Source organism: Telmatherina bonti (assembly GCF_933228915.1).
Source record: "Telmatherina bonti genome assembly, chromosome: 17".
Classification (NCBI taxonomy): Eukaryota; Metazoa; Chordata; class Actinopteri; order Atheriniformes; family Telmatherinidae; genus Telmatherina; species Telmatherina bonti.
Window position 1 is genome coordinate 38789647 of NC_136615.1, and position 66259 is coordinate 38855905.

Sequence of the window (66259 nt, forward strand, 5' to 3'; positions counted from 1 at the left end):
CCAGCCTCAGAACTACAAACAAGAAGGGGAGATGTTAAAACTCTAAAATGAAATAAGATCAATAACCTAAAAATTTATCACTACTAACTAAAACAAAATGGCGGCCATTGTTGTACCTAAAAAGCAGAACACATAAAACATGCTTACACAAATGTGGCAGACCCAAAATTACAATAATAAAATACAAATACCTCAGGATCTTACAGTACCCTAACAATTAAAATACTAAAATTTATAAAAACAATCAAACTCCCAAAGTCTCTTACCAGAGGTACAGAGGATCAAAAAGTCAGGAGAGAACACACAGGGTTTTTAAAGACTGGAGTCCTGCAGTCGCACCTGCTGCCAATTAGTCCTTCCTTTAATTTCTTCCCTTATTGGTCTGCAGCTTCTGCAGGATCCCAGTGGCCCACTGCTACACGTGTATAGTGAAAAAATGGGGTGAAAACTTGGTGTAAACTCCAAGATGGTGTAGGCTGGATATTTTCTCACACCCAAGAGTCATGACCTCAGGCAGAGATAGACTGCTGTATACGAGCCAAATGAGTATGTATTAAAATAAACTTGTTTTATTGGCTAGTGGTGGAAAAATGGCTAATGCTGATTTTTATAAACTGGCACAATATCGGCCAATATGATCAACCATGGTCAATCCTTACCAGAGAGCTCCCAGATTGGCTGTGTTGGACGAGCTTTTAATTATCTGAACTTCCATATTGTTAAACTTTCATGTAGCTATATTTTATACAGAAAAACAGATTATTTTAATCCTTACATGGATTTTCTTTCAGGTTCATTTGAAGAACCAACATGGCTGACAATGTGAACGCACTTCCATTCTTCTATGGCAACATCACCAGGGAGGAGGCGGAGGACTACCTGCGGCAGGCGGGAATGAACAGTGGCATGTACCTGTTACGGCAAAGCCGGAATTATCTGGGAGGCTTTGCTCTGTCCGTGTCGCACTCTGGGCGCTGTTACCACTATACCATTGAGAGACAGCCCAATGAAATGTACGCGATAGCAGGCGGGAAGAGCCACATGGCCCCCACGGATGTGATCGACTACCACTCCCAGGAAATGGATGGTCTCATCTGTTTGCTGAAGAAGCCCTGCAACAGACCCAAGAATATGCAGCCAAAAGTGGGGCCATTTGAGGACCTGAAGGAGAAACTGATCAGAGAGTACGTGAAACAGACATGGAAGCTGCAGGTGAGTCTGAAACTATGAACCTCCTAGCAGCTGCAAAGTTTTTATTTATTTCTTCTGTCTGAGGAGGCTACAGCCTCACAATTTATTTATACAGCTACCTCCTGCACACAACTTCTCCAAACTAAAAGATGCTATCTGAGCTAATGGGAGCTAATAGAGCTAGGTGGGTTAAAGCTAAAGCAAGATGTTAAACAGCTAAAAACCACTGCTGTGCTACATTCTGCCTTCTTGCAGTCGAATATCAGGTTCATGTCAATCAAATGGTGGCTCAGGCATCTGGTCAGGATACCTCCTGGAACTCCCTGGTGAGGTGTTCCAGGCACGTCCCTCTGGGAGGAGACCCCGGGGAAGACCCAGGACACGCTGGAGGGATTATATCTCCCGGCTGGCCTGGGAACGCCTCGGGATCCCCCCCCACAGAGTTGGCAAATGTGGCTGGGGAGAGGGAAGTCTGGGCTTCCCTGCTTAGGCTGCTGCCCCCACGACCCGACCCCGGAAAAGCAGCAGAAGATGGATGGATGCATGGATGATCAATTAAAAGGACACACCCGTAATTTGAATGAAATAACTTCTAATGGACCAGATATAAAACAGAAACCACTGCCCTTAAAGTTTTCATGTAGATAATACTGACTTGTTTAACCTATTTTTTTAAACCAAGCTATAAACATGTTTCTTTCTGCTGTGAAGTTGGTCTTTTTAACATGGGACTTGGGGATTGACTTCCTTTTGCAGCACCTAGTGGATGAGGGGGGGGGGGGGGGGGGGGCTGCAGTTTTTGGAAATTCCGCATCAGCTTCACTTTGTACTGTTTTGAGGTTGCTGCTTGGTACATCAAACAGTGCTTTATATTAACCTTCAACTCACTGCCGGTACACTCATGCACCCAATTTTTCAAGCGCTCAACAGCTGCCGGCGCATGAATGCAGCGAAAAACAGTAATACAATTCACGGTTCGTGAACTTGCAGGGCCACATTTAGAAGACAATGATATGCCTGAAGGTGAACTGTTTGAGCTATTCTTCAATGAAGATATCATCGCTCCGTTCGCCCGCGAGACTAATTGGTATGTGGACCAAGTAAAAGATGCAAAGGTGAACAAAGCAGGACGATTGAGTCGTGTTGCTCACTTTAAATTTCAAGGTAGAATGCATCCCTGATCTTAAAAGTTCTAAATGAAATTAAATGAAAATTAAATGAAAAATACTTCAAAAATAATTCAAAATTGTAGTAGATAATAATTAATTTGAGGAGGTCTTGTTCCGGAGGCTGATGGCTGCTGGCAGGAATGATCTTCTGTATCTTTCAGTCTTACATCGAACCTGAAGAAGCCTCTCACTGAACACACTTTGTTGTTTCATCACTGTGTTGTGGAGAGGGTGTGAAGAATCCTCCATCATCTTCATCAGCTTGTGCAGCATTCTTCTTTGGACAATCAGCTCCAGCGGCTCCAGAGTTACTCCAAGCACAAAAGCAGCTTTCTGGATCAGTTTGTTGATTCTCTTCAAGTCTCTGGTTCTGATGCTACTACCCCAGCAGATGCTGCAAAGCTGACTGCACTCTCCACAACAGACTTATAGACTCATCTCTTTCTCTGGTGGAGCAGCTGACAAACTGCTGGAATGTTGGTAGAGTTGCAGAGAGGGAGACGTTGTTGAAGTCTCCGGAGATCACCATGAATGAGTTTGGATGCTGTGTTTGTAGCCGAGCAACGACGGAGCTGATGACGTCACATGCTGTGTCTGGTGCGGTACCAGGTATTATATAAACCGCTACCAGAATAACACAGGTAAACTCTCTGGGTAAATAATATGGACGGAAGCTCACAGCTAACAGTTCCATGTCCCTTGTGCATATCTTCTCCTTGACAGTAACATGTCCAGGATGACTCCAACGCTGGTTAACCAGCACTGCAATTCCACCACCCTTTAGCTTTCCGCTGTGTTGTCTACTGCGGTCTGCACGGACCGTTTTAAAGCCCGGTACAGACACATTACAGTCAGGGATGTGTTCATGCAGCCATGTCTCGGTGAAGCACATAATACTGCACTCTCTGTATTCTTTCTGAGACCTTGTTAGCATCTCCAGCTCGTCCATTTTGTTAGCTAGCGATCTCACATTACCCATGAGGACGGTCGGGAGAAATGGTTTAAATCTCCATCACTTTTTCCACTCTCTGACTCCCGCTCTGCATCCTCTTCTCTTTCTTTTCAACTCCATCGGGATTTGATGTGTTGTTTCACTGATAATCCTGATTTGGGAGAGGTTAATCAGTTGATCCTGATTGTAAACAAGTCTTTCGTTGCCATGGAGACTCATCATAACAAGTCTTGAAAGAGTCAAAAATATGCAGAAAAATCTTCCTTGCAGCACACCCTCCGAACCGGCATGAAATCCTCAGAAAAAAAAGACTAATTTGAATAAAGAAAGGATAAACTATATAAAGATAAACTATATAATTCTTTTGATGGTGTGCGTTTTTTTTTTCAAGAAATATATGCAAAAGACAATGAAAAAGACACTAAGAACATTTTTTTATTCTTCATTACAACAATAAACAAGAAAGATATGTGCTTTTGAAACAGGTAGGCATGATTTTTTTTCTGTTTGTGAAAAAGAATGCAGTTTTATCAGGAAAAAAAACTTAATTTTGTATGCAGTGTGATGAAGGTTAAAAACAATAAGGAACCACCAAGACCCAGAGACCACAACCTCAGAAGTCACACATACATGACACATACCCACAGCACCAGGAAGGGCATCTGGCATAAAACATGTGCAAACACATAAACATGTTTTATGTCAAGGGGTGGTGGCAAGGAAGGTGAAGTTGTGGACCCAAATGCAGAGATGAGGGAACAGGGATGCAGATTTCAGTAGGTTTATTTCAACTAAGGATCTCTGGGGACTACAACAAACAACTAGCACAACAAAATGATCCAGCAACGAAGAACTAAAACTGAGGGGTATAAATACACTGGGGAACCAAACAAGAAACAGCTGTACGGAATGAACTGAAACAAGACCAGGTGAACTCAATGAACAGGAAATCAATAAAGCTAAACAACAAGGGAACCAAACAGGAAAAACTACAAAATAAAACAGGAAACCTGAAACTAAGGCAAAGCACAAACCACATCATGACATTTTATGTGTGTGCACATATGAGCATGTGTTGCAAATACACGTATCCCCTCCAGCTCCCAGAAAAACATATTAAATGTGTACATTTACTGGACTTTGAAACAGCAAATATTTTACTTACACACATGCCAAATGACTTTATTACTCTGTACATGGATTAATGTCTTCGAAACTGGCAAAACAAAGTGGGAAAGCCACAACACAGAGCGACTCAACCTCCTCTGCTGACGTTAGTACATGTTCAGATCCTCAAGCTAACAGAATGGAAACTCTAGCTAATGCGGTTAACGCTGTGCAAACATCTATCGACTCATTTTGGGAGAACCGGTTGTCCATTGCTTTTGTTCACTCAATTCTGAGTGTATACGGCCAACAAATCACCAACTTAGAGAGTGGGCCGAACAAGTTCATGACGAGACTGAACACTATGGAAGCCTCCCATTCTTCCCTGGCTAAAGCGAATGCGGCCCTGAGGGAGAAGGAAGAGTACTTGGAAAACTACACCAGGTGGCCGAATATATGTGTTGTGGGGATACCTGAAAATTCAGAGGGCCCGCGACTGACGGAATTCATTACAAAACTAGAAAAGCACTCAGAGAGTGCAAACATCCCCAAAAGCCTTTTAAAAACTCCTGGATCCGAATGGAGATCCGCATCACCACCAAAATTTAATCAGTTCTTGCTTTTCACGTTTCCAACAACTCCTGAAAATGTAATTAAAATCTGAACAGAAATTTTAGATGGATGCTGTCTGAAACAGCAAACATCTGTTTCAGACAGAAACAGATGGATGCTGGAAACTTGTATTTCCATACAAATACAAGTTTGCACTGGTCTGAAGTTCACTGAGGGTGTAGCCTCTTTAAGGCTTGTTTTAAATGTTATGTGTAGCTTCGATGCAGTATTCTTTTCATATGCAACTCGTGTGCCTATATGTTTTTCTTACTATCAAACACCAAATGGCTACAGTGATACAGGGTCATTCATATTTTGTCCAAGGTAAAGATGACATGAAAATTATTAACTGGAATGTGCTAGGTTTGAATCAGTAATCAAGAGAAAAAAAGAGTCTTCTCACATTTACAATGTCTCGGGGCCGGTATTGCTTTTCTATAGGGAACCCATCTCCAAAATCAAAACCACTCTAAAATCTGCAAAGAATGAGCGGGTCAAATGTTTCATTCACAGCTTAATTGTAAAGGCTGAGGTGTAGCTGTACTTGTCCATAGAAAAATCCCTTTTATAGTGTCAGGTACTATACTGGATCCAAATAGCAGATATGTTATGGTTGTTGAAAAGCTATTTCAACTCTGTTTACTACAGGTCAAAATTTACAGCCCAAATTTTGACTATCATTTCTTTACATCCCTGACTTGGACATCATCATTTGATTATGTCCCTGGACTACAATTTGGTAGGTGATTATGTCCAGGAATGTTCTTCTCAATCTGTCCATAGACTATCCAAATCTGTGCAAATAATTCAGTCTTTCATAGAGACAAATAAACTAATAGACCCATAGAGATTTAAATACCCCAACAAAAGAGAATGCTCCTATTACTATGAGGTACACCAGTCATTTTCCCAGACAGATTTCTTTTTGGTTGACTCTCATCCACTTAATATTATTACAGACAGTAAATATAATCTAATCTTCATCTCCGACCATGCCCCGGTAACTATCAAGGTAACTCTTCCAAAATCACAGGACAAAAAGGGCATGGCAGCTCAATATGTGTCTGCTGAGTGATTCAAAATTTGTAAAGTTTGTCAGAGAGCAAATAGATTTCTTTTTGCAGGTAAATAGGACTGAAGGCATCTTAGCCTCAACTCTCTGGATAACGCTTAAAGCATACCTCAGAGAACAGATCATGTCCTGCTCTGCTCATATTACAAATACAAAGTTTATGAAAATTGAACAGTTGACTTCAGAAATTAAGGCTCTGGATGGACTTATATCTGATTCCCCAATCCCCGCTCTGATTAGGAGGAGAGTAGGCTTGCAAACTGAATTAACTCCAAGAATTATGTGGACATTCTGACAATGGACTCTATCTCTAAAGATTGATTGGAACAAAATCTGAATTTGGCGGAAATTATTCAATAATGCCTCCTCAAAGTGGAAAATCCCCCTGGCCCAGATGGGTTCCCAACTGATTTGTATAAAAAAATTCAAAGATAAACTTACCCCTCTTTTCCTTTCAGTTTACACAGAAGCACTGGAGGAAGTACTCTTCCACCTACGATTCGTCAGGCGTTTATTACACTACCATTAAAGAAGAACAATGACCCTCAGGACTTCCCATCTTACGGACCCATCAGCCTGGCAAACTGCAATGGTAAAGTGCTCTCAAAGGCCATTGCACTTTGGTTGGAAACAGTCCTTCCTCACATCGTCTCAGAGGACCAGACTAGGTTCATTTAGGGCAGATACTCCTATTTCAACTTGAGGTGGCTGTTCAGTATAATTTACACTGAACCACACTAGGGACACGCTACTAGTCCTTTCTTTTTCCCATCATTGCAGTAGCACCATGGTCCAAATGCAGACACATCTTGACCAGTCCAAGTTGTTTTTCACAATGAAATCCTTAAGAGAGTGAAAAATAGCTTCTCCTGTGGTGTTGATCGGAAGGAAATGACAAAAGATGTACTTTTATATAATGTATATTATTATTATTATTATTATTATTATTATTATTATTATTATTATTATTATAATACATTATGTATAAGTACATGTACTTAACCTGCATGGATGTACCTCACGAAACACAGCAAATTAATTTCATTTCCCACGTCCTCCAGTTGTAATGAAAGAAAAACGGACTTTGTTGTGAATGTAACAGAGCCTTCCACACTTTCAGCCATAGATTTTTTGCATCACTTAATGGTGTCAATGGAGAGAAGAATTCTGTTCATTTTGTCACGAGCTTCATCATCAAACAATATGTTAGCCATCACCTTTGCAGCTGATTTAACTAAATTCTTACCTATTGAATGAGGTTTTCTTGCGTTGGCGATCAAGCAGGACACCTTGTAAGAAGCTTCGGTTGTAGTTTTAGGATTGTTCCCAGGTGCAAAAAATTGTGAAGCTTCCTTCATCGTGTGCCTCTTCAGGTCGTTACATTTTCTTTCAAAAAAATCCCAACAGGTTTTCCAACGTATTCCTTGTGTTTAGTTTCCAAATGTCTCTTCAACTTTGCAGGTTTCATAGCCTCATTAGTTAGTTAGTGGTTTTAGATCATTTTCATCACCTGTCCAATAGAAACCGAACTGCACATAGTCATAGTGGTATTTTCGTTTCACTTTGTTGTTGGGCAAATTGTTTTCCTCACCTGGAACCCAAACAACAATCATATCTGGATTCGGCTTCCCAGCGGCCTTGGGCCGGTGCAACCCCCCCCTGAGAACGGAAGAAGAAATGTTCATAGACGCTCTGTCCCCCTCCTTAACCACCCCCGGTCCCCTCCCACATGACTCACTGCCTCCCTGGACTTTGTGTGTCTTGTTTTAGTTTGTGCTTCAGTGTATGAGGTTTTTTACTCTGTATGACTATGTCATTCTGGCGCGGCCCGGAGTTACATGACCTTTTTTCCTCAACCCCCCCTACTGACGAGGTAGCTAACATCAAATTCTTTTTGGCAATGTTAGCTGATGTTGAATGATGCCGTTGCTCCTTTCCTATTGTATCAGATGTTTCACTTAGTTTTCTTTTAAGTGACCCTGTCCTAAGTCACTGTTCCATAGTTATTGAGATGTGATAGTTTTGGTGTCATAAACTCGCAAAAATTAGTGTGGCAATGCTTTCAAGCTGCTAATTCAAATAAATAGGTTGTTCAACTCACGGACCACCTGGGGTTTTCTCAAACAATTGTAAATATCTTTTATCATCTTTGATTAAACTGGACAAACTTCTAATTCTTGGGGGGCTACATGTTGATAATGTTTGTGTGTAGGATGTCCATAGGATGTCACTGTGTGTTTTTTTATTTTTTTATTTTAATGTTCCCCTGGAGCCCAGGCTTGCTCCTACGAGAGTAGAGAGGAGGATCATTACAGAAAGCACAGATTCTGTGCCTTGTTCGATCCCTGTGTTGCTGATGTTGAGGACTCTGTGGACTGTTTTTTTATTCTCATTGCGGTTCCATTGTAGACCAAGTAGCTCCGATAAGATCTAATAATGTCACCAGGAGACTAGTATGTCCCTGGATTGACAAAATTATTTGAAATATTAAAAAGTTATGTAAAAAAACTAAGCGTCTTTTGAAATCTACTAAGCTAGAGGTTCATAGAATACATTTTAGGGATTTGATCTCCTCATTAAATGAAACAATTAAGTCGGCGAGATCCAAATATTTATTTTAGCTTATAGCATCTAGCAAGAGAAACCCTAAACCCTAAAGAAACCCTAAAACACATGGTGGTATAACTTATACGGTCTCACTCTATGCGGACGATTTGTTACTATATGTCACCAACCCTACCACAACTACCCCCGAAATTCTTAGGGTCTTGCAGGAATTCAGGAGTATATCTGGTTACAAACTAAATTTGGTTAAAAGCAAATACTTCCCAATTAGTAGGAATGCTTATGAATATCCCAATCTGCCATTTAAAATTTCTACAGAATAGGAAAACATAAGTCACCCAATTCTGTTACAGTCTATTTAAAAGTAAATTCATCCCTCTGCTGGAAAAGTGCAAAAAGATTACCAAAAGATGTTCTACTTTACTTCGATCCCTTATAGGGATGAACATTGTACCAAAGTTTCTGTACATGTTTCAGGCATTGCCTGTCTTTATACCACAATTCTTGAAGGCATTCAACCAAACTATTTTTTCTTTTTTATGGCTTAATAAATCAGTTCATCTGAGAAAGGAATTTATGGAAAAGCCAATAGGTTTAGGTGGGCTTTCACTTCCTAACCTGCGTGTATATTTTTGGGCTGCAAATTTTGATGCTATCTCTTTGTGGCTGACAGACCATAACGATAAGACACCTGCATGGCTCCAGATCGAAAGGTTTACAAGCAGCCCACACTCTCTCCCAGCCTTACTCTGTGTATCTTTACCAGCACTACTTAATAATGGAAAACATAATTGCAAGTCAGTCACTACGCATCATAAATCAGTTCAAAAGACATCTGGGTATTCAAGGTATTTCTGTTCAATCACCCATAATGCGCAATCATCTTTTTCCACCATCCCTAATGGACAATGGTTTCCAAATTTGTTATGACAAGGGTGTTTGTAGTGTTGAAAACTTGTTTATAAATTATACTTTCACTAGTTTTCACTAGTTATCCAGAAAATTCGGTCTGACCGAATTTTTGTTGCTTAATTTGCAAATTACAGATTGTGCTTGCAAGCAGTTTAATAGCTTTGCAATACTCCCTCTTCTTTCCTGTCTGAAATCTTTATTAAGAGTTAACTTGCTGAAAAAGAGAAAGATTTCATTTGTTTATTCTCATATGATGAACAGCTGTAACCTTTCTATAGCACACATTTGTAAACAGTGGGAAAATGACTTGGGCGTCCAACTATCCGAAGACAAATGGAATACAGCTCTTACAAGAGTCCACTCTTCCTCCAAATGCTCTGGGCATGCTTTGATACAGTTCAAAATAGTACACAGGTTACATTTCTCAAAAGTCAAACTGGCAATAATATTTACAACATGAACCTAACACACAACAGTTTCTGGCTACATCCTACCACCTATTCAGGTCCTGTCCGAAAACTGATCCTTTCTGGTCTTCCTTTTTTGAAGCCATCTCTGTTGCCTATGCACATAATGTCTCACCTTCTCCCGTGGTTGCTGATTTTGGCTGTCTATGTAGTCACATGTTGTATATATTGTAAATTTCTAAATTTCCATATTCTATATTGCCAATTTTACTTTAGATAGTTTTATTTATCTTTTGTCTTTGTAAAAGTGTACATGTTCCAGATTGCTTTATGGATAGTACCTATTCTATTTTTTCATTATTATTATTTACTTTTTTTTTTCTTACCTACTATTGCTGTTCTATTTCTTCCTCTATTGCTGTTCTGAGCTACTGTGACAACAGAATTTCCCTTGTGGATGAATAAAGTCTGTCTAAGTCTAAGTCTAAGTCAAAGTTTCTGATTGTGTGGGCTCTTTTGCCTCTGCCTATCTACAGAGGGTCAATGCCTTTTCTTCCTTGTTGGCCCGGCACCTAACTTTACTACCACTACCCTCCATCACAATACCACTGGATCCAGAACGTTATGCATAATGTTAAGTTGGAGAAGAATAGCTGTACTTTTAACAGCACCAGTAATGAATTCCATAAAACTTGGGATCCTCTACTAATCTACGTGAAAAATTTGACTGGTTTGAAAATGGAACTCTTAGTGTTAGTTAGTGCCAATGGTTAGTCTTACACTGAAGGATGTTGGGTGCACTGGTTGATGCTTGTTTTGTCTCAATTAGGTTTTGTTTTTTTTTTTTTTCCCTTCTTTTTTTCTGTGCATCTACTGCATAAGATAAGTCTGTCATGTAAGGTCTGGTGTGTCTTCATTTTGTTTCTGATGGGACTGGGTTTCTTTTTATTCCTCTTCTTTAGTTGTATGCTCAGTTTAATTATATATAATGTTAGTTAAAGGTTTATATGAAAAAGGTTTATAATCCAATCCTGATTCTGAGACCAGAAGGAGACTGTAGTTCTGGTTTCCAGATGGCTTCCAGTCAGACCTGGTCCTGATTGTTTTCTCTTCCTCAGATCTTTTGACTTATGTCCTGTTATGCTTTGATCTGATGTTCGATCAGGGGCCGGCCCTGGAGCAGGCCATCATCAGTCAGAGGCCTCAACTGGAGAAACTTATCGCCACCACTGCTCATGAACGGATGCCATGGTTCCACGGATCCATATCGAGAGAAGACTCCGAGCCGAGACTTCAGAACAGTCCTCGGACAAATGGAAAATTCCTGTAAGTTTCTGACCGTTTCGTTGGTTAGACAAGATCAAAGAGAATCTGTTCAACAAGAAGGTTTTTCAGGAAACATCAAACTCCTTTACAGTTGATGTACATGTTCAGTCTTTGGTTTCATTGGTGTTTAAGAATATGAATAAATAAAACAATTCTGATTTGATTTCTGAAATCTAGGCTTCTGCTCCCTGCGACCCTTAATCGGACTAAGGGAATCGGATAAGGAAGCAATGACGATGATGAATGAAATCTGCCAGCGTGTAACCATGTTAACGAGGATCAGTTAAAGTTTGATGAGTTGTGAAACATGAAACCTGTGAATCTGTCTGGTTCCTGCAGTCAGGACCAGGTCTGGACTCTGGACCACACTGAGACCTGGTCCTCCTCCAGCCGGTCTGGTTCCTGCAGTCAGGACCAGGTCTGGACTCTGGACCACACTGAGACCTGGTCCTCCTCCAGCCGGTCTGGTTCCTGCAGTCAGGACCAGGTCTGGACTCTGGACCACACTGAGACCTGGTCCTCCTCCAGCCGGTCTGGTTCCTGCAGTCATGATGAGGTCTGGACTCTGGACCACACTGAGACCTGGTCCTCCTCCAGCCGGTCTGGTTCCTGCAGTCAGGACCAGGTCTGGACTCTGGACCACACTGAGACCTGGTCCTCCTCCAGCCGGTCTGGTTCCTGCAGTCAGGACCAGGTCTGGACTCTGGACCACACTGAGACCTGGTCCTCCTCCAGCCGGTCTGGTTCCTGCAGTCAGGACCAGGTCTGGACTCTGGACCACACTGAGACCTGGTCCTCCTCCAGCCGGTCTGGTTCCTGCAGTCAGGACCAGGTCTGGACTCTGGACCACACTGAGACCTGGTCCTCCTCCAGCCGGTCTGGTTCCTGCAGTCAGGACCAGGTCTGGACTCTGGACCACACTGAGACCTGGTCCTCCTCCAGCCGGTCTGGTTCCTGCAGTCAGGACCAGGTCTGGACTCTGGACCACACTGAGACCTGGTCCTCCTCCAGCCGGTCTGGTTCCTGCAGTCAGGACCAGGTCTGGACTCTGGACCACACTGAGACCTGGTCCTCCTCCAGCCGGTCTGGTTCCTGCAGTCAGGACCAGGTCTGGACTCTGGACCACACTGAGACCTGGTCCTCCTCCAGCCGGTCTGGTTCCTGCAGTCAGGACCAGGTCTGGACTCTGGACCACACTGAGACCTGGTCCTCCTCCAGCCGGTCTGGTTCCTGCAGTCAGGACCAGGTCTGGACTCTGGACCACACTGAGACCTGGTCCTCCTCCAGCCGGTCTGGTTCCTGCAGTCAGGACCAGGTCTGGACTCTGGACCACACTGAGACCTGGTCCTCCTCCAGCCGGTCTGGTTCCTGCAGTCAGGACCAGGTCTGGACTCTGGACCACACTGAGACCTGGTCCTCCTCCAGCCGGTCTGGTTCCTGCAGTCAGGATGAGAACTGGACTCTGGACCACACGAATGGTGGAAAGTCTAAGATGTAGATCTGGAGGTTTTTCCCTAACCCACTTCCCTGTTTGTACTGTTTTACATCACAAAGACTGATTCGTCCATAGTCCAGCGGAACCGGACCGGGTCCTCATGTCACGGTGTTATTAAACAGGGTCCAGAGTCCAGCGGAACCAGACCGGGTCCTCATGTCACGGTGTTATTAAACAGGGTCCAGAGTCCAGCGGAACCGGACTGGGTCCTCATGTCATGGTGTTATTAAACAGGGTCCAGAGTCCAGCGGAACCGGACTGGGTCCTCATGTCATGGTGTTATTAAACAGGGTCCAGAGTCCAGCGGAACCAGACCGGGTCCTCATGTCACGGTGTTATTAAACAGGGTCCAGAGTCCAGCGGAACCAGACCGGGTCCTCATGTCACGGTGTTATTAAACAGGGTCCAGAGTCCAGCGGAACCAGACCGGGTCCTCATGTCACGGTGTTATTAAACAGGGTCCAGAGTCCAGCGGAACCGGACTGGGTCCTCATGTCATGGTGTTATTAAACAGGGTCCAGAGTCCAGCAGAACCGGACTGGGTCCTCATGTCATGGTGTTATTAAACAGGGTCCAGAGTCCAGCAGAACCGGACTGGGTCCTCATGTCATGGTGTTATTAAACAGGGTCCAGAGTCCAGCAGAACCGGACTGGGTCCTCATGTCATGGTGTTATTAAACAGGGTCCAGAGTCCAGCGGAACCAGACCGGGTCCTCATGTCATGGTGTTATTAAACAGGGTCCAGAGTCCAACGGAACCGGACTGGGTCCTCATGTCACGGTGTTGCTGGACCTGCTACAGGGTATAGCTGATTCCAGCTCTGACTGGATGCAGCTATTTTCATATTCCAGGAAGTGAAACAGAAGCAGCTCAGACGTTACCCGCTTACAGGAACTAAACACATAACCAGCCAGAAATAAACTCCTGTTGTCCACTAAAATGATTCTGAAGGCAGCAAATGAGCTGACTGGGTTGTTTCAGTTGGGTTTAAGTTTAGTTTCATCAAGCTGAGTCTGAACTTGGTGAAAAAGCTGCAGAATGCTTCACATCTGAGGCCAGTTTCAGTGGAAACTAATTACATCTCACCTTGCTGTCTTTCTTCCCCTTGTTTGGCTACTTCAGGAAGTCCCTCGCAAACTGTCAGAGCGGAAACCACAATGTGTGTGTGTGTGTGTGTGTTTCTGTGTATGTGTGGCCTTGTTTCTTCAGCCCAGATCACGGCCTCTCAACTGCAGCTTTGGCTTCTAAAAATACTCTACGTGCACGCTTGTCTTGTCGAGACCACACCTCACACTTTTACACGTTTGATGTGTTGAAATGACATTTTTCAGTCCAAACATGGGAACTGACTGGAAACTGCAGCATGAGTGTGCCTGCAGCAGCAGCCACGTTTCACCGACTTTGTTCACCAACTGTGTCAGCGTCCATGCTTCAGCAGTCATTTGTAAGCAGCGAAAGAGGCAAACTGTCCTCCATAATTCATTCAGTCGGGTTCCGTATGAACCTGAACTTATTCTGTATATAAAACCTAGAAACATGAATATAAAACTTATAAACATGTATATAATCCTTGTAAACATGTATTTAAAACTTATAAACATGTATAAAAAACTTATCAACATGAATATAAAACTTATCAACATGTATATAAAACTTATAAACATGTATATAAAATGTATAACCATGCATATAAAACTTATAAACATGTATATAAAACTTATAAACATGTATATAAAATTTATAAACATGTATATAAAACTTATAAACGTGTATATGAAACTTATAAACGTGTATAAAAACGTATGAACATGTATATAAAACTTTTAAACATGTATAAAACTTACAAACCTGTTTATAAAACTTATGAACATGTATATAAAACATATAAACATGCATATAAAACTTATAAACAAGTAAATAAAACCTATAAACATGAATATAAAACATATAAACATGTATATAAAACTCATAAACATGTATATAAAACTTATCAAAATGTATATAAAACATATAAACATGCATATAAAACTTACAAACATGTAAATAAAACCTCTAAACATGAATATAAAACTTATAAACATGTATATAAAACTTTTCAACATGTATATAAAACCTTTAAAAATGTATATAAAATTTGTAAACATGTATATAAAACTTATCAACGTGTATATAAAACTTATCAACATGTATATAAAACTTCTGAACATGTATATAAAAGCTTATAAACGTGTATAAAACTTATAAACATGTATATAAAACTTACGAACATGTGTATAAAACTTATAAACATGTATATAAAATTTATTAACATGTATGTAAGACCTATAAACATGATTATAAATTTATAAACATGTATATAAAACTTATGAACGTGTGTAAAACTCATAAACAAGTATTTAAAACTTATGAACGTGTAAATAAAACTTATAAACGTGTATAAAACCTATCAACATGTATATAAAACTTACAAACTTGTATATAAAACCTATAAACATGTATGTAAAACCTATAAACGTGTATAAAACTTATAAACATGTATATAAAACATATAAACATACAAATAAAACTTATACACATGTAAATAAAACCTATAAACGTGTATAAAACTTATAAACCTGTATATAAAACTTACGAACATGTATATAAAACTTATAAACATGTATATAAAAACCTATAAACATGTATATAAACCTATATACATGCATTTAAAACTGATAAACATGTATATAAAACATATAAACATGTATTTAAAACTTATAAACATGTATATAAAACTTATAAATGTGTATGAAACTTATAAACATGTATAAAAATGTTTTAAACATGTATATAAAACATATAAACATGTATATAAAACTCATAAACATGTATATAAAACTTATCAAAATGTATATAAAACATATAAACATGCATATAAAACTTACAAACATGTAAATAAAACCTCTAAACATGTATATAAAACTTATAAACATGTATATAAAACTTTTCAACATGTATATAAAACCTTTAAAAATGTATATAAAATTTGTAAACATGTCTGTAAAACTTATCAACGTGTATATAAAACTTATCAACATGTATATAAAACTTCTGAATGTGTATATAAAAGCTTATAAACATGTATAAAACTTATAAACATGTATATAAAACTTATGAACATGTGTATAAAACTTATAAACATGTATATAAAACTTATAAACATTAATATAGAACTTATAAACATGTATATAAAACATACAAACATGTATGTAAGACCTATAAACATGATTATAATTTCATAAACATGTATATAAACCTTATAAACGTGTAAAACTTATAAACATGTATATAAAACTTATACACATGTAAATAAAACCTATAAACGTGTATAAAACTGATCAACATGTATATAAACCTATAAACATGTATATAAAATTTATAAACATGTATATAAAACTAATAAACGTATGTAAAAAGTATAAACATGCATGTAAAACCTATAAACAAGATTATAAAACCTATAAACATGTATGTAAAACCTATAAACGTGTATAAAACTTATAAACATGTATATAAACCTATAAACATGCTTTTAAAACATATAGACATGTATATAAAACTTATAAACATGTATAAAAAACTTATCAACATGAATATAAAACTTATCAACATGTATATAAAACTTATAAACATGTATATAAAATGTATAACCATGCATATAAAACCTATAAACATGTATGTAAAACCTATAAACGTGTATAAAACTTATAAACATGTATATAAAACATATAAACATACAAATAAAACTTATACACATGTAAATAAAACCTATAAACGTGTATAAAACTTATAAACCTGTATATAAAACTTACGAACATGTATATAAAACTTATAAACATGTATATAAAAACCTATAAACATGTATATAAACCTATATACATGCATTTAAAACTGATAAACATGTATATAAAACATATAAACATGTATTTAAAACTTATAAACATGTATATAAAACTTATAAATGTGTATGAAACTTATAAACATGTATAAAAATGTTTTAAACATGTATATAAAACATATAAACATGTATATAAAACTCATAAACATGTATATAAAACTTATCAAAATGTATATAAAACATATAAACATGCATATAAAACTTACAAACATGTAAATAAAACCTCTAAACATGTATATAAAACTTATAAACATGTATATAAAACTTTTCAACATGTATATAAAACCTTTAAAAATGTATATAAAATTTGTAAACATGTCTGTAAAACTTATCAACGTGTATATAAAACTTATCAACATGTATATAAAACTTCTGAATGTGTATATAAAAGCTTATAAACATGTATAAAACTTATAAACATGTATATAAAACTTATGAACATGTGTATAAAACTTATAAACATGTATATAAAACTTATAAACATTAATATAGAACTTATAAACATGTATATAAAACATACAAACATGTATGTAAGACCTATAAACATGATTATAATTTTATAAACATGTATATAAACCTTATAAACGTGTAAAACTTATAAACATGTATATAAAACTTATACACATGTAAATAAAACCTATAAACGTGTATAAAACTGATCAACATGTATATAAACCTATAAACATGTATATAAAATTTATAAACATGTATATAAAACTTATAAACGTATGTAAAAAGTATAAACATGCATGTAAAACCTATAAACAAGATTATAAAACCTATAAACATGTATGTAAAACCTATAAACGTGTATAAAACTTATAAACATGTATATAAACCTATAAACATGCTTTTAAAACATATAGACATGTATATAAAACTTATAAACATGTATAAAAAACTTATCAACATGAATATAAAACTTATCAACATGTATATAAAACTTATAAACATGTATATAAAATGTATAACCATGCATATAAAACCTATAAACATGTATGTAAAACCTATAAACGTGTATAAAACTTATAAACATGTATATAAAACATATAAACATACAAATAAAACTTATACACATGTAAATAAAACCTATAAACGTGTATAAAACTTATAAACCTGTATATAAAACTTACGAACATGTATATAAAACTTATAAACATGTATATAAAAACCTATAAACATGTATATAAACCTATATACATGCATTTAAAACTGATAAACATGTATATAAAACATATAAACATGTATTTAAAACTTATAAACATGTATATAAAACTTATAAATGTGTATGAAACTTATAAACATGTATAAAAATGTTTTAAACATGTATATAAAACATATAAACATGTATATAAAACTCATAAACATGTATATAAAACTTATCAAAATGTATATAAAACATATAAACATGCATATAAAACTTACAAACATGTAAATAAAACCTCTAAACATGTATATAAAACTTATAAACATGTATATAAAACTTTTCAACATGTATATAAAACCTTTAAAAATGTATATAAAATTTGTAAACATGTCTGTAAAACTTATCAACGTGTATATAAAACTTATCAACATGTATATAAAACTTCTGAATGTGTATATAAAAGCTTATAAACATGTATAAAACTTATAAACATGTATATAAAACTTATGAACATGTGTATAAAACTTATAAACATGTATATAAAACTTACATGTATGTAAGACCTATAAACATGATTATAATTTCATAAACATGTATATAAACCTTATAAACGTGTGTAAAACTTATAAACATGTATATAAAACTTATACACATGTAAATAAAACCTATAAACGTGTATAAAACTTATCAACATGTATATAAACCTATAAACATGTATATAAAATTTATAAACATGTATATAAAACTTATAAACGTGAATATGAAACTTATAAATGTGTATATAAAACTTGTAAACATGTAAATAAAACGTATAAACATGTATATAAAACATATAAACATGTATATAAAACTTATAAACGTGAATATGAAACTTATAAATGTGTATATAAAACTTGTAAACATGTAAATAAAACGTGTAAACATGTATATAAAAGCTTAGAAACGTGTATAAAATTTATAAACCTGTATTTAAAACTTATGAAAATGTGTATAAAACTTATAAACATGTATATAAAACTTATAAACATGTATATAAAACTTATAAACATGTATATAAAACTTGAGTCACTTTTTCTTACTTTTTCCAGCTCTATGAAGCTGAAACTTAAGTCTAAGATGAAAATGCAAAAATGGCCCCTTGTTTGGGGCTTCTACCAGGACTTGGACATGGACCTGGTGTTGAATCTGGTCATGGACCTGGACCTGGACTTGGACTTTAACCAGGACCTGGGGCTGAAACTGGACCTGGAACTGGTCCTGGACTTGGACTTGGACCTTGACCTAAACCAGGAGCTGGACCTTGACCTGGATTTGGACTTATATTTGGACTTGGAATTAGACCAGGATCAGGACCAGGACCAGGACCAGGATCAGGACCAGGACCTGGTTCAGCACTGTGAAACCGAAGCTTAAGTTTAGATGAAAATGCAAAAAGTGCCCTAGTATGGACCTTGGACCAGGACTTGGACTGGACCTGGACCTGGACCTGGACCTGGACCTGGACCTGGACCAGGACCAGGACCAGGTCTGTGAAGCTTCTGGACCTGCAGCAGATGTTTTACCAGACTTGGTTCTGCTGCTGAGGTGGATTTTTAAACGTAATCCTGTGATTTTCACGTCTTCGGTTCAACATCTGGAGAAACTTCTGCGGACTTACAATGTAGGAAAGACGGGCTTAAACACCACAGAAGAAGAGGCTGAAACTTCAGCGTGATCTTGCTTTTTTTCAGGATTCGACAGAGAGACCAGAACGGATCATACGCTCTGTGTCTGCTACATGAAGGACAAGTCATGCATTATCGCATCGACCGGGACCGGACGGGGAAATTGTCCATCCCAGATGGCAAGAAGTTTGACACTCTGTGGCAGGTTAATGTTCATTTTCACATATTATCATTCATTATCAGTCATTATCAGAAATTATCAGTCATTATCAGTCATTGTCAGTCATTATCAGTCATTATCAGCCATTGTCAGTCATTATCAGTCATTATCAGCCATTGTCGGTCATTATCAGCCATTATCAGCCATTGTCAGTCATTATCAGCCATTATCAGCCATTATCAGCCATTATCAGTCATTATCAGTCATTATCAGCCATTGTCAGTCATTATCAGTCATTATCAGTCATTATCAGCCATTGTCAGTCATTATCAGTCATTATCAGTCATTATCAGCCATTGTCAGTCATTATCAGTCATTATCAGTCATTATCAGTCATTATCAGCCATTGTCAGTCATTATCAGTCATTATCAGTCATTACCAGTCATTATCAGTCATTATCAGTCATACCAGTCATTACCAGTCATTATCAGTCATTATCAGTCATTAGCAGTCATTATCAGTCATTGTCAGTCATTATCAGTCATTATCAGTCATTATCAGTCATTATCAGCCATTATCAGCCATTGTCAGTCATTATCAGTCATTATCAGCCATTGTCAGTCATTATCAGTCATTATCAGTCATTATCAGTCATTATCAGCCATTATCAGCCATTATCAGTCATTATCAGCCATTGTCAGTCATTATCAGTCATTATCAGTCATTATCAGCCATTGTCAGTCATTATCAGTCATTATCAGCCATTGTCAGTCATTATCAGTCATTATCAGTCATTATCAGCCATTGTCAGTCATTATCAGTCATTATCAGTCATTACCAGTCATTATCAGTCATTATCAGTCATACCAGTCATTACCAGTCATTATCAGTCATTATCAGTCATTACCAGTCATTATCAGTCATTACCAGTCATTAGCAGTCATTAGCAGTCATTATCAGTCATTACCAGTCATTAGCAGTCATTACCAGTCATTACCAGTCATTGGCAGTCATTACCAGTCATTACCAGTCATTAGCAGTCATTACCAGTCATTATCAGTCATTAGCAGTCATTACCAGTCATTACCAATTTTTACCAGTCATTATTAGTCATTATCAGTCATTACCAGTCATTACCAGTCATTATCAGTCATTATCAGTCATTACCAGTCATTATCAGTCATTAGCAGTCATTACCAGTCATTAGCAGTCATTAGCAGTCATTATCAGTCATTATCAGTCATTACCAGTCATTAGCAGTCATTACCAGTCATTACCAGTCATTGGCAGTCATTACCAGTCATTACCAGTCATTAGCAGTCATTACCAGTCATTATCAGTCATTAGCAGTCATTACCAGTCATTACCAATTTTTACCAGTCATTATTAGTCATTATCAGTCATTACCAGTCATTACCAGTCATTACCAGTCAATAGCAGTCATTAGCAGTCATTACCAGTCATTAGCAGTCATTAGCAGTCATTATCAGTCATTATCAGTCATTACCAGTCATTACCAGTCATTACCAGTCATTAGCAGTCATTACCAGTCATTATCAGTCATTATCAGTCATTACCAGTCATTATCAGTCATTATCAGTCATTATCAGTCATTACCAGTCATTGTCAGTCATTATCAGTCATTACCAGTCATTATCAGTCATTACCAGTCATTATCAGTCATTATCAGTCATTATCAGTCATTACCAGTCATTACCAGTCATTAGCAGTCATTACCAGTCATTATCAGTCATTACCAGTCATTATCAGTCATTATCAGTCATTACCAGTCATTACCAGTCATTAGCAGTCATTAGCAGTCATTATCAGTCATTACCAGTCATTACCAGTCATTGTCAGTCATTATCAGTCATTATCAGTCATTACCAGTCATTACCAGTCATTATCAGTCATTACCAGTCATTATCAGTCATTATCAGTCATTATCAGTCATTATCAGTCATTATCAGTCATTACCAGTCATTACCAGTCATTATCAGTCATTACCAGTCATTATCAGTCATTATCAGTCATTATCAGTCATTACCAGTCATTACCAGTCATTAGCAGTCATTACCAGTCATTATCAGTCATTACCAGTCATTATCAGTCATTACCAGTCATTACCAGTCATTAGCAGTCATTACCAGTCATTATCAGTCATTACCAGTCATTACCAGTCATTACCAGTCATTATCAGTCATTAGCAGTCATTAGCAGTCATTAGCAGTCATTATCAGTCATTAGCAGTCATTAGCAGTCATTAGCAGTCATTATCAGTCATTACCAGTCATTATCAGTCATTATCAGTCATTATCAGTCATTACCAGTCATTATTAGTCATTACCAGTCATTATCAGTCATTATCAGTCATTACCAGTCATTATCAGTCATTACCAGTCATTAGCAGTCATTAGCAGTCATTACCAGTCATTATCAGTCATTATCAGTCATTATCAGTCATTACCAGTCATTATTAGTCATTACCAGTCATTATCAGTCATTACCAGTCATTATCAGTCATTATCAGTCATTATTAGTCATTACCAGTCATTACCAGTCATTATCAGTCATTATCAGTCATTATCAGTCATTACCAGTCATTATCAGTCATTATCAGTCATTATCAGTCATTACCAGTCATTATCAGTCATTATCAGTCATTATCAGTCATTAGCAGTCATTAGCAGTCATTATCAGTCATTACCAGTCATTATCAATCATTACCAGTCATTATCAGTCATTATCAGTCATTACCAGTCATTATCAGTCATTACCAGTCATTATCAGTCATTACCAGTCATTACCAGTCATTATCAGTCATGATCAGTCATTATCAGTCATTACCAGTCATTATCAGTCATTATCAGTCATTACCAGTCATTATCAGTCATTATCAGTCATTACCAGTCATTATCAGTCATCACCAGTCATTACCAGTCATTGTCAGTCATTATCAGTCATTATCAGTCATTATCAGTCATTATCAGTCATTACCAGTCATTATCAGTCATTACCAGTCATTATCAGTCATACCAGTCATTACCAGTCATTATCAGTCATTATCAGTCATTACCAGTCATTACCAGTCATTATCAGTCATTACCAGTCATTATCAGTCATTATCAGTCATTACCAGTCAATATCAGTCATTATCAGTCATTACCAGTCATTATCAGTCATTACCAGTCATTACCAGTCATTATCAGTCATTATCAGTCATTATCAGTCATTACCAGTCATTATCAGTCATCATCAGTCATTACCAGTCATTACCAGTCATTATCAGTCATTACCAGTCATTATCAGTCATTACCAGTCATTACCAGTCAATATCAGTCATTATCAGTCATTGCCAGTCATTATCAGTCATACCAGTCATTACCAGTCATTATCAGTCATTATCAGTCATTACCAGTCATTACCAGTCATTATCAGTCATTACCAGTCATTATCAGTCATTATCAGTCATTACCAGTCAATATCAGTCATTATCAGTCATTACCAGTCATTATCAGTCATTACCAGTCATTACCAGTCATTATCAGTCATTACCAGTCATTATCAGTCATTACCAGTCATTATCAGTCATTATCAGTCATTACCAGTCAATATCAGTCATTATCAGTCATTATCAGTCATTACCAGTCATTGTCAGTCATTATCAGTCATTACCAGTCATTACCAGTCATTATCAGTCATTATCAGTCATTACCAGTCATTATCAGTCATTATCAGTCATTATCAGTCATTACCAGTCATTACCAGTCATTACCAGTCATTACCAGTCATTACCAGTCATTACCAGTCATTATCAGTCATTATCAGTCATTACCAGTCATTATCAGTCATTATCAGTCATTATCAGTCATTATCAGTCATTACCAGTCATTGTCAGTCATTATCAGTACCGAGGAGCAGAGCTGGATGTTGTTGTTTAATGAAAGGTCTGATTATTTCTCCCTGTGTTCTCCTCCCACGTCTCCCACATCTCCCATCTCAGCTGGTTGAACATTACTCATACAAGCCCGACGGTTTGCTTCGAGTCCTCACCGAGCCATGTCCAAGACCTGACGGAGAACGTGAGAAGACACACACACACACACACGCGCGCGCACACACACACGCACACACACAAACACACAAAAGTAAACTTATGTACATTAATAAAATAGCAAAATTCTCTAAATGTGTACCTGATGCAAAATCTAGTTGAAACTTTATGTACTTTTCTCCATAAAGTTCAGGTTTTCGTGTCTAGAACAGATCATTAAACATCTTGATAACTTCCACTAGTTCTAAAACATTATTTATAGGTTATTATTTCTTTGAGCCGCTGGAGACCAGAATGTTTTGAATTTGGAACTGTGGCTGAATCTTAAATTTGCACCCCCAGTTAAAGTGGGTACCTCCCTGACAATGTGTTTTATGAGGGAGTAAGATGTTTAAAAAGGCTTGAGAAGCACTAGTTTAACCAGTCTGATGTGTCTTCTTCTTCTTCTTCACAGAGTACGTGGGACGACCACTGCCTCCACTGGACCAAGCTGGACTGGTTTCTGTCATTGTAAGCTCTGAGTGTGTGAAGCTGGGCCTCATGAACTCCTTCACATTTAATCAGTTCAGCTTTATTTATTTACCACAACAATTCCAAACTAAATCATCTCAAGGAACTTCTACAGACACATTAAAAAGTCCTTTACATGGTCCATATTATTCCACTTTCAGGTAATATTATTAGACAGCATGGTGTGCAAATAGTACACGCAGATAATATAATCTACACAGATAAACCTCAGATATCCTTCTCTATGAGGCCCGATAAAACCAGCTAGTTTATCCGACAAAAGGCCTTTACACACTTGCTCTGAATGTCATCCAAATTATTTGCACAGAAATATTCTTTTTATAGGATCAGCGTCAAGTCAATAGGAAGGTTGACGTCAGTGACAAAATTCTGTCCAGCGATTTTAAGATTTATTTTGTTTAAATTGAGGTAATTTTACCTTAATATTTGCATCTGACAGATACACAATTGACCAATCAGAGAAGGCGTATTGCATTCCCAGAGCTGGTCGTTTAAACATGGCATCACCGTGACCAAGGCCGTGTCCCAATGTCCGCCCGCCTCCCTGCACAGTGTCCTGTATGGTGCTCACGCCATTTTATAGGGTTGTCCGAATGTCTGGAGAGATAAAAGTAGTGCACTCAAAATGACCCACAATGCATCTTGAAAAGCAGTGAGCATCGATGGTCACTAGACTGGTCAATACAGACCACGATGCACTGCAGCAGGAGCTCACAATGCGCATAAGTGTGACGAATGAAAAAACTATGGATCATAACCTCCACCACGGAGGTCACGTTTTACCCGCCGTTTGTCTGTTTGTGTTCCAGATAACTCAGAGTTACGGGTGGATTTTTATAAAATTTTTAGGAGTTGTTGGAAATGTGAAAAGGAAGAACTGATTTAATTTTGGTGGTGATCCGGATCACTGTTTGGATCCAGAAGTTTTTTAAAGGATTCTTCAACATTGTGCTTGGCGGAGGTTTGCGCTGAGTGCTTTGCCAGTTGTTTTCATTTTTCCTTCCTCTTTAAGCTAGCCGCTAGCTGCTGAAACAGATCCTCAGATTGTCCAACAGAAAACAGAATAGGATGCACCCAGAGCCTCTTCTTTTCTTTTGCAGAATCAGGACAGTATTGTTACGACCTGATGTGGAATCCATTCTTGTTTTTGACTCCGTGCTAGATGTTTTACAATCTTTGAAATTTATCCACAACTTTGCATCACACTTAGGATAGATACACAAAAAACTAAAATGTTTACAATTTCTTTATTCACCTAGGTACTGGTGTGTAAAGGCTGAATAAGATGTCTATACAGACCTGAATGATTCTGAATTTTGTCATTTAAGATTCAGACAGACAGAGATTGTTGTATTGGGACTCTCAGAGTCCTCAGCGGCCTGCAGGTTTTACATGTTAACATTTAGCTCTAATAAAATGGTTCTCCTGTAACTTATTGCCCACAAGTCTGTTAATGACTGATAATTTAGCCTGTAAGTCCAAAGTTGTTGATCCCAGCTTTGAGCCAACTGGCTGAGCAGCCGGCTCATGAACAGAGACCGCAGCTGCCACACGTTCGATTCCCAGCCTGAAGCCCTTTGCTGCAGGTCATGCCCTCTGTCTCTGAGTCTCTTGAACCAAAGATATATTATCTTTAACAAAAGGATAACATTTGACATTTTTATGCATCCACCAGACAATGAGAGAAGCTCCACGTAGAAAACATCAGATTTTGTAGCAGAACAAAGAGTTCACAGGGAAAACTCTAAACACAAAAATGGGGAAAAATCGGTGCAACAATGCAGATGTACACACTCATATTGCTGCAACCATGATATTTACTTTATTATATGGCATTTCTTTCTTTTCTTTTTTAACTTTCTTCTTTGAGCATCAAAAATATGTTTTTTCCAAAGTTAGATACTGTGGACAATTTCTGGCCCCTGTCCTTTATTTGGAATATCTGAACTCTGTCTGGTGACGATTTTCTTGTCCCATATAGGCCATTGTTGTTCACAACATTCACATACATAGATACATCCCTGGCAGGTATTTGGGATTTTACATCCTACATTTTTATTCAACGTTATTCAGATTTGCTCGGTACAGTTTTATCTTAGTGCAGGTGACAACAGTTTTATGATGCTGACCAGTGGTGCCGTGGTCCCTCATGAAGTGGGTATACTCTGAAATTTAGAAAAAAAAAAAGCACAATAAAAGTAGCTAAGAAAAACATTGTTTCAGAAAAAGTGACATGTAAAACTACTCTATTTCGCTCACCTGAAAAATCCATCAGTATATTTGTTCATTGTCACATATTTTCTGCTATTAGGTTTCAGGGAAGAAGGGTTATGACATGACTAAACCAGTACGGACACACAGACTAGTGGGAGACAGGCTCCTAGACATATGTGCATAGATCTTTATTATGTTTAAAGCTAACACAGCTGATGGCTAACTGCACCAGTATAGCACACGGAGTTAGGGTTCGGACGTTTGTAATTGTAAAAGCAGCATCACAGGGGTTTAGAATTGGGAATACTTAGTGTAGACTGCTTATACCTTGCTGCTGACACTCAACTGTACCTGCTGATAAAACCCACAGATCAGCTGGATGAGTCATTTTAATTAATCCCCAAATTCTATCACTTCCATTTTTTCGTGTCAATTGTTCAGATAAAATCACTCAAACTGCTGAGATTAAAATATTTGATCCTAACCTATGGTTAGATGTTTAAGTTTAGGTCAAACGTGGTGTTCAGTCAGCTGCTGACTAATAAAGAGTTCTGCAGATTTTGTCTTTTCTCGTTAATTTAAAATTCTCCACAAAAAATACAATCTAGTCACCACTGTGCTTGTTTCCCCTCACTGGATTCCTATTAAATTTAATATTTATTCCAAAACCTTACTGCTGAATGTCAAATCTAACCCCAGAGTCCAAACAGAGGATGATCAGGAAAAACTGGACATCAACCTGAATCCTGAATCTTCTGGGGTGATGCTGAAACTTCTAACAGTTTTTCTGATTTTCTGATTCCCAGCAAAGTGCAGCAGATGGACTTCTCTCCATGTTCAGACCTGGTTCCACATCTAGCAGGGTACGTTTTTACAGACAGCATGTTTATTTATTTGTTTATTCATTTCCAGCATCCCCATAAGATGCTGCCGAGGCATCAGCTAGACTTCCTTGGTGCATGTGTTGACATACAGGTTCATACATGCAGTGTATGTGTTTTTTCAACAGAACCGCAGACAACCTTCCAAAGCTCATCAGAACCCGTATGGACCTGTAATGACCCAGGTATCCAATAAAGGTACATTCTTTACATGTCTTTGTGTTGCTAATTACTGAGAGCTGTTTATATTCCATCCAAGTTGCTCTGCACCTTCACAGATCTTTCTGAAGTCTGTTTTGTTCCTGTGGAGATGGAGGTGCTGGGGTGTAACTCTGTGGTGGATATCTGACCCTTTAAGGGATTTACAAAAGTTTTCCAGGAATTTCTATCCCATCCAAGACATTTACAGTCCAGACACAACATGTAGTGTTTATGCAGAAACTCTAGATGGTAAGTCCACAATGATCCATGATAACACCATTATTCATCACATCTTCATCACCATCACTACCATGTTGCAAAGAGACCTCTATTTTCACCTGGACATGATGATGAAGACACTTCCTAACAAACAATCCACCAATGAAACAGCTTTAACCCTGAAGCCAAATGCCATATATATTATATATATATATGTATAATAAAGGGAACACTTAAACAACACTCTGTAACTCCAAGTCAACCAGACTTCTGTGAAATGGAACTGTCCACTTAGGAAGCAACACTGATTGACAATCAGTTCCACCTGCTGTTGTGCAAATGGAAAAGACAACAGGTGGAAATTATAGGTAACTGGCAAGACCCACCCAATAAAGGAGTGGTTCTGCAGGTGGTGACCACAGACCACTTCTCAGTTCCGATGCTTTCTGGATGATGTTTTGGTCTGAATGCTGGCGGTGCTTTCACTCTAGTGGTAGCATGAGACGGAGTCTACAACCCACACAAGTGGCTCAGGTAGTGCAGCTCATCCAGGATGGCACATCAATGCCAGCTGTGGCAAGAAGGTTTGCTGTGTCTGTCAGCGTAGAGTCCAGAGCATGGAGGCGCTACCAGGAGACAGGCCAGTACATCAGGAGACGTGGAGGAGGCCGTGGGAGGGTGACAAGCCAGGGCGAAACAACTGCCAGGAACCCAAAGCGGCATAGTCCAGGAGAACAGCCGGGAGGCTGGAACGACGGGGGCAGGCCTGGCTCAGGATCCTCCTCATTGGGCACTGGGGATGGAGGAGAAGGAGCGACCTCCTCGATGGGCACTTTAGACGGAGGAGAAGGAGCAACCTCCTCGTCGGGCACTGGGGATGGAGGAGAAGGAGCGACCTCCTCGATGGGCACTTTAGACAGAGGAGAAGGAGCGACCTCCTCGGACACAGGGGACGCAGAAGAAGGAGCGACCTCCTCGTCGGGCACTGGAGACGGAGGAGAAGGAGCGACCTCCTCGTCGGGCACTGGAGACGGAGGAGAAGGAGCGACCTCCTCGTCGGGCACTGGAGACGGAGGAGAAGGAGCGACGTCCTCGTCGGGCACTGGAGACGGAGGAGAAGGAGCGACCTCCTCGTCGGGCACTGGAGACGGAGGAGAAGGAGCGACCTCCTCGTCGGGCACTGGAGACGGAGGAGAAGGAGCGACCTCCTCGTCGGGCACTGGAGACGGAGGAGAAGGAGCGACGTCCTCGTCGGGCACTGGGGACGCAGAAGAAGGAGCGACCTCCTCGTCGGGCACTGGAGACGGAGGAGAAGGAGCGACCTCCTCGTCGGGCACTGGAGACGGAGGAGAAGGAGCGACCTCCTCGTCGGGCACTGGAGACGGAGGAGAAGGAGCGACGTCCTCGTCGGGCACTGGAGACGGAGGAGAAGGAGCGACCTCCTCGTCGGGCACTGGGGACGGAGGAGAAGGAGCGACGTCCTCGTCGGGCACTGGAGACGGAGGAGAAGGAGCGACCTCCTCGTCGGGCACTGGGGACGGAGGAGAAGGAGCGACCTCCTCCTCGCCGGACACTGGAGACGGAGGAGAAGGAGCGACCTCCTCCTCGCCGGACACTGGGGACGGAGGAGAAGGAGCGACCTCCTCGTCGGGCACTGGAGACGGAGGAGAAGGAGCGACCTCCTCGTCGGGCACTGGAGACGGAGGAGAAGGAGCGACGTCCTCGCCGCGCACTGGAGACGGAGGAGAAGGAGCGACGTCCTCGTCGGGCACTGGAGACGGAGGAGAAGGAGCGACGTCCTCGTCGGGCACTGGGGACGGAGGAGAAGGAGCGACGTCCTCGTCGGGCACTGGGGACGGAGGAGAAGGAGCGACGTCCTCGTCGGGCACTGGAGACGGAGGAGAAGGAGCGACGTCCTCGTCGGGCACTGGAGACGGAGGAGAAGGAGCGACGTCCTCGTCGGGCACTGGGGACGGAGGAGAAGGAGCGACGTCCTCGTCGGGCACTGGGGACGGAGGAGAAGGAGCGACCTCCTCGTCGGGCACTGGGGACGGAGGAGAAGGAGCGACCTCCTCGTCGGGCACTGGGGACGGAGGAGAAGGAGCGACGTCCTCGTCGGGCACTGGAGACGGAGGAGAAGGAGCGACCTCCTCGCCGCGCACTGGAGACGGAGGAGAAGGAGCGACCTCCTCGCCGCGCACTGGAGACGGAGGAGAAGGAGCGACGTCCTCGTCGGGCACTGGAGACGGAGGAGAAGGAGCGACGTCCTCGTCGGGCACTGGAGACGGAGGAGAAGGAGCGACGTCCTCGTCGGGCACTGGAGACGGAGGAGAAGGAGCGACGTCCTCGTCGGGCACTGGAGACGGAGGAGAAGGAGCGACGTCCTCGTCGGGCACTGGAGACGGAGGAGAAGGAGCGACGTCCTCGTCGGGCACTGGAGACGGAGGAGAAGGAGCGACGTCCTCGTCGGGCACTGGAGACGGAGGAGAAGGAGCGACGTCCTCGTCGGGCACTGGAGACGGAGGAGAAGGAGCGACGTCCTCGTCGGGCACTGGAGACGGAGGAGAAGGAGCGACGTCCTCGTCGGGCACTGGAGACGGAGGAGAAGGAGCGACGTCCTCGTCGGGCACTGGAGACGGAGGAGAAGGAGCGACGTCCTCGTCGGGCACTGGAGACGGAGGAGAAGGAGCGACGTCCTCGTCGGGCACTGGAGACGGAGGAGAAGGAGCGACGTCCTCGTCGGGCACTGGAGACGGAGGAGAAGGAGCGACGTCCTCGTCGGGCACTGGAGACGGAGGAGAAGGAGCGACGTCCTCGTCGGGCACTGGAGACGGAGGAGAAGGAGCGACGTCCTCGTCGGGCACTGGAGACGGAGGAGAAGGAGCGACGTCCTCGTCGGGCACTGGAGACGGAGAAGGAGCGACGTCCTCGTCGGGCACTGGAGACGGAGAAGGAGCGACGTCCTCGTCGGGCACTGGAGACGGAGGAGAAGGAGCGACCTCCTCGTCGGGCACTGGGGAGGAGGATGGGATCTGGGTGCTGGCGTGGGAGTCTGCAGCGCCAGAGGTGTGGACCAGGGCTGGGACGCAGGCGGGGACACTGGAAGCGTGGGACTAGGAGCAGGAGGGGACACTGGAAGCGTGGGACTAGGAGCAGGAGGGGACACTGGAAGCGTGGGACTAGGAGCAGGAGGGGACACTGGAAGCGTGGGACTAGGAGCAGGAGGGGACACTGGAAGCGTGGGACTCGGAGCAGGAGGGGGCACTGGAAGCGTGGGACTCGGAGCAGGAGGGGACACTGGAAGCGTGGGACTCGGAGCAGGAGGGGACACTGGAAGCGTGGGACTCGGAGCAGGAGGGGACACTGGAAGCGTGGGACTCGGAGCAAGAGGGGACACTGGAAGCGTGGGACTCGGAGCAGGAGGGGACACTGGAAGCGTGGGACTAGGAGCAGGAGGGGACACTGGAAGCGTGGGACTAGGAGCAAGAGGGGACACTGGAAGCGTGGGACTAGGAGCAAGAGGGGACACTGGAAGCGTGGGACTAGGAGCAAGAGGGGACACTGGAAGCGTGGGACTAGGAGCAGGAGGGGACACTGGAAGCGTGGGACTAGGAGCAGGAGGGGACACTGGAAGCGTGGGACTCGGAGCAGGAGGGGACACTGGAAGCGTGGGACTCGGAGCAGGAGGGGACACTGGAAGCGTGGGACTCGGAGCAGGAGGGGACACTGGAAGCGTGGGACTCGGAGCAGGAGGGGACACTGGAAGCGTGGGACTCGGAGCAGGAGGGGACACTGGAAGCGTGGGACTCGGAGCAGGAGGGGACACTGGAAGCGTGGGACTCGGAGCAGGAGGGGGCACTGGAAGCGTGGGACTCGGAGCAGGAGGGGGCACTGGAAGCGTGGGACTCGGAGCAGGAGGGGGCACTGGAAGCGTGGGACTCGGAGCAGGAGGGGGCACTGGAAGCGTGGGACTCGGAGCAGGAGGGGGCACTGGAAGCGTGGGACTCGGAGCAGGAGGGGGCACTGGAAGCGTGGGACTCGGAGCAGGAGGGGGCACTGGAAGCGTGGGACTCGGAGCAGGAGGGGGCACTGGAAGCGTGGGACTCGGAGCAGGAGGGGGCACTGGAAGCGTGGGACTCGGAGCAGGAGGGGACACTGGAAGCGTGGGACTCGGAGCAGGAGGGGACACTGGAAGCGTGGGACTAGGAGCAGGAGGGGACACTGGAAGCGTGGGACTCGGAGCAGGAGGGGACACTGGAAGCGTGGGACTCGGAGCAGGAGGGGACACTGGAAGCGTGGGACTCGGAGCAGGAGGGGACACTGGAAGCGTGGGACTAGGAGCAGGAGGGGGCACTGGAAGCGTGGGACTAGGAGCAGGAGGGGGCACTGGAAGCGTGGGACTAGGAGCAGGAGGGGGCACTGGAAGCGTGGGACTAGGAGCAGGAGGGGGCACTGGAAGCGTGGGACTCGGAGCAGGAGGGGACACTGGAAGCGTGGGACTCGGAGCAGGAGGGGACACTGGAAGCGTGGGACTCGGAGCAGGAGGGGACACTGGAAGCGTGGGACTCGGAGCAGGAGGGGGCACTGGAAGCGTGGGACTCGGAGCAGGAGGGGACACTGGAAGCGTGGGACTCGGAGCAGGAGGGGACACTGGAAGCGTGGGACTCGGAGCAGGAGGGGACACTGGAAGCGTGGGACTAGGAGCAGGAGGGGACACTGGAAGCGTGGGACTCGGAGCAGGAGGGGGCACTGGAAGCGTGGGACTCGGAGCAGGAGGGGACACTGGAAGCGTGGGACTCGGAGCAGGAGGGGACACTGGAAGCGTGGGACTCGGAGCAGGAGGGGGCACTGGAAGCGTGGGACTCGGAGCAGGAGGGGACACTGGAAGCGTGGGACTAGGAGCAGGAGGGGACACTGGAAGCGTGGGACTCGGAGCAGGAGGGGGCACTGGAAGCGTGGGACTCGGAGCAGGAGGGGACACTGGAAGCGTGGGACTCGGAGCAGGAGGGGACACTGGAAGCGTGGGACTCGGAGCAGGAGGGGACACTGGAAGCGTGGGACTAGGAGCAGGAGGGGGCACTGGAAGCGTGGGACTAGGAGCAGGAGGGGGCACTGGAAGCGTGGGACTAGGAGCAGGAGGGGACACTGGAAGCGTGGGACTCGGAGCAGGAGGCAAAGGGGAGCAAAGTTGCTTGCAGTCCCGCCTCCTCCTGGCCATCGCTGCAGTCCATGTCAGCCCAAGAGATGGAGGAGACCAAATAGCCAGTCTGGACCCCCAGTACGGACTGGGTGCTGGCTTACCATGGCTTGGGGAGTTCATTGCAGCGTGTCTGCAGAAGAACTTGTATGGGGTGATTTTCTCCGCTGGGTCCGCGTCTGGCTGGATCATCCTGTCACGACGGGCGGTGGGGATGGTGAAGGAGTGGACTCAAACGCAGAGATGAGGGAACAGGGATGCAGGTTCGAGACTAACTTATTTTCCACGGGAGGAACCCAGAGGACTAACAAACAACCAAACAAACAAAATGATCCCGCAACCAAGAACTGAAACTGAGGGGTATAAATACACTGGGGAACCAAACAGGTGTACTGAATGAACTAAAACAAGACCAGGTGAACTCAATGAACAGGAAATCAATAAAGATAAACAACAAACAAGAGAACCAAACAGGAAAAACTACGAAATAAAACAGGAAACCTGAAACTAAGGCACAGCACAAACCACATCATGACAAAGATTGGCAAATTCTCCACTGGCGCCCTGAGCTCTTCACAGATGGAAGCAGGTTCACACTGAGCACATGTGGCAGATGTGACAGAGTCTGGAGACGCCGTGGAGAACGTTCTGCTGCCTGCAACATCCTCCAGCAGGACCGGTTTGGCAGTGGGTCAGTAATGGTGTGGGGGGGGCATTTCTTTGGAGGGCCGCACAGCCCTCCATGTGCTCGCCAGAGGTAGCCTGACTGCCATTAGGTACCGAGATGAGATCCTCAGACCCCTTGTGGGACCATATGCTGGTGCGGTTGGCCCTGGGTTCCTCCTAATGCAAGACAATGCTAGACCTCATGTGGCTGGAGTGTGTCAGCAGTTCCTGCAACACCAAGGCATTGATGTTATGGACCGGCCCGCCCGTTCCCCAGACCTGGATCCAGCTGAGCACATCTGGGACATCATGTCTCGCTCCATCCACCAACGCCAAGTTGCACCACAGACTGTCCAGGAGTTGGCGGATGCTTTAGTCCAGGTCTGGGAGGAGATCCCTCAGGAGAACATCCACCGCCTCATCAGGAGCATGCCCAGGCGTTGTAGGGAGGTCATACAGGCACGCGGAGGCCACACACACTACTGAGCCTCATTCTGACTTCATCAAAGTTGGATCAGCCTGTAGTGTGTTTTTCCACTTTCATTTGGAGTAGAACTCCAAATGCAGATGTCAACCAGTAGCTGGTGTTTGGCTCCTCTGGTTCCTCTGCTAATGCCTTTCTGTGTCTCCGCCATGTATTGATCCATGTGCCCACTTACCTTAGCCGCTATGATGCCTGACAGGAGCTTCCTGGTTGTGAAGAGGCAGGTTACTGGCTGGTAGTTGGATGGGACTGTGGAGGTTTCTCAGTGTCAGGACTGTTGGTCAGCCATTCTGGGTGAGTCACATCCCTCAGGAGTTGGTTCATTTGTGCTACTAGACATTCATGGAGTGAAATCAGCCTCTTTAGCCAGTAGGCATGGATCATATCAGGGTCACGCGTTGACCAGTTCTTGATACCTGAGAGTCTATGCTGGATATCTGCCACCGTGATGGTAACTGGGTCTCATTCATGGAGGGAGCTGTAGCCCCGGCTTTTCTGGACATGCATGCTGGGTTAACTGAAAACTCTACATTCTCCCTAGGGATGAATGTTATTTTGTCCCTTGCTGTTAGTCCTGTCATGGACTGGCGATCTATACGGGATGTACCCAGCCTCTTGCCTCCAACACTTGGACTGGTATGGAAAATGACTGAATGAAGCAGCATGGTAAAAATGGCGTGGAGTTTTAAGGGTCAACAAATAAATCTGTGGTTCATTTTAAAGTGAATTGAGTTACCTTCTTTTTAAGCTGACCTTTGCATTGTTTTCTTTTTGTTTTAGTGGTTTATTGTGTCCTCCTCTTTTGTCATGTTTTCATTTTTCTTCAGTGGAGGCAATGCCGATGGACACAGGGGTCTACGAGAGTCCTTATGCAGATCCAGATGAACTGAGGAGCTCCACTGTGGATCGGAACCAGCTCATTTTGGAGGATGGAGAACTGGGCTCTGGAAACTTTGGCACTGTTATGAAAGGCATCTACATAATGAGAAAGTATGCTTCATCAAAGTATTACAAACATAAAAGAGCCGTGACACTCAGATAGAAGACAAAACATATTTAATTGCAAAAATACTAAATATATTTCTCCCACTTATCTCAGTCATCTGACACAACTACAGGATTTCAGGGTGAGCAGTGTTCCTAGACAGTAACTTCTGGAAGCCGTCCTGAGTCCATGCAGTGACTTCCAGTAGAGAATCATGTCTGTTACTAATTCTACATATCACCAGCATCCAGCCTTGTCCCATACAGAGATTCCTTCTCATGATATGGTGGTGGATCTTCACAGTCTGAGCAACATTTTCAGAATTTTTAGATCCAGTTGCCCCAGATTGGTGAAGCTCTGTCCATCTTTCCATCTGAGAGACTCTGGAATGCTCCTTTATACCCTGTCATGTTACTGACCCGTTCCTAGTTAAACCAGTAAGTTGTCAAATCCACCTCCAGTTGTTTCTGATTTGTACCATTTTTGTTGACTGTTTTTGGAACTAAGATGCTGATTTTATTGATATGTGTAAAAGACTAACCAAAGAGGGAAATCCATGATCTGTTTTCAACAAAAAAATGCGGAACCAAATGTTAGCAACATGACTGAAGAAGAAGAAAAACCACCGTTAACGCCTTCCCACTGACAACTTGTTGAACAATATCCTCATAGAAATACAAGTTAAAAAGTTCAAATTCATTTCAGTATTGCTGCCCTTTTTAAAATGAATATGTTCATTGCGCTCCCAACTTATACAACTTATACAATCAATCAATAAATCAGTGGCCTGACAGTTTATTTCTCTTCCTGATCAAACAATGCTGCTCAGTGTCACCAGCAGTGGTACACAGAACCACATAATACACCTGAGATAAAGATAATAAATACAGACCTTCCTGTGTTCCAGAACAAAGAAAACAGTTGCAGTGAAAATCCTGAAGAATGACGACAACAACCTGTCAGTGCGTGAGGAAATGCTGAGAGAAGCCAACGTCATGCAGCAGCTTGATAATCCTTACATTGTCCGAATGATTGGCATCTGTGAGGCAGAGAACCTCATGCTAGTCATGGAGCTGGCTGAGCTTGGACCCCTCAACAAGTTCCTGCAGAAAAACAAGTATGTAACCATGGATGGATGGATGGATGATGGGTGATTTAGGGTTCAGATCTGGACTCTGTGGTGTCCAATTTGAGCCCCATGAATCCCAGAGGAAGATGTAATGACCTGCTCATTCAGGACAATGAGCTAGTCAGCTGATCCTGATCCTAGACCGGACCACCAGCAGCAACCCCAGATCATAGACGGCCCCCACAGGCTTGTACTGTAGACACAAGGCATGATGTCTGCGTCACTTCATCTGCCTCTGTTTTTACCCTGATGCTTCCATCACTCTGGAACAGAGCGAAATTAGACCCATCAGACCAGATCATCCTTCTTCCAGCTCCAGAGTCCAGTCTTTATACCTCCTAGCAAACTGAAGCATTTTTCACCCGCTGTCTTTACTGATTAGTGGGTTTCTTACGGCTCCACAGCTGTTCAGTCCCAGTACCTTGACTTATCTTTATTTTCCACATCATTTCTACCTGCAAGATGATAGTTCCCCACTATCCTTCCAGTTTTTAGCGATAGACTGGACAGGTTTTAATCCTGCTTTAGTAGTTTCAGCATCTTCTTAGATGTTGTCTCTGCGTGATACAGATTATCTGACCCTTCTGAAACAAAGGGTTTGTTTCCACATGAGAAGCTGCTCATTGCATTAGTTGGGCCTAAAAAACCTGTTGCAGCTGAGAGACCCTGCATAAATCATCCAATAGGAGGATTTGACCTAACAGCTTAGTCAATCCAGGTGGGGTCTTTTTGTTATGGAAGAGTGGTGTGTGATCCCTTCAGCATGTTCTGGATCTTCCAGACTCTCCTACCAGCCAGGTATACATGGAAAGGAGGCAACCAGAAGCATGCAGATGTTTAAACCACCTTGAACAGATCCTCTAGTTAAACACAAACCGCTTTAATTTGACCGACCAAGCTGTTGTTTTGGCTGTGTGTAACTAAGCAGGGGTTGGTGAATGACTCTTAAACTTTTGTACTAATAAAATATGAGGACATTAAATGATCATGACCATGTGATTTTCCACAGGCAAACATCCTTAAAGAACATCACAGAGCTGGTCCATCAGGTGTCCATGGGGATGAAGTACCTGGAGGAGCATAACTTTGTCCACAGAGACCTGGCAGCCAGAAATGTCCTGCTGGTCACGCAGCATTATGCAAAGATCAGTGACTTTGGTCTGTCCAAAGCAGTGGCTGAAGAGCAGAACTACTACAAGGTAACTCCCAAAGGGACATTCAGGAAATACTGGAGCCCATTAAAGTATAAATGGCAGGAAATATTTTTTCAGCCAGCACTGAACTGATTCAAAAAACACAAACTGCTTTATGTCTAAAGTTAACCATAAATCTGAGTGATTTTGACCCTGGCTGTTCAGTATCTACACGGTCCCATTTGCTCAAACGATGAAAAACAACTAAATATGTTACTGTAGCTCTGATGTTGACGCACAAATTTACATAACCATCTCACAAGGAAGCTATATCCAATCTAAACAGGTCGGATGTGAGTGGGACCGTGGATCAGGGGTGTCAAACTCCAGTCCTCGAGGGCCGGTATCCGGCAGCTTTTCATTGTTTCCCTCCATCAACACACCTGATTCAAATCAAATAGATTCAGCAACATCTTGTCAACCTATTTATTAAGGTGTTTTAGAGCATGGAGACCTCACCTCCCGTCGGCTCACCATCTGCAGGAGGAGCCGTAGGGGTCGGGTGCAGTGTGAGCTGGGCGGCAGCAAGGGGCGGGGACCCTGGCGGTCCGATCCCCGGCTGCAGAAGCTGAAGGCTCTAGGGACGTGGAACGTCACCTCTCTGGTGGGGAAGGAGCCTGAGTTTGTGCGCGAGGTTGAGCGGTTCTGACTAGATATAGTTGGACTCACCTCGACGCATGGCTTGGGCTCTGGAACCAGAACCCTCGAGAGGGGCTGGACCTTCTTCCACTCTGGAGTTGCTCATGGTGAGAGGCGCCGAGCAGGTGTGGGCATTCTCATCAGCCCCCAGCTTGGTGCCTGCACGTTGGGGTTTACCCTGGTGGATGAAAGGGTAGTTTCCCTCCGCCTCCGGGTGGGGGGACGGGTCCTGACTGTTGTCTGTGCTTATGCACCGAACAGCAGTTCAGAGTACCCACCCTTTCTGGAGTCCTTGGAGGGAGTGCTGGAGGGTGCTCCTTCTGGGGACTCCATTGTTCTGCTGGGGGACTTCAATGCTCACGTGGGCAATGACAGTGAGACCTGGAGGGGAGTGATTGGGAGGCATGGTCCCCCCCCTCTGAACCCAAATGGTGTTTTGTTATTGGACTTCTGTGCTCGTCATGGATTGTCTATAACGAACACCATGTTCCAGTATAAGAGTGTCCATATGTACACCTGGCATCAGGATTCCCTGGGTCGCAGTTCAATGATCGATTTTGTAGTCGTATCGTCGGACCTGCGGCCACATGCCTTGGACACTCGGGTGAAGAGGGGGGCGGAGCTTCAACTGATCACCACCTGGTGGTGAGTTGGCTCAGATGGTGGGGGAGGAAGCCGGTCAGATCTGGCAGGCCCAAACGTGTTGTGAGGGTCTGCTGGGAACGTCTGGCTGAGTCCCCCGTCAGAGCGAGCTTCAACTCCCACCTTCAGCAGAGCTTCAACCATGTCCCGGGTGAGGCGGGGGACATTGAGTCTGAATGGGCTGTGTTCCGTGCCTCTATTGTTGAGGCGGCCGGCCGGAGCTGTGGCTGTAAGGTCGTTGGTGCCTGTAGTGGCGGTAATCCCAGGACTCGTTGGTGGACACCAGCAGTGAGGGATGCCGTCAAGCTGAAGAAGGAGTCCTATCGGGCCTTCTTGGCCTGTGGGACTCTGGAGGCAGCTGATGGGTACCGACGGGCTAAGCGGCATGCGGCTTCGGCTGTCGCCGAGGCAAAAACTCGGGCATGGGAAGAGTTCGGCGAGGCCATGGAGAAAGACTTCCGGACGGCTTCGAGGAGATTCTGGTCCACCATCCGGCGGCTCAGGAGGGGGAAGCAGTGCTCCATCAACACTGTGTACAGTGGAGGTGGGGAGCTGCTGACCTCAACTCGGGACGTAGTGGGTCGGTGGAAGGAATACTTCGAAGACCTCCTCAATCCTACAAACACGTCTTCCGATGAGGAAGCAGAGCTGGGGGACTCAGGGGTGGACTCTCCTATCTCTGGGGCTGAAGTCGCTGAGGTGGTTAAAAAGCTCCTTGGCGGCAAGGCCCTGGGGGTGGATGAGATCCGCCCGGAGTTCCTTAAGGCTCTGGATGCTGTGGGGCTGTCCTGGCTGACACGCCTCTGCAGCATCGCGTGGACATCGGGGGCAGTACCGCTGGACTGGCAGACTGGGGTGGTGGTCCCCCTTTTTAAGAAGGGGGACCGGAGGGTGTGTTCCAATTACAGGGGAATCACACTCCTCAGCCTCCCTGGTAAGGTCTATTCAGGGGTCCTGGAGAGGAGGGTCCGCCGGATAGTCGAATCCCGGATTGAGGAGGAGCAGTGTGGTTTTCGTCCTGGTCGTGGAACAGTGGACCAGCTCTATACCCTCTTTGGGGTCCTGGAGGGGGCATGGGAGTTTGTCCAACCAGTCTACATGTGCTTTGTGGACCTGGAGAAGGCGTTCGACCGTGTCCCCCGGGGGCTCCTGTGGGGGGTACTCCGGGAGTATGGGGTACCGGACCCCCTTGTGCGAGCTATCCGGTCCCTGTACGACAGGTGTCAGAGCTTGGTCCACATTGCTGGTAGTAAGTCGGATTCGTTTCCGGTGAGGGTTGGACTCCGCCAAGGCTGCCCTTTATCACCGATTCTGTTCATAACTTATATGGACAGAATTTCTAGGTGCAGCCGAGGTGTTGAGGGGATCCGGCTTGGTGGCCTCAGGATTGGGTCCCTGCTTTTTGCAGATGACGTGGTCCTGTTGGCTTCATCTGGTCGTGATCTCCAGCTCTCACTTGAGCGATTCGCGGCCGAGTGTGAAGTGGCTGGGATGAGAATCAGCACCTCCAAATCTGAGACCATGGTCCTCAGCCGGAATAGGGTGGATTGCCCTCTCCGGGTCGGGGGTCAGGTCCTGCCTCAAGTGGAGGAGTTTAAATATCTCGGGGTCTTGTTCACGAGTGAGGGAAGGATGGAGCGTGAGATGGACAGACGGATCGGTGCGGCGTCTGCAGTAATGTGGACTCTGCGCCGGTCTGTCGTGGTGAAGAAGGAGCTGAGCCATAAGGCGAAGCTCTCGATTTACCAGTCGATCTACGTTCCTACCCTCACCTATGGTCATGAGCTGTGGGTCGTGACCGAAAGAACCAGATCTCGTATACAGGCGGCTGAAATGAGTTTCCTCCGCAGGGTGGCCGGGCTCTCCCTTAGAGATAGGGTGAGGAGCTCGGTCATCCTGGAGGAGATCAGAGTAGAGCCGCTGCTCCTCCGCATCGAGAGGAACCAGTTGAGGTGGCTCGGGCATCTGGTCAGGATGCCTCCTGGACCTCCCTGATGAGGTGTTCCAGGCACGTCCCTCTGGGAGGAGACCCCGGGGAAGACCCAGGACACGCTGGAGGGATTACATCTCTCGGCTGGCCTGGGAACGCCTCGGGATCCCCCTGCAGAGTTGGCAAATGTGGCTGGGGAGAGGGAAGTCTGGGCTTCCCTGTTTAGGCTGCTGCCCCCGCAACCCGACCCCGGATAAGCGGCAGAAGATGGATGGATGGAGCATGGAGACAACAAAACCCCTCATGGACCTGAGTTTGACACCTGTGGTGTAGATGTTGAACAGCAGTGGGCCAAAGATGGGGCCTTGGGAACTTAACAGATTATTTTATACTAACAAATACACATAAAATAACACCTGTCTTTTAAAAAGGACTCAAATCCGTTAAGTTGTGTTCTAGCCAGTGTTTTAACAAATCTAGTAAGATGTTCTGGTTGATCCCGTAGAATCAGGACTGAAATGTGTCTGCGCAATCAGATGTCACTGAAGACCTTAACTAGAGCGGTCTCATACTGTGGTGTGGATGGAAACATGACTGGTGGACATCATTAGAGTCAGGAAGCTGTGTAATTGCTTGTTCCGTAATCTTACTACGACAGGGAGCTTTGATGTCCGCCTGTTGCTGCTCAGCTAGCAGCTAGCTGCTTTCATTCAGGAGTCGTTTGATCACGGCTGTGATCAAAGACAAATTCAGTCTGTAAAATATCTGCAGCCATGCATCCTGGGACATTCTGGAAAAAAAAGCTGAAAGCATCGTATCAAGGTGATTTCAAGTGACAAAGATCTCATCCAGGTTTTGGGACTTTGTGGAGAAAGGTGTGCCAAGGTGTTTATGTCTGCTGAATAGAGATAACGTTCACATGTTCTACTGTGCTCCGGGTGACTTTACTCTGACACAGTAACACATGTGAAGTCTAACACATTTGTAATCATCTCACATCTCAGCTTTCTGTAAAAATCCCAGTTAGACATACGGCCCTGTAGATGTGAAGATGTACTTTGTTTTTTTGGAGAAGTCATTTCATCCAAGAGGCAGAAAAACAGACATAGTGAAGAAGAAGTTAACATTTTTGACAGCTTCTAAATGAAAGAGATGACAGCTGCTGGTGTTTTGTGTTGCTCTTGTCCTCCAGGCCAAAAGACACGGGAAGTGGCCGGTGAAATGGTATGCTCCAGAGTGCATAAACTACTTCAAATTCTCCTCTAAGAGTGATGTGTGGAGCTTTGGGGTGCTCATGTGGGAGGCCTTTTCCTACGGCCAAAAGCCATATAAGGTTCGATCAAGCAACAGTGTCCTGAGTCATGTCTTACATTAAAAGGAATAAAACTGCTGCAAAAGAAATGTTTTTTTTAAATGTGTTGTTTGGCCATAATGATGATGATAATGTTAAGAAATATCACTTCCTTCCTTAAGGTGTTATTTTTGCCTTAATAAATTTCCAGGGAATGAAAGGAAATGACGTCATGCAGATGATTGAAAGTGGACAGCGCTTGGACCCCCCCACTAACTGCCCACCTGAGATGTATGACCTGATGAGGACATGCTGGACTTACAAGTAGGAGTCAGTTGGACCAGTAAAAGGCACACTGATAGAACAGACGTTTTATTATTTAAGATATTCACAGTGTTCCGTGTGTTTCAGGGTGGAGGAAAGGCCTGCATTCACCGTTGTGGAGCCCAGATTGCGGGAGTATTACTACGACATTGCTCAGTGATCCCTGTGTTGGATCTGCTGCATATGAACACCTTACAGATGCTGTGAAAAGTACTGTTGATTCATTTGACATGCTGAGTGGCTGCTGGGACTCAGGAAGAAGAGCGGCTGCCGACAATCAGAAGGATGCTGTTTGATCCACATGGTGTAGAAAATAGCTTGATCTGGTCAAACTAAAGTTTGTCCATTTGCATAAATAATATGATGTGTAGAATATAATTAAAACCAGAATGACATATATAATGATTTATAAACCTCATCAAGTCATATTTTATTCCCAACAGAACATAAACAACAAATCACATGTTGGTTTTTATTTAGGTTTTACAAAACGTTTTGGTTGTGGGTTGAAGATGTATGTGCATTGCATGTATTTTGTCCCTTTTAATATTCTGTCCTAAATGTAAACAATACGACATTTATGAGAGATTATTAATGATTTAATGTTTCAGCTGTTTGTTTGGAAGCTGAATAAAACCAGAGAATAAAATCAGTTTTCTGTGTTTATTTCACACAGAAAAGAGATGAAACATGGAATGTAATTTTACTTCTACAACCATCGTCTTCATGGTTTTTCCCACCAGCATGGATTATGATCACCTTCGCTTTATAATGGAAACACTGGAAAACGGGTAAACCGGATGTTTAGCTGATCTTGGAGCAATCAAACACTGCAAACACTACAAACACTGTACAAAATGCAAACACTACAAACACTGTACAAACTGCAAACACTACAAACACTGCAAACACTACAAAAACTGTACAAACTGCAAAGACTAAAAACACTGCAAAGACTACAAACACTGCAAACACTACAAACACTGTACAAACTGCAAAGACTACAAACACTGTACAAACTGCAAACACTGCAAACATTGCAAAGACTACAAACACTGCAAACACTACAAACACTGCAAACATTGCAAAGACTACAAACACTGCAAACACTACAAACACTGTACAAACTGCAAAGACTACAAACACTGTACAAACTGCAAACACTACAAACACTGTACAAACTGCAAACACTGCAAACATTGCAAACACTACAAACACTGCAAACATTGCAAAGACTACAAACACTGCAAACACTGTACAAACTGCAAAGACTAAAAACACTGCAAAGACTAAAAACACTGCAAACACTACAAACACTGTACAAACTGCAAAGACTAAAAACACTGCAAAGACTACAAACACTGCAAACACTACAAACACTGCAAACATTGCAAAGACTACAAACACTGCAAACACTACAAACACTGTACAAACTGCAAAGACTAAAAACACTGCAAAGACTGCAAACACTACAAACACTACAAACATTGCAAACACTGCAACCACTACAAACACTGCAACCACTACAAATACTGTACAAACTGCAAACACTGTAAAAACACTGCAAACACTACAAACGCCACAAACAATGGAAACACTGTAAACACTGCAAACACTACAAACACTGCAAATACTACAAAGACTGCAAACACGACAAACAGTGTAAAAACTGAAAACACTACAAATATTTCAGACACTACAAACACTATGAATAATGCAAACACTGTAAAAACTGCAAACACTACAAACACTGCAAACACTAAAAACACAGTAACAACTGCAAACACTACAAACACTGCAAACACAGCAAACACCGCAAACAACGCAAACAATGCAAACACTACAAACAGTATAAAAACGACAAACACTGCAAACTTTACAAACAGTGCAAACACTACAAACATAGCAAGCACTACAAATGCTGTAAGAACTACAAACACTGCAAACAATGCAAACACTGCAACCACTACAAGCACTGTAAAAACTGCAAACACTACAAACACAACAAACACCACAAACACTGTACAAACTGCAAAGACTTCAAACATTTTAAGTACTACAAATACTTCAAACACTGCAAACTCTGCAAACACTGTAAAAACTGCAAACACTTCAAACACTGCAAAAAATGCAAACACTACAAACACTGCAAACACTGTGTAAACGGCAAACACTGCAAACACTAAAAAAAACTGTAACAACTGCAAACACTACAAACACTGCTAACAATGTGTAAACTGCAAACACTGCAAACACTACAAATACTGTACCAACTGCAAACACTGTAAAACACTGCAAACACTACAAACGCCACAAACAATGGAAACACTGTAAACACTGCAAACACTACAAACACTGCAAATACTACAAAGAATGCAAACACGACAAACAGTGTAAAAACTGAAAACACTACAAATATTTGAGACACTGCAAACTCTTCAAACACTGCAAAAACTGCAAACACAAAAAAAAACTCTGAAAAATGCAAACACTAAAAAGAATGTAACAACTGCAAACACTACAAACACTGCAATCACTAAAAACACTGTAACAACTGCAAACACTACAAACACAGCAAACACTACAAACACTGCAAAAAATGCAAACACTACAAACACTGCAATGACTACAAACACTCCAAGCACTACAAACACTTCAGACACTGCAAAACCTGTAAACGCTGCAAACCCTACAAAGACTGCAAACACTGCAAAAATGGCAAACACTGTAAAAAAATGCAAACACTACAAACACTGCAAACACTGTGTAAACTGCAAACACTGCAAACACTGTAACAACTGCAAACACTACAAACACTGCAAAAACAGCAAACACCACAAACAATGCAAACACTAAAAACACCACAAACACTGCAAACACTACAAACACTGCAAACATTGTAAAAACGGCAAACATTGCAACCATTGCAAACATTACAAACACTATAAAAACGACAAACACTGCGAACTTTACAAACAGTGCAAACACTACAAATACTGTATAAACTACAAACACTACAAACAATGCAAACACTACAAACACTGCAAACACTGCCACCACTACAAACACTGCAAAAAATGCAAACACTACAAACACTGCTAACAATGTGTAAACTGCAAACACTGCAAACACTACAAATACTGTACCAACTGCAAACACTGTAAAAAGACTGCAAACACTACAAACGCCACAAACAATGGAAACACTGTAAACACTGCAAACACTACAAACACTGCAAATACTACAAAGACTGCAAACACGACAAACAGTGTAAAAACTGAAATTACTACAAATATTTGAGACACTGCAAACTCTTCAAACACTGCAAAAACTGCAAACACAAAAAAAACTCTGAAAAATGCAAACACTAAAAAGACTGTAACAACTGCAAACACTACAAACACTGCAATCACTAAAAACACTGTAACAACTGCAAACACTACAAACACAGCAAACACTACAAACACTGCAAAAAATGCAAACACTACAAACACTGCAATGACTACAAACACTCCAAGCACTACAAACACTTCAGACACTGCAAAACCTGTAAACGCTGCAAACCCTACAAAGACTGCAAACACTGCAAAAATGGCAAACACTGTAAAAAAATGCAAACACTACAAACACTGCAAACACTGTGTAAACTGCAAACACTGCAAACACTGCAAACACTGTAACAACTGCAAAAACTACAAACACTGCAAACACTACAAACACTGCAAAAACAGCAAACACGACAAACAATGCAAACACTAAAAACACCACAAACACTGCAAACACTACAAACACTGCAAACATTGTAAAAACGGCAAACATTGCAACCATTGCAAACATTACAAACACTATAAAAACGACAAACACTGCGAACTTTACAAACAGTGCAAACACTACAAATACTGTATAAACTACAAACACTACAAACAATGCAAACACTACAAACACTGCAAAAAATGCAAACACTACAAACACTGCTAACAATGTGTAAACTGCAAACACTGCAAACACAACAAATACTGTACCAACTGCAAACACTGTAAAAACACTGCAAACACTACAAACGCCACAAACAATGGAAACACTGTAAACACTGCAAACACTACAAACACTGCAAATACTACAAAGACTGCAAACACGACAAACAGTGTAAAAACTGAAAACACTACAAATATTTGAGACACTGCAAACTCTTCAAACACTGCAAAAACTGCAAACACAAAAAAAACTCTGAAAAATGCAAACACTAAAAAGACTAACAACTGCAAACACTACAAACACTGCAAACACTAAAAACACTGTAACAACTGCAAACACTACAAACACAGCAAACACTACAAACACTGCAAGAAATGCAAACACTACAAACACTGCAAACACTGTGTAAACTGCAAACACTGCAAACACTAAAAAAAACTCTGAAAAATGCAAACACTAAAAAGACTGTAACAACTGCAAACACTACAAACACTGCAAACACTAAAAACACTGTAACAACTGCAAACACTACAAACACAGCAAACACCACAAACAATGCAAACACTAAAAACACCACAAACACTACAAACACTAAAAACACTGCAAACACGACAAACACTGTAAAATCTGCAAACACTACAAACACTGCAAACACTACAAACAATGCAAACATTGTAAAAACTGCAAACATTGCAAACATTGCAAACATTACAAACACTATAAAAACGACAAACACTGCAAACTTTACAAAGACTGCAAACACTGCAAACACTAAAAAAAACTCTGCAGACTGCAAACACTGCAAGCACTAAAAACACTGTAACAACTGCAAACACTACAAACACTGCAAACACTAAAAACACCACAAACACTGCAAACACCACAAACACTGCAAACACTGCAAATACGACAAACACTGTAAAATCTGCAAACACTACAAACACTGCAAACACTAAAAACACCACAAACACTGCAAACACTAAAAACACTGCAAATACGACAAACACTGTAAAATCTGCAAACACTACAAACACTGCAAACACTAAAAACACCACAAACACTGCAAACACTGCAAACACTGTAAAAACTGCAAACATTGCAAACATTACAAACACTATAAAAACGACAAACACTGCAAACTTTACAAACCGTGCAAACACTACAAACATGGCAAACACTACAAACACTGCAAACACTACAAACAATGCAAAAACTGCAAACACTATAAAAACTCCAAACACTTACAAACACTACAAACACCACTAACACTGCAAACACGACAAACACTGTGAACACTATAAAAACTGCAAACACTACAAACACTTCAGACACTTCAGACACTGTAAACACTGCAAACCCTACAAAGACTGCAAACACTGTAAAAACTGCAAACACTACAAAACTGCAACGACTATAAACACTCCAAGCACTACAAACACTTCAGACACTGCAAACCCTGTAAACGCTGCAAACCCTACAAAGACTGCAAACACTGCAAAAATTGCAAAAACTGTAAAAAATGCAAACACTACAAACACTGCAAACACTAAAAACACCACAAACACTGCAAACACTACAAACACTAAAAACACTGCAAATACGACAAACACTGTAAAATCTGCAAACACCACAAACACTAAAAACACCACAAACACTGCAAACACGACAAACACTGTACAAACTGCAAACACTACAAACACTGCAAACACTACAAACACTGCAAACACTACAAACACTGTACAAACTGCAAACACTGCAAACACTACAAACACTGCAAACACTGTAAAAACTGCAAACACTGCAAACCCTGCAAACACTGCAAACACGACAAACACTGTGAACACTAAAAACACCACAAACACTGCAAACACTACAAACACTGCAAACATTGTAAAAACGGCAAACATTGCAACCATTGCAAACATTACAAACACTATAAAAACGACAAACACTGCGAACTTTACAAACAGTGCAAACACTACAAATACTGTATAAACTACAAACACTACAAACAATGCAAACACTACAAACACTGCAAACACTGCCACCACTACAAACACTGCAAAAAATGCAAACACTACAAACACTGCTAACAATGTGTAAACTGCAAACACTGCAAACACTACAAATACTGTACCAACTGCAAACACTGTAAAAACACTGCAAACACTACAAACGCCACAAACAATGGAAACACTGTAAACACTGCAAACACTACAAACACTGCAAATACTTCAAAGACTGCAAACACGACAAACAGTGTAAAAACTGAAAACACTACAAATATTTGAGACACTGCAAACTCTTCAAACACTGCAAAAACTGCAAACACAAAAAAACTCTGAAAAATGCAAACACTAAAAAGACTGTAACAACTGCAAACACTACAAACACTGCAAACACTAAAAACACTGTAACAACTGCAAACACTACAAACACAGCAAACACTACAAACACTGCAAAAAATGCAAACACTACAAACACTGCAAACACTGTGTAAACTGCAAACACTGCAAACACTAAAAAAAACTCTGAAAAATGCAAACACTAAAAAGACTGTAACAACTGCAAACACTACAAACACTGAAAACACTAAAAACACTGTAACAACTGCAAACACTACAAACACAGCAAACACCACAAACAATGCAAACACTAAAAACACCACAAACACTACAAACACTAAAAACACTGCAAACACGACAAACACTGTAAAATCTGCAAACACTACAAACACTGCAAACACTACAAACAATGCAAACATTGTAAAAACTGCAAACATTGCAAACATTGCAAACATTACAAACACTATAAAAACGACAAACACTGCAAACTTTACAAAGACTGCAAACACTGCAAACACTAAAAACACTGTAACAACTGCAAACACTACAAACACTGCAAACACTAAAAACACCACAAACACTGCAAACACCACAAACACTAAAAACACTGCAAATACGACAAACACTGTAAAATCTGCAAACACTACAAACGCTGCAAACACTAAAAACACCACAAACACTGCAAACACTAAAAACACTGCAAATACGACAAACACTGTAAAATCTGCAAACACTACAAACACTGCAAACACTAAAAACACCACAAACACTGCAAACACTGCAAACACTGTAAAAACTGCAAACATTGCAAACATTACAAACACTATAAAAACGACAAACACTGCAAACTTTACAAACCGTGCAAACACTACAAACATGGCAAACACTACAAACACTGCAAACACTACAAACAATGCAAAAACTGCAAACACTATAAAAACTCCAAACACTTACAAACACTGCAAACACTACAAACACCACTAACACTGCAAACACGACAAACACTGTGAACACTATAAAAACTGCAAACACTACAAACACTTCAGACACTTCAGACACTGTAAACACTGCAAACCCTACAAAGACTGCAAACACTGTAAAAACTGCAAACACTACAAAACTGCAACGACTACAAACACTCCAAGCACTACAAACACTTCAGACACTGCAAACCCTGTAAACGCTGCAAACCCTACAAAGACTGCAAACACTGCAAAAATTGCAAAAACTGTAAAAAATGCAAACACTACAAACACTGCAAACACTAAAAACACCACAAACACTGCAAACACTACAAACACTAAAAACACTGCAAATACGACAAACACTGTAAAATCTGCAAACACCACAAACACTGCAAACACTACAAACACTAAAAACACTGCAAACACGACAAACACTGTACAAACTGCAAACACTACAAACACTGCAAACACTACAAACACTGCAAACACTACAAACACTGTACAAACTGCAAACACTGCAAACACTACAAACACTGCAAAAACTGCAAACACTGTAAAAACTGCAAACACTGCAAACCCTGCAAACACTAGTAACACTTCAGACACTTCAGACACTGTAAACACTGCAAACCCTACAAAGACTGCAAACACTGTAAAAACTGCAAACACTACAAAAACTCCAAACACTTACAAACACTGCAAACACTACAAACACCACAAACACTGCAAACACTGTGTAAACTGCAAGCATTTTAAACACTAAAAACACCACAAACACTGCAAACACTACAAACACTAAAAACACTGTAAAAACTGCAAACATTGCAAACATTACAAACACTATAAAAACGACAAACACTGCAAGCTGTACAAACAGTGCAAACACTACAAACATGGCAAGCTCTGCAAATGCTGTATAAACTACAAACACTACAAACACTGCAAACACAGCAAACACCACAAACAATGCAAACACTGTAAAAACAGGCAAACACTACAAACACTGTGTAAACTGCAAACACTGCAAACACTAAAAACACTGTAACAACTGCAAACACTACAAACACTGCAAAAACAGCAAACACCACAAACAATGCAAACACTAAAAACACCACAAACACTGCAAACACTACAAACACTGCAAACACTGTAAAAACGGCAAACATTGCAAACATTGCAAACATTACAAACACTATAAAAACGACAAACACTGCGAACTTTACAAACAGTGCAAACACTACAAACATGGCAAACACTACAAATACTGTATAAACTACAAACACTACAAACAATGCAAACACTACAAACACTGCAAACACTGCCACCACTACAAACACTGCAAAAAATGCAAACACTACAAACACTGCTAACAATGTGTAAACTGCAAACACTGCAAACACTACAAATACTGTACCAACTGCAAACACTGTAAAAACACTGCAAACACTACAAACGCCACAAACAATGGAAACACTGTAAACACTGCAAACACTACAAACACTGCAAATACTACAAAGACTGCAAACACGACAAACAGTGTAAAAACTGAAAACACTACAAATATTTGAGACACTGCAAACACTACAAACACTGCAATCACTAAAAACACTGTAACAACTGCAAACACTACAAACACAGCAAACACTACAAACACTGCAAAAAATGCAAACACTACAAACACTGCAAACACTGTGTAAACTGCAAACACTGCAAACACTAAAAAAAAAAACTCTGAAAAATGCAAACACTAAAAAGACTGTAACAACTGCAAACACTACAAATACTGCAAACACTAAAAACACTGTAACAACTGCAAACACTACAAACACAGCAAACACCACAAACAATGCAAACACTAAAAACACCACAAACACTACAAACACTAAAAACACTGCAAACACGACAAACACTAAAATCTGCAAACACTACAAACACTGCAAACACTACAAACAATGCAAACATTGTAAAAACTGCAAACATTGCAAACATTGCAAACATTACAAACACTATAAAAACGACAAACACTGCAAACTTTACAAAGACTGCAAACACTGCAAACACTAAAAAAAACTCTGCAGACTGCAAGCACTGCAAGCACTAAAAACACTGTAACAACTGCAAACACTACAAACACTGCAAACACTAAAAACACCACAAACACTGCAAACACCACAAACACTAAAAACACTGCAAATACGACAAACACTGTAAAATCTGCAAACACTACAAACACTGCAAACACTAAAAACACCACAAACACTGCAAACACTAAAAACACTGCAAATACGACAAACACTGTAAAATCTGCAAACACTACAAACACTGCAAACACTAAAAACACCACAAACACTGCAAACACTACAAACACTGCAAACACTGTAAAAACTGCAAACATTGCAAACATTACAAACACTATAAAAACGACAAACACTGCAAACTTTACAAACCGTGCAAACACTACAAACATGGCAAACACTACAAACACTGCAAACACTACAAACACTGCAAAAACTGCAAACACTATAAAAACTCCAAACACTTACAAACACTGCAAACACTACAAACACCACAAACACTGCAAACACGACAAACACTGTGAACACTATAAAAACTGCAAACACTACAAACACTTCAGACACTACAAACACCACAAACACAGCAAACACTGTGTAAACTGCAAGCATTGCAAACACTAAAAACACCACAAACACTGCAAACACTACAAACATGGCAAGCACTGCAAATGCTGTATAAACTACAAACACTACAAACACTACAAACACTGCAAACACTTACAAACACTTACAAACACTGCAAACACCACAAACATTGCAAACACTAAAAACCCTTCAAACACTGCAAACACCACAAACACTACAAACACTAAAAACCCTTCAAACACTGCAAACACTACAAACACTACAAACACTTACAAACACTTACAAACACTGCAAACACGACAAACACTGTAAAAACTGCAAACACTACAAACACTTCAAACACTGTACAAACACTGCAGACACTACAACCACAGCAAACACTGCTCACACTGTAAAAGCTGCACACACTACAAACACTGTAAACACTGCTCACACTGTAAAAGCTGCAAACACTACAAACACTGTAAACACTGCTCACACTGTAAAAACTGCAAACACTACAAACGCCGCAAACAATGCAAACACTGTACAAACTGCAAACACTACAAAACTGCAATGACTACAAACACTCCAAGCACTACAAACACTTCAGACACTGCAAAACCTGTAAACGCTGCAAACCCTACAAAGACTGCAAACACTGCAAAAATGGCAAACACTGTAAAAAAATGCAAACACTACAAACACTGCAAACACTGTGTAAACTGCAAACACTGCAAACACTAAAAACACTGTAACAACTGCAAACACCACAAACACTGCAAAAACAGCAAACACCACAAACAATGCAAACACTAACAACACCACAAACACTGCAAACACTACAAACACTGCAAACACTGCAAAAACAGCAAACACCACAAACAATGCAAACACTAAAAACACCACAAACACTGCAAACACTACAAACACTGCAAACACTGTAAAAACGGCAAACATTGCAAACATTACAAACACTATAAAAACGACAAACACTGCAAACTTTACAAACAGTGCAAACACTACAAACATGGCAAACACTGCTCACACTGTAAAAGCTGCAAACACTACAACCACAGCAAACACTGCTCACACTGTAAAAGCTGCAAACACTACAAACACTGTAAACACTGCTCACACTGTAAAAGCTGCAAACACTACAAACACTGTAAACACTGCTCACACTGTAAAAACTGCAAACACTACAAACGCCGCAAACAATGCAAACACTGTACAAACTGCAAACACTACAAAACTGCAATGACTACAAACACTCCAAGCACTACAAACACTTCAGACACTGCAAAACCTGTAAACGCTGCAAACCCTACAAAGACTGCAAACACTGCAAAAATGGCAAACACTGTAAAAAAATGCAAACACTACAAACACTGCAAACACTGTGTAAACTGCAAACACTGCAAACACTAAAAACACTGTAACAACTGCAAACACTACAAACACTGCAAAAACAGCAAACACCACAAACAATGCAAACACTAAAAACACCACAAACACTGCAAACACTACAAACACTGCAAACACTGTAAAAACGGCAAACATTGCAAACATTGCAAACATTACAAACACTATAAAAACGACAAACACTGCAAACTTTACAAACCGTGCAAACACTACAAACATGGCAAACACTAAAAACACTGCAAACACTACAAACAATGCAAAAACTGCAAACACTAAAAACACCACAAACACTGCAAACACTACAAACACTGCAAACACTGCAAAAACAGCAAACACCACAAACAATGCAAACACTAAAAACACCACAAACACTGCAAACACTACAAACACTGCAAACACTGTAAAAACGGCAAACATTGCAAACATTACAAACACTATAAAAACGACAAACACTGCAAACTTTACAAACAGTGCAAACACTACAAACATGGCAAACACTGCTCACACTGTAAAAGCTGCAAACACTACAACCACAGCAAACACTGCTCACACTGTAAAAGCTGCAAACACTACAAACACTGTAAACACTGCTCACACTGTAAAAGCTGCAAACACTACAAACACTGTAAACACTGCTCACACTGTAAAAACTGCAAACACTACAAACGCCGCAAACAATGCAAACACTGTACAAACTGCAAACACTACAAAACTGCAATGACTACAAACACTCCAAGCACTACAAACACTTCAGACACTGCAAAACCTGTAAACGCTGCAAACCCTACAAAGACTGCAAACACTGCAAAAATGGCAAACACTGTAAAAAAATGCAAACACTACAAACACTGCAAACACTGTGTAAACTGCAAACACTGCAAACACTAAAAACACTGTAACAACTGCAAACACTACAAACACTGCAAAAACAGCAAACACCACAAACAATGCAAACACTAAAAACACCACAAACACTGCAAACACTACAAACACTGCAAACACTGTAAAAACGGCAAACATTGCAAACATTGCAAACATTACAAACACTATAAAAACGACAAACACTGCAAACTTTACAAACCGTGCAAACACTACAAACATGGCAAACACTACAAACACTGCAAACACTACAAACAATGCAAAAACTGCAAACACTATAAAAACTCCAAACACTTACAAACACTGCAAACACTACAAACACCACAAACACTGCAAACACGACAAACACTGTGAACACTATAAAAACTGCAAACACTACAAAGACTGCAAACACTGTAAAAACTGCAAACACTACAAAACTGCAACGACTACAAACACTCCAAGCACTACAAACACTTCAGACACTTCAGACACTGTAAACACTGCAAACCCTACAAAGACTGCAAACACTGTAAAAACTGCAAACACTACAAAAACTCCAAACACTTACAAACACTGCAAACACTACAAACACCACAAACACAGCAAACACTGTGTAAACTGCAAGCATTGCAAACACTAAAAACACCACAAACACTGCAAACACTACAAACATGGCAAGCACTGCAAATGCTGTATAAACTACAAACACTACAAACACTACAAACACTGCAAACACTTACAAACACTTACAAACACTGCAAACACCACAAACATTGCAAACACTAAAAACCCTTCAAACACTGCAAACACCACAAACACTACAAACACTAAAAACCCTTCAAACACTGCAAACACTACAAACACTACACTTACAAACACTTACAAACACTGCAAACACGACAAACACTGTAAAAACTGCAAACACTACAAACACTTCAAACACTGTACAAACACTGCAGACACTACAACCACAGCAAACACTGCTCACACTGTAAAAGCTGCACACACTACAAACACTGTAAACACTGCTCACACTGTAAAAGCTGCAAACACTACAAACACTGTAAACACTGCTCACACTGTAAAAACTGCAAACACTACAAACGCCGCAAACAATGCAAACACTGTACAAACTGCAAACACTACAAAACTGCAATGACTACAAACACTCCAAGCACTACAAACACTTCAGACACTGCAAAACCTGTAAACGCTGCAAACCCTACAAAGACTGCAAACACTGCAAAAATGGCAAACACTGTAAAAAAATGCAAACACTACAAACACTGCAAACACTGTGTAAACTGCAAACACTGCAAACACTAAAAACACTGTAACAACTGCAAACACTACAAACACTGCAAAAACAGCAAACACCACAAACAATGCAAACACTAAAAACACCACAAACACTACAAACACTGCAAACACTGCAAAAACAGCAAACACCACAAACAATGCAAACACTAAAAACACCACAAACACTGCAAACACTGTAAAAACGGCAAACATTGCAAACATTACAAACACTATAAAAACGACAAACACTGCAAACTTTACAAACAGTGCAAACACTACAAACATGGCAAACACTACAAATACTGTAAAAACTACAAACACTACAAACAATGCAAACACTACAAACACTGCAAACACTGCCACCACTACAAACACTGCAAAAAATGCAAACACTACAAACACTGCTAACATTTTGTAAACTGCAAACACTGCAAACACTACAAATACTGTACCAACAGCAAACACTGTAAAAAAAACTGCAAACACTACAAACGCCACAAACAATGGAAACACTAAAAACAGGCAAACACTACAAAAACTCCAAACACTTACAAACACTGCAAACACTACAAACACCACAAACACTGCAAACACGACAAACACTGTGAACACTATAAAAACTGCAAACACTACAAACACTTCAGACACTTCAGACACTGTAAACACTGCAAACCCTACAAAGACTGCAAACACTGTAAAAACTGCAAACACTACAAAACTGCAACGACTACAAACACTCCAAGCACTACAAACACTTCAGACACTGCAAACCCTGTAAACGCTGCAAACCCTACAAAGACTGCAAACACTGTAAAAACTGCAAACACTACAAAACTGCAACGACTACAAACACTCCAAGCACTAAAAACACTTCAGACACTGCAAACCCTGTAAACGCTGCAAACCCTACAAAGACGGCAAACACTGTAAAAATTGCAAACACTGTAAAAAATGCAAACACTACAAACACTGCAAACACTACAAACACCACAAACACTGCAAACACTACAAACACTAAAAACACTGCAAATGCGACAAACACTATAAAATCTGCAAACACTACAAAAACTGCAAACACTACAAACACTTCAGACACTTCAGACACTGTAAACACTGCAAACCCTACAAAGACTGCAAACACTGTAAAAACTGCAAACACTACAAAAACTCCAAACACTTACAAACACTGCAAACACTACAAACACCACAAACACTGCAAACACTGTGTAAACTGCAAGCATTGCAAACACTAAAAACACCACAAACACTGCAAACACTACAAACACTAAAAACACTGTAAAAACTGCAAACATTGCAAACATTACAAACACTATAAAAACGACAAACACTGCAAGCTGTACAAACAGTACAAACACTACAAACATGGCAAGCACTGCAAATGCTGTATAAACTACAAACACTACAAACACTACAAACACTACAAACACCACAAACACTGCAAACACGACAAACACTGTGAACACTATAAAAACTGCAAACACTACAAACACTTCAGACACTTCAGACACTGTAAACACTGCAAACCCTACAAACACTGCAAACACTGTAAAAACTGCAAACACTACAAAAACTCCAAACACTGCAAACACTACAAACACCACAAACACTGCAAACACTGTGTAAACTGCAAGCATTGCAAACACTAAAAACACCACAAACACTGCAAACACTACAAACACTAAAAACACTGTAAAAACTGCAAACATTGCAAACATTACAAACACTATAAAAACGACAAACACTGCAAGCTGTACAAACAGTACAAACACTACAAACATGGCAAGCACTGCAAATGCTGTATAAACTACAAACACTACAAACACTACAAACACTACAAACACCACAAACACTGCAAACACGACAAACACTGTGAACACTATAAAAACTGCAAACACTACAAACACTTCAGACACTTCAGACACTGTAAACACTGCAAACCCTACAAACACTGCAAACACTGTAAAAACTGCAAACACTACAAAAACTCCAAACACTGCAAACACTACAAACACCACAAACACTGCAAACACTGTGTAAACTGCAAGCATTGCAAACACTAAAAACACCACAAACACTGCAAACACTACAAACACTAAAAACACTGTAAAAACTGCAAACATTGCAAACATTACAAACACTATAAAAACGACAAACACTGCAAGCTGTACAAACAGTGCAAACACTACAAACACTGCAAGCACTGCAAATGCTGTATAAACTACAAACACTACAAACACTACAAACACTGCAAACACTTACAAACACTTACAAACACTGCAAACACCACAAACATTGCAAACACTAAAAACCCTTCAAACACGACAAACACTGTAAAAACTGCAAACACTACAAACACTTCAAACACTGTACAAACACTGCAAACACTACAACCACAGCAAACACTGCTCACACTGTAAAAGCTGCAAACACTACAACCACAGCAAACACTGCTCACACTGTAAAAGCTGCAAACACTACAAACACTGTAAACACTGCTCACACTGTAAAAGCTGCAAACACTACAAACACTGTAAACACTGCTCACACTGTAAAAACTGCAAACACTACAAACGCCGCAAACAATGCAAACACTGTACAAACTGCAAACACTACAAAACTGCAATGACTACAAACACTCCAAGCACTACAAACACTTCAGACACTGCAAAACCTGTAAACGCTGCAAACCCTACAAAGACTGCAAACACTGCAAAAATGGCAAACACTGTAAAAAAATGCAAACACTACAAACACTGCAAACACTGTGTAAACTGCAAACACTGCAAACACTAAAAACACTGTAACTGCAAACACTACAAACACTGCAAAAACAGCAAGCACCACAAACACTGCAAACACTACAAACACTGCAAACACTGTAAAAACGGCAAACATTGCAAACATTGCAAACATTACAAACACTATAAAAACGACAAACACTGCAAACTTTACAAACCGTTGCAAACACTACAAACATGGCAAACACTAAAAACACTGCAAACACTACAAACAATGCAAAAACTGCAAACACTATAAAAACTCCAAACACTTACAAACACTGCAAACACTACAAACACCACAAACACTGCAAACACGACAAACACTGTGAACACTATAAAAACTGCAAACACTACAAAGACTGCAAACACTGTAAAAACTGCAAACACTACAAACGCCGCAAACAATGCAAACACTGTACAAACTGCAAACACTACAAAACTGCAATGACTACAAACACTCCAAGCACTACAAACACTTCAGACACTGCAAACCCTGTAAACGCTGCAAACCCTACAAAGACTGCAAACACTGCAAAAATTGCAAACACTGTAAAAAATGCAAACACTACAAACACTGCAAACACTAAAAACACGACAAACACTAAAAACACTACAAACACTAAAAACACTGCAAATGCGACAAACACTGTAAAATCTGCAAACACTACAAACACTGCAAACACTAAAAACACCACAAACACTGCAAACACTACAAACACTAAAAACACTGCAAACACGACAAACACTGTAAAATCTGCAAACACTACAAACACTGCAAACACTACAAACACTGCAAACACTACAAACACTGTACAAACTGCAAACACTGCAAACACTACAAACAGTGCAAACACTACAAACACTGCAAACACTGCAAACCCTCTAAAAACTGCAAACACTGCAAACACTGCAATCACGACAAACACTGTGAACACTATAAAAACTGCAAACACTACAAACACTTCAGACACTTCAGACACTGTAAACACTGCAAACACTACAAACACTGCAAACACTACAAAAACTCCAAACACCTACAAACACTGCAAACACTACAAACACTGCAAAAACTGCAAACACTGTAAAAACTGCAAACACTTACAAACACTGCAAACACTACAAACACCACAAACACTGCAAACACGACAAACACTGTGAACACTATAAAAACTGCAAACACTACAAACACTTCAGACACTTCAGACACTGTAAACACTGCAAACCCTACAAAGACTGCAAACACTGTAAAAACTGCAAACACTACAAAACTGCAACGACTACAAACACTCCAAGCACTACAAACACTTCAGACACTGCAAACCCTGTAAACGCTGCAAACCCTACAAAGACTGCAAACACTGCAAAAATTGCAAACACTGTAAAAAATGCAATCACTACAAACACTGCAAACACTAAAAACACCACAAACACTAAAAACACTGCAAACACTAAAAACACTGCAAATACGACAAACACTGTAAAATCTGCAAACACTACAAACACTGCAAACACTAAAAACACCACAAACACTGCAAACACTACAAACACTAAAAACACTGCAAACACGACAAACACTGTAAAATCTGCAAACACTACAAACACTGCAAACACTACAAACACTGCAAACACTACAAACACTGTACAAACTGCAAACACTGCAAACACTACAAACACTGCAAACACTACAAACACTGCAAAAACTGCAAACACTGTAAAAACTGCAAACACTGCAAACCCTGCAAACACTGCAAACACGACAAACACTGTGAACACTATAAAAACTGCAAACACTACAAACACTTCAGACACTTCAGACACTGTAAACACTGCAAACCCTACAAAGACTGCAAACACTGTAAAAACTGCAAACACTACAAAAACTCCAAACACTTACAAACACTGCAAACACTACAAACACTTCAGACACTGCAAACCCTGTAAACGCTGCAAACCCTACAAAGACTGCAAACACTGCAAAAATGGCAAACACTGTAAAAAATGCAAACACTACAAACACTGCAAACACTGTGTAAACTGCAAGCACTGCAAACACTAAAAAAAACTCTACAAACTGCAAACACTGCAAACACTGCAAACACTACAAACACTGCAAACACTAAAAACCCCACAAACACTGCAAACACTACAAACACTAAAAACACTGTAAAAACTGCAAACATTTGCAAACATTACAAACACTATAAAAACGACAAACGCTGCAAGCTGTGCAAACAGTGTAAACACTACAAACATGGCAAACACTACAAATACTGTATAAACTGCAAACACTACAAACAATGCAAACACTACAAACACTGCAAACACTGCCACCACTACAAACACTGCAAAAAATGCAAACACTACAAACACTGCTAACAATGTGTAAACTGCAAACACTGCAAACACTACAAATACTGTACAAACTTCAAACACTGTAAAAACACTGCAAACACTACAAACGCCACAAACACTGTGAACACTATAAAAACTGCAAACACTACAAACACTTCAGACACTTCAGACACTGTAAACACTGAAAACCCTACAAAGACTGCAAACAGTGTAAAAACTGAAAACACTACAAATATTTCAGACACTACAAACACTGCAAAAACTGCAAACACTACAAACAGTATGAATAATGCAAACACTGTAAAAACTGCAAACACTACAAACACTGCAAACACTAAAAACACAGTAACAACTGCAAACACTACAAACACTGCAAACACAGCAAACAACGCAAACAATGCAAACACTACAAACATAGCGAGCACTGCAAATACTGTATAAACTGCAAGCACTACAAATGCTGTAAGAACTACAAACACTGCAAATAATGTAAACACTGCAACCACTACAAGCACTGTAAAAACTGCAAACACTACAAACACTTCAAACACTGTACAAACACTGCAAACACTACAACCACAGCAAACACTGCTCACACTGTAAAAGCTGCAAACACTACAACCACAGCAAACACTGCTCACACTGTAAAAGCTGCAAACACTACAAACACTGTAAACACTGCTCACACTGTAAAAGCTGCAAACACTACAAACACTGTAAACACTGCTCACACTGTAAAAACTGCAAACACTACAAACGCCGCAAACAATGCAAACACTGTACAAACTGCAAACACTACAAAACTGCAATGACTACAAACACTCCAAGCACTACAAACACTTCAGACACTGCAAAACCTGTAAACGCTGCAAACCCTACAAAGACTGCAAACACTGCAAAAATGGCAAACACTGTAAAAAAATGCAAACACTACAAACACTGCAAACACTGTGTAAACTGCAAACACTGCAAACACTAAAAACACTGTAACTGCAAACACTACAAACACTGCAAAAACAGCAAGCACCACAAACACTGCAAACACTACAAACACTGCAAACACTGTAAAAACGGCAAACATTGCAAACATTGCAAACATTACAAACACTATAAAAACGACAAACACTGCAAACTTTACAAACCGTTGCAAACACTACAAACATGGCAAACACTAAAAACACTGCAAACACTACAAACAATGCAAAAACTGCAAACACTATAAAAACTCCAAACACTTACAAACACTGCAAACACTACAAACACCACAAACACTGCAAACACGACAAACACTGTGAACACTATAAAAACTGCAAACACTACAAAGACTGCAAACACTGTAAAAACTGCAAACACTACAAACGCCGCAAACAATGCAAACACTGTACAAACTGCAAACACTACAAAACTGCAATGACTACAAACACTCCAAGCACTACAAACACTTCAGACACTGCAAACCCTGTAAACGCTGCAAACCCTACAAAGACTGCAAACACTGCAAAAATTGCAAACACTGTAAAAAATGCAAACACTACAAACACTGCAAACACTAAAAACACGACAAACACTAAAAACACTACAAACACTAAAAACACTGCAAATGCGACAAACACTGTAAAATCTGCAAACACTACAAACACTGCAAACACTAAAAACACCACAAACACTGCAAACACTACAAACACTAAAAACACTGCAAACACGACAAACACTGTAAAATCTGCAAACACTACAAACACTGCAAACACTACAAACACTGCAAACACTACAAACACTGTACAAACTGCAAACACTGCAAACACTACAAACAGTGCAAACACTACAAACACTGCAAACACTGCAAACCCTCTAAAAACTGCAAACACTGCAAACACTGCAATCACGACAAACACTGTGAACACTATAAAAACTGCAAACACTACAAACACTTCAGACACTTCAGACACTGTAAACACTGCAAACACTACAAACACTGCAAACACTACAAAAACTCCAAACACCTACAAACACTGCAAACACTACAAACACTGCAAAAACTGCAAACACTGTAAAAACTGCAAACACTTACAAACACTGCAAACACTACAAACACCACAAACACTGCAAACACGACAAACACTGTGAACACTATAAAAACTGCAAACACTACAAACACTTCAGACACTTCAGACACTGTAAACACTGCAAACCCTACAAAGACTGCAAACACTGTAAAAACTGCAAACACTACAAAACTGCAACGACTACAAACACTCCAAGCACTACAAACACTTCAGACACTGCAAACCCTGTAAACGCTGCAAACCCTACAAAGACTGCAAACACTGCAAAAATTGCAAACACTGTAAAAAATGCAATCACTACAAACACTGCAAACACTAAAAACACCACAAACACTAAAAACACTGCAAACACTAAAAACACTGCAAATACGACAAACACTGTAAAATCTGCAAACACTACAAACACTGCAAACACTAAAAACACCACAAACACTGCAAACACTACAAACACTAAAAACACTGCAAACACGACAAACACTGTAAAATCTGCAAACACTACAAACACTGCAAACACTACAAACACTGCAAACACTACAAACACTGTACAAACTGCAAACACTGCAAACACTACAAACACTGCAAACACTACAAACACTGCAAAAACTGCAAACACTGTAAAAACTGCAAACACTGCAAACCCTGCAAACACTGCAAACACGACAAACACTGTGAACACTATAAAAACTGCAAACACTACAAACACTTCAGACACTTCAGACACTGTAAACACTGCAAACCCTACAAAGACTGCAAACACTGTAAAAACTGCAAACACTACAAAAACTCCAAACACTTACAAACACTGCAAACACTACAAACACTTCAGACACTGCAAACCCTGTAAACGCTGCAAACCCTACAAAGACTGCAAACACTGCAAAAATGGCAAACACTGTAAAAAATGCAAACACTACAAACACTGCAAACACTGTGTAAACTGCAAGCATTGCAAACACTAAAAAAAACTCTACAAACTGCAAACACTGCAAACACTGCAAACACTACAAACACTGCAAACACTAAAAACCCCACAAACACTGCAAACACTACAAACACTAAAAACACTGTAAAAACTGCAAACATTTGCAAACATTACAAACACTATAAAAACGACAAACGCTGCAAGCTGTGCAAACAGTGTAAACACTACAAACATGGCAAACACTACAAATACTGTATAAACTGCAAACACTACAAACAATGCAAACACTACAAACACTGCAAACACTGCCACCACTACAAACACTGCAAAAAATGCAAACACTACAAACACTGCTAACAATGTGTAAACTGCAAACACTGCAAACACTACAAATACTGTACAAACTTCAAACACTGTAAAAACACTGCAAACACTACAAACGCCACAAACACTGTGAACACTATAAAAACTGCAAACACTACAAACACTTCAGACACTTCAGACACTGTAAACACTGAAAACCCTACAAAGACTGCAAACAGTGTAAAAACTGAAAACACTACAAATATTTCAGACACTACAAACACTGCAAAAACTGCAAACACTACAAACAGTATGAATAATGCAAACACTGTAAAAACTGCAAACACTACAAACACTGCAAACACTAAAAACACAGTAACAACTGCAAACACTACAAACACTGCAAACACAGCAAACAACGCAAACAATGCAAACACTACAAACATAGCGAGCACTGCAAATACTGTATAAACTGCAAGCACTACAAATGCTGTAAGAACTACAAACACTGCAAATAATGTAAACACTGCAACCACTACAAGCACTGTAAAAACTGCAAACACTACAAACACAACAAACACCACAAACACTGTACAAACTGCAAAGACTACAAACATTTTAAGTACTACTAATACTTCAAACACTGCAAACTGTGCAAACACTGTAAAAACTGCAAACACTGCAAACAATGTGTAAACTGCAAACACTGCAAACACTAAAAAACTCTAAAAAATGCAAACACTAAAAAGACTGTAACAACTGCAAACACTACAAACACTGTAACAACTGCAAACACTACAAACACTGCAAACACTACAAACACTGTAACAACTGCAAACCCTGTAAATGCTGCAAACCCTGCAAACAAAAAGACAGCAAACACTGCAAAAATGGCAAACACTACAAACACTGCAAAAAATGCAAACACTACAAACACTGCAAACACTGTGTAAACTGCAAACACTGCAAACACTGCAAACACTGTAACAACTGCAAACACTTCAAACACTGCAAACACTACAAACACTGCAAACACAGCAAACACCACAAACAATGCAAACACTAAAAACACCACAAACACTGCAAACACTACAAACACTGCAAACACTGTAAAAACGGCAAACATTACAAACACTATAAAAACGACAAACACTGCAAACTTTACAAACAGTGCAAACGCTACAAACATGGCAAACACTACAAATACTGTATAAACTACAAACACTACAAACAATGCAAACACTACAAACACTGCAAACAATGTAAAAATACTGCAAACACTACAAACGCCGCATACAATGCAAACACTGTAAAAACTGCAAACACTACAAACACTGTAAAAACACTGCAAACACTACAAATGCCGCAAACAATGCAAACACTGTAAAAACTGCAAACACTACAAACACTGCAAATACTACAAAGACTGCAAACACGACAAACAGTGTAAAAACTGAAAACACTACAAACACTGCAAACACTGCAACCACTACAAGCGCTGTAAAAACTGCAAACACTACAAACACAACAAACACTGCAAACACTGTAAAAACTGCAACCACTACAAACACTCTAAGTACTACAAATACTTCAGACACTGTAAACTCTGCAAACACTGTAAAAACTGCAAACACTACAAAGACTGCAAAAACTGCAAACACTGCAAAAACTGCAAACACTACAAAGACTGCAAAAACTGCAAACACTGTAAAAACTGCAAACACTACAAACACTGCAAACACTGCAAACACTGCAAACACAGCAAACACCGCAAACAATGCAAACACTACAAACATAGCAAGCACTGCAAATACTGTATAAACTGCAAGCACTACAAATGCTGTAACAACTACAAACACTACAAACAATGCAAACACTACAAACACTGCAAACACTGCCACCACTACAAACACTGTAAAAACTGCAAACCCTACAAACCCTTCAAACACTGCAAACACTACAAACACTGCAAAATCCGCAACCACTGCAAACACTCCAAGCAGTACAAACAT

General features: G+C 41.2%; 1 protein-coding gene across 1 annotated transcript; it reads left to right on the top strand.

Moving 5' to 3' along the window:
* Positions 1 to 810: 810 nt before the first annotated feature.
* Positions 811 to 42696, top strand: syk (spleen tyrosine kinase; the record flags this gene model as incomplete). The annotated part of the gene is made up of 13 exons (XM_079256419.1): positions 811 to 1212; positions 11153 to 11313; positions 19623 to 19761; positions 23721 to 23799; positions 24226 to 24281; positions 27323 to 27379; positions 27526 to 27595; positions 34992 to 35154; positions 36057 to 36266; positions 37288 to 37477; positions 41875 to 42015; positions 42185 to 42297; positions 42385 to 42696. 13 exons carry the CDS (start codon positions 811 to 813, stop codon positions 42455 to 42457), a joined length of 1854 nt encoding a protein of 617 aa, XP_079112545.1. The 3' UTR covers positions 42458 to 42696.
* Between the last annotated feature and the right edge of the window lie 23563 nt (positions 42697 to 66259).